The sequence below is a fragment of the Drosophila busckii genome, chromosome 3L (genome assembly GCF_011750605.1).
Source record: "Drosophila busckii strain San Diego stock center, stock number 13000-0081.31 chromosome 3L, ASM1175060v1, whole genome shotgun sequence".
Lineage (NCBI taxonomy): Eukaryota > Metazoa > Arthropoda > Insecta > Diptera > Drosophilidae > Drosophila > Drosophila busckii.
Window position 1 is genome coordinate 12,439,713 of NC_046606.1, and position 60,948 is coordinate 12,500,660.

Consider the following 60,948-nt stretch of genomic DNA (forward strand, 5'->3'; position numbering starts at 1 on the left):
TACTGCGCCGCCAATTCCAACACTACTACTACTTCCCACTACTATTCCTCAAGCGCTGCTGCTGGTGGCGGCAGCCTAAAGCGACAAATTGTGCCGTTTCACAAGCGTTTTCTGCTCAATAACAATCAGTCAGCGTTAAGACCTTACAACAACAACACCACAACTACTTCCTCTACAACAACAACAGACACCAAAATACCAAAACAAAGGTTTGTGTCGCTGTTTTCCAGCAGCCATGCGTATGCATCTGTGTGGGTGTGTGTGCTGCGTATGCGTGTGTGTGTGTGCTTTTTTTGAAGAGGACACACTAAAGGTTGAGCGTTTGTTTTTATTTATTTTCTTTTAATGCGCTCTCTTCACTGCGTGCAAATGTAGATAACAAATGCAAATACACCAATACACAGCGTGCTCACACTGCAAATGCACACGTCTTAAGTTGTTAACAGTATTTATTTTTTTAAGCAATTGAGCTGTTTAACATTATTATGTTATGGATTTTAACTTATTTCTTTGGGTTTTTATTTTTTGTTGGTTGGTTTTGTTGTTATCCTACACACAAATTATGCAATAATTACATACAAACATATATATAAACAAATGTTGGAATGTAAATACTATGCATTTAATATATAGTTTATTGACATATTTGCTAACCTCGTGGTAAATGGTGTAGAGCTCAAAGGATAAACATACACACTCACATACATACCATAAACATTACACATACAATCACATACAAAATGTTTATAGGAAAAGCAACTTAAGATATATTTTGTAATTTCATACAGGCGCGCGTATTTCACAAACTTTAACTTTGCAATCTCAAAACTACACACAATACATTATTAAAACATTTGTTAAATACATCACAAATTTTGCTAGCAAAAATATTTTAATTATAATTATTATTTTAATTTTTTTTTTTGATATATGATTTTTGTTGTGGTTTTTGAGTTGAAACTGCTCGCTATCTTCTGAATTTTACACTTATCGTAGGCTAGGTGTTCGTAATTACTTTTATAGCATTATTAGATTTTAACAAATTGATATGATTTAGTTAGCATTAGTGCTTGGAGCTTGTATATAACCTCTCTCAAAGAGAAAGCATGTTAAGCTTTAAGTTTGCAGCAATTGTTATTAATAATACATGATTTTAATTCTTTGCGCAGACATACAACGCCGGCTGGCACGACGACGGCGACGACGACAGCGGCGGGCAGCACGCCCAGCCAGGGTGGAGCAGCGGCAACGCCAACGCTTGCTGCCGCCGCCAGCTCGTCGGTGGGCTCACCTGCAACACCAGCGCCTTCACCACATGCCAACACACACGCCAATCCCAACTCGGCAAACTCACAGCAGCCCACATCGGTGCCGCCCGCGGAGCAAGTAAGTGCCACAGCCCCAGCAATAGATTAAACTAAAGCTAATCTTTTGCTTTCTTTCTCTCAGCTGCTCAATATGAGTCCTCATGCGCCCACTTCCGTTTCGAATCTGCAGCAACCAGCGACGCCCATTGATCATCTGCTGGACAAGAATACGCCTGCGCCTACGCCAACGGATCAGCATGATAGCAAAAGCATTACCGCCTCACCCTATGTACATCAGACACCCAGCGTGGAACCGCCGCCGCAGCCAAATGAAACGCAAGCGCCCGGCAGCGTGCCACAGCAGCAACCAGCCACGCCCACGCCAGCAACAGCCAATGCCAGCAGCGGCAGCACACAGCAGCAGCACAACAGCAACAACGCCTGCTGCTGCACCAACGCAGCAATGTGGCACCATCAGTGTTAAGAAGCTAGAGATGCAGCAACAGCAGCCACAGACACAGTCGACGATCATTAAGCAGGAACCAGGCACAGCACGCGCACCGCTGCAGCAACAACAAGCACAACAACAACAACAACCCCAGCAGCCCAGTGCCATGGAGGCAGTCAACAATCTGTTGAATCTCTACAAGCCACCGCAGCTGACGTTAAAGGATGCGGATAGCTTTTATGACGACGAGTGGCTCAAGGAGGTCATCTATGATTTTAGCTTTCAAGAGAATTGGTAAGACATCACTGATAATAATGAGAGCTTGACTAAGTAGCGTTCTTTCTTTCTCCAGGGATTATTTGCCTGTAAAGCGACCAAAGTTGAACGAGAGCAGCAAGCAGCGTCGACCACGTTATGCCAAGAACCTCTACGAAGGACATACGCACTTTAAGCCGTTGATGCCTTCACCTGGCTCTGTCTACGGCTCGCTGCTGGCCATAGATGGCAACAGCAATGCCCTGCAGACGACGCAGAACGCTGGCGCCGGCAGTGGACTGGTGGGCATAGCCAGTGTTGGCTTCGGCAGCGGCGCAGCTGCTGTCAGCAACGATGAGACGGATCAAGCAGAGCGCAACTCTGGTAGCGGCGGCTTCTTCTCAGGCCTGGACATCAAAACCGAACCGGGCTTGCATTCGCCCTGCAAGGAGTCCAAATCCCAGAGCGCAGGCAGCGGTGGCGGCAATCTGTTTACCGCTGAAGGCCTGAATCCCTCGCTTAACGATTTGGAGCAGCTGTTTGAGACAAGCTCGAATGATGAGTGCAGCAGCGTGCAGATCCATACGCCACCCGACTCCAATAATCCCTCGAATGGCGGCTGCAGTGCAGTAAGCAATACCATTGACGAGCTGAAGCGCAGCACGGCGGTGGCCAGCGCTGTGGTTGCTGCTGTGGTAGCCAGCTCCGGTGCGGGCAGCATACAGGCTGAAGACCTGACCAAAATGTTTCCGACGCCGCCGAGCCACGAGCAACAGCATCCCAACTCGAGTCCCTGTCAGACAGATGTGGTTATGACGGATCTCAGCGTGGAGACCAGCAGCACTTTGACAGTGGCCAGCAACGCGTCCAGCGTTATGCTGAAGTTAACCAAGCAGGAGTACAGCGTAGAGCTGGGCAGTCCCGTCGAAGAGCCCATTGAGGATTGGAGTTTTGTCTACAAACCGCCGCAGCAGGAGAAATTTGTGGGCTCGTCGCGCTATGCGCCGTTGACCAATCTGCCCAGTCAAACGCTGCCGCCACTCAATATGCCCGCCAATTGTTACTACAAGCCCACCTGGAGTCTGGCGCACAAAACGCGTGCAGCCACATTGGCCAAGGCGGCGGCAGCGCAGCAGCAACAGCAGCAGCATCAAAAGCATCAGCAGCTGCAGCAGCACATACAACAGCATCAGCAACAGCAGGCGGCAGCAGCAGCAGCACAACAGGCAGCAGCGGCGGCAGCAGCTGCGCATCCGCACCAGAAACATCAGCATTTGCATGAGCTGCTCTTGGCGGGGCCGAGAACGCCCATGAATGCAGCAGCAATGCCCTCGCCCTCGACAGTGCCACAGCCTTTGAGCAGCGGCGGCAGCCAGCTGCTGCTCAATCAACTCAACTGTCCGCAGGCGCCGCCAGGCAGCTCCATGCAGCAGCTGATGCAACGCGCCGGCATGTCACCTGGCATGACACCCTCGCCAGCTGGCCCCGGCGTGGGCGTGCCCTTTCCACGCAGCAGTCCCATGCATCATGCGGGCATAAGACAAACGCCAACGCATCCACCGCCACCGTATCCATACGATCTGGCCGTGGCCAGTCCAGCCAATTCCACGTCCTCCTCGTACCTCAACAAGCAGTTCCACTCCCAGGAGCCGCAGCCGCAGGGCCAGGGCATGCAGCAAATGTACATGCCCATGGGCGGTGGTGGACCAGCTGGTGGTGGACCGGGCATGCATCCGCAGGACAACAAGCTGGCCATGATGCATTACACGAACAGCGGCAGCAGCGCCACCAGCTTGGGCCTGCTGCAGGAGCTGCCCGAAGTCAACTCCGTGCTGGTGAACATCTTGCTCTATGATACGGCGCTGAATGTCTTTCGGGATCACAACTTTGACAGCAGCAGCGTCTGCGTTTGCAATGCGGATACGCAAAAGATTGGCAATATACGTGGCGCCGACTCCGGCGTCTATGTGCCGCTGCCTGGCAGCAGCTTTAATCCATTTCCATCACATCGCAGCGGTGGCGCGCACGCCATGCGCATGATTAGTGCCTTTGGTGGCGGCGGCGGCGGCGGCGTCATGGATCCCGGAGCTGGCTCTGGGATGCTTGGTCATGGTCCCAATAGCGGCTCCAGCAGCAGCAGCTGCACGCCGCCCAGCAGCAATCCACACATCACTGGCTATGTGGACGACGATCCCGTGGAGTGCACTTGCGGCTTCAGTGCAGTCGTCAATCGACGACTCTCACATCGCGCTGGGCTATTCTACGAGGATGAGCTGGAGATAACAGGCATTGTGGACGATCCCGGACGCCATAAGCAGAGCACGCTGCTGAGCTTAATACAAAGCTTGAGTCGCAAAAACGTGCACAAGCTGCAGGCACAGGGACAGGAGCTGGAGCGCGTGACCACAGCGGCGGCTCAGCAGCTGGAGCAGCTGGCGCATGCCATCTTTGATTTGCTGCTGGACCAGTGCTCCATTATACGCACCTCCAGCAGCTCCGTGCATCGCGCGCTGCAGTCGCATCGACGTCGCATGAGCCGGCAGCGCAGACTCTTTGGGAATAGTGGACTGCCCACAGCTTCGATGGCGTCCATTGCCAATGTGCTGGAGTTTACGGATGCGCACGATGTCATCAGCCTGGCGCTGGAGCAGGCGCGTCTGGCCTTTGAGACGCAGCGCATGGATATGAATATGCTGGAGTTTGGCCACGGCGGCCATGGACAGTCGCATCATCATCATCAACATACGCATCAGCAACAGCTTAGCGCCTTTCATCCGGCGCCCGCCCTGCGGCAGAAACTCATGGCACTGGGCAGTGGAACGCTAACAGTGCACAAGTGGCCTTATCTGCCCGTGGGATTCACGCGCAGCAACAAGGAGATAGTGCGCACCATGAACGCCATACAGCCGATGCTGCAGAGCGCCTTTCATTGCAAGTCCCGTGGTGGCGCCGCCGGCTCCAAGGATGCCAGCTCCTATAATACCGTTAGCGGTCCTTTGACCTGGCGTCAATTCCATCGTCTGGCCGGACGCGCCTCCGGCCAGTGTGAGCCACAGCCCATACCCTCAGTGGTGGTGGGCTATGACAAGGATTGGATCTCTGTGGCGCCGCATTCCATACACTACTGGGACAAGTTCTTGCTCGAGCCCTACTCCTATGCCCGGGACGTTGTCTACATGGTCGTCTGTCCGGATAATGAGCATGTGGTTGCCAGCACGCGCAGCTACTTCCGCGAGCTGAGCAGCACCTACGAGATGTGCAAGCTGGGCAGGCATACGCCCATCAAGGGCTGGGACGGTGTGCTGCAAGTGGGCGCCTCCACGCCCACGGAGCGAGACCTAAGCACGCCGCTGGATGATTGGCTGCGCACGCTGGAGCATGCGCCACTGGCGGAGCAAATACGACGCTATGCTGTGGCGTTTCTCAATCAGCTGGCGCCCTATTTAAGTCGCGTGCCCAATGACAAGACGCTGCTCAATCCGCCGGATGCGAACAGCAGTCATGCGCATAAGACGCCAACAGCTGCCAGTGCCGCTGGTGAGCACAGCATGGACACTGCCACCAGCATCAAGCTGGAGCCCGGCACGGATCAGGAGCAGGACAACAGCAAACAGCAGGATCCGAAGTCCGGCTCGGCAGCAGCGGATGTCAAGCCCACGCTCGTGCTGGGTGATCCTCTGGGCGTGGGCGAAGCTCTCGAAGACATTAATCCTGCCGCCATTGTGCTTTATGTAGTTAATCCCTTTACGTTCGCCTCCGATAGCTACGATCTGGAGCGGCTGGCCCTAATAGCGCTGCTGCGCTGCTATGCCGAGCTGCTCAAGGCTGTGCCGGATTCGGTGCGTGCGCAAATGAATATACAGATTATTTCACTGGAGTCCATCATGGAATTGGGGCCTTGCGGCAATCGTCGTCGCTTCTCGGATGAAATCAAGTGCCTGGCACTGAACATTTTCTCTCAGTGCCGTCGTCATCTGGTGCATGCACAGCCCGTCAAGAGTCTGACGGGCTTTGGCACTGCCGCCAACATGGAAACCTTTCTCAAGACCAAGGATGAGCCCAATCGACGCGCCTACAAAATGTACACGCCGCCCTTTGTGCTGGCGCCCATGCATGAGCGCAACGACAAGACGGACTTCTCACGCGCCGCCGGCAGCATGCATGGCCAGAATGAGACTCGCTACTCGGTTATGTATTGCAACTATTGCCTGAGCGAGGATCAGGCCTGGCTGCTGGCCACCGCCACCGATGAGCGTGGCGAGCTGCTCGAGAAGGTCTGCATCAACATCGATGTGCCCAATCGCTCGCGACGACGCAAGGCGCCCGCGCGCTATGTGGCGCTCAAGAAGCTCATGGACTTTGTCATGGGCCTGATATCGCAGACCTCGCAAATGTGGCGTCTGGTCATCGGACGCATTGGGCGCATCGGCCACAGCGAGCTCAAGTCGTGGAGCTATCTGTTGAGCAAAACGCAACTGCAGAAGGCTTCCAAACAGTTCAAGGACATGTGCAAACAGTGCACGCTCATGTATCCACCCACCATATTGAGTGCCTGCTTGGTAACACTGGAACCAGATGCCAAGCTACGTGTTATGCCCGATCAGTTTACGCCGGATGAGCGCTTCTCCCAAATCTCCATGCAGAATCCGCTTTCCACGCCCCAGGATGTCACCTGTACACACATTCTGGTCTTTCCCACCAGCGCTGTCTGTGCGGTGAGTTGTCATCATTATTATAAACAATTGATGTTTATTTACTTAATCTTTAATTTTATATATATTTTAGTCCTTTACGCGCCAATTCCAAAACGAGCCGCAGGTGGACGATGACTTTCTCACCTTTGGCGAGGAGGAGGGCAACGAGGACTTTAGCGACGCTGACATTGGAGATCTCTTTTGGGATTGTAAGCATTACTTTTGCTTTACTGTAAACATTTGTTTGAATCTTTTGCCTTTTGTTGAACAGCTCACATGGATCGTGTCTCGAATCATGGCAGTCCTGGACGCATGGAAGACAATCGCAGCTGGCAAAGCGCTGGTGGCAACAATTTCAAATGCACGCCGCCTCAGGAAGTGGAGGAGGTAAGCTTATCATCAATTTATTATTATTGAGTGCATAAATTTAATGCTTCAATTGCTTTTGTCAGGTTGGCTCACTGAATCAGCAGCCCATTTCCGTTGGCTATATGGTTTCGACAGCGCCAACGGGTCGCATGCCCGCCTGGTTTTGGTCGGCCTGTCCACATCTGGAGGATGTTTGTCCTGTCTTTCTGAAAACGGCGCTGCATTTGCATGTGCCCAATATACAAATCGCCGACGATATACTCAACTCGACCAATGCCCATCAGTCGGCAAATGATCATCCCTTGGACTCGACGCTTACTGCCGATGTCTTGCGCTTTGTGCTCGAGGGCTACAATGCGCTCTCCTGGCTGGCGTTAGACTCGAATACGCACGATCGTCTCTCCTGTCTGCCCATCAATGTGCAGACTCTCATGGATCTATACTATTTGACGGCAGCCATTGCTTAACATCATGATGATCATCACAACAACAACAGCAGCAGCAACAACCACAAACTATAAACTACAGAACTCTGACACAGTAATCGCATGCTTCCGTTTACTGTACTTCCACTAAAGATTCCACAAGTGCTAGAAACAAAAAGTAAATCAAATAACAAATACAAAAACACCAATATACCCAAAACTAAAGTTAACAGACGAGCAACTAGTAATGCCACAACCAACACCAACAAAACACCAATAGCAGTCTTAATAATTGTAAACATAATATTAGTAATAACTAAACAGCAACAACGCACAGTTAGCGTATAAATGAGCCTTGTATTACACAGAAGCCTTACAGCCTTACAGATGTGCGAAAGAAGAAGAAGAAGAAGAATAAGAATAGGAGGAAGATATAGAAAGCAATAGAAAGAGATAAAGCAGAAGTTAACAGAAAAGTTGAAATGAATATGAACGATAACGATTGTTTATATAGCTAATGATCGTTGATACATCGTAAAAAGTTTATTGTATGTATATAACATGTTTACTGTTAAGTCTTGGAAGAGAAAGAGAGCATGAGAACAGCATTACTATTTATTAATTGAGAAATTGTGTATAGTGCAAGAATTGTTTTTTTAGGCTGGCGTTCGTTTTTAGTAATTAATATTTATACATATACAAGCATGGAAAACCCAACAGCAACAACAACAACAACAACAAAAACAACAACAAAACAATAAGTTAAGTAAAAAGAAACACACACCTAGGGGCATATTTATATATATTATATACATAGATCATATACAATTACAAAAATGAAACAAAACAAATATCTAAATAGTAGTAAGTAAAAAAGTTTGTACATATTTACAACCAATTTGCCGTAAGCATTAAGAACAACAACAAAAAGTATAATTATTCAATAAAACAATTATTAGCTTACAACCAATTGCAACAAGTTTAACAAAACTAAATTAAATTAAAAACTAAATATAAATTAATAAATTGTGTAAAGTTTTTGTTCAAAGCGAGAAATTAGTTTAAATTATTATTAAAGAAGTGCTAATGTTAAAACACACACACACACACACACACACACGCAGAGACAGAAACAGCAGAGAACTCACACATACATATACAAAATGGCAACGGTATACTGTACACATGCATATATAAAAAGTTATATATACAAACAATTATTATTACGCATACACATACGCATAGAGTATATTAAATCATTTATATCTGGTCGCAAAGCGCAGATGTTTTTTTTCGGAGAGATTTACGGGGAAGTCGGAGTTACAGATGAATTTTTCGGAATTAAGTCGAAAGTAAATACCGAGTTTTGAGCGTTAGGGACTGTTTATATAAATTGTGTTTTTTATTAACGTATTTCATGAATGAGGCAATTTTTGTACTTGATACACACGCATACACACACACATATACACACTAACACAACAACACTCACATAGCCAATTTTTTAAATAATGAATTACTTAAAGAGAGAAATGTGTACAAATTAACATAACAAATGTGAAAGCTTTCTATAAACAACAACACCAACAACACTCACACAACACCAACAAACAAATTGATTTTTGCACGTTAAAAGATTTTCGCTAGGATTAAGTTTAAAAAAAATCTTAAAACAAAAAACAAAAAAAATACGAAAAAAATTGATAAACAATGAAATTATTTTTACCTGTGTATTTTAATTAGCATAATTTAACTACAACAAAGCGATACAACAAAACAATTCTACAATTACAAAGACGTTTTCTAGTAATTATCACACACACACACACCAATACATACATACACTCAACTACACACGCTTACATTTTAAGTAGTTTGGTTTTTCATTTAGTATTCTATTTTTTGTGTAATAATAAACAAGAATTATTTGCAATTTATATAAATTTTGAGTTGTTTTTTTTCATTTTTAGTTTTTGGGAAACTTCGCTCAGTTGCTCAGTTCTTAGCGGATCGTTCATATCTCTTTATAGCACCTCAAGTGCACACTTATATGCTGTATATAAGAAAACGCTTACAATCATTTCTAGAAATCTATATGCCCATTAGGGCAACGTTTTTTCCACTAGCTGATCAGTATATAGTACTATATATAGGTATATATACATATATGAGAAAACCTTTTCCTAGCTAAGGTTTCAGTTGGAACTCGATTCATTTGGGACTGTATATAGTATTTATATATTGTACTCACAGCAGAAAATAGCAATAATTTTTATTTCGAATGCAAAATAAAAAATCAAATGCATAGTGAATGAAACATACATATAAAACACGCAACAATTGACAACAAGCATTCATAGCTAAGAAACATGAATTAAAACCAAAATGGCGGGAACAGTTTTTTAAAACCAAAAAACTCAATTTACGAGTTGAAATTTTCTAAGAAAAAACAAAAACTTTAATTCAAAAAAACAAAAAAAAAAAAAAAAGAAATAAAATAAAATCAAACAAAAGTAATTATAATTAAAACAAAAACGTTATTTATACACACACACTCACACACATACATACATACATTATTATAAGTAATTTTATAATGGCGAAAAAGGCTTGAGATAAACAAATTTTGTTGCTATTACAAAAACCGAAATATTATAATTATTAGTATTAAGTAAAACCAAGGAAATTACATAAGTGCATTAAGCGTTGGCGGATGGAGTGGAGTTTAGCATTAACGGGACTTGAGGTTCCCACCCACAATTTACTAGCCTAAAACAGTTTGCAATTATTAAGTTAAACATTTGTTTTAAGCACTAGAAATTGAGATTAGCTTAAGGTCGACTCAAACAGCACTACCATATACATAAATACATACATAGTTACATTTTTACATGTATTATTACATAGGCCAAATTCAAATTGAAAATTACTCTTAGGCAGCAGCAAAAGCAAAATTTGAGAAGCAAAATACAAAAACTGTAAAATTATATACACATACAAATGCATTTGTTTATAAAACAAATTGAAAAAACAAAAAAAATGGGATTACATACAGTATAAGCTGATGGAATGTACGTCAAAGGTTTAGCTACAGAATTGCATATTATATATTTAAACAATTATAATAATTATATAATGGGCAAAAACAAAATGTTGTTGTAGGAAAAATTACAATTAAGTTTTGTTTTGCTACCAAGAGAAAACTCAAAATAGTAAAAGTAAAACTGAGGCAAAGTCAAATTTTAAATGCTTAACAAACAAAACTTTTCGTTTTTAATTTTCCGTTTGAACATTCATTAAAGGCTTTTTGGCAAGCAGACAAAATGAAAATAAAAACAAAAGACAATTTTTCCAATAAAACTAACAAAACAATTTCAATGAAACTCTGTGTTGTAATCTTCATTATAAATGGGGTTTCTAACAGCGCGACAAGGACGTACACCAACGGATTTGTAAAAGTCCTTCAGTTGCTGGTCAAAGTCCGAGCCACCGGCATGACGCTGCTCAGACCAGGCCAAGAATAAAATATCCAAATCATAGTGACTGTTAATGCGTCTAAGCTCAACTGTAAATTAAAGACAAATGTGCATAAATTTGGCTGCTACGAAGCTTCGGCGCTAGCTACTTACGCACTACCATTTCCTTAATCTCCCACTCGTAGTCAAAGCGCAGCGTAAAGAATTCTAAGAACTCCAAGAACATGGACGCTGTCAATTCCCAAACTATGTAACCTGTCTTTATAGCATCATCTTGCACCCACTGGCGCACGCGCCGACGCATGCTGTCCACTTGCAGCTTGCAGCTTTGCAGCACAGTCAGCAATTGTTGCATGACCACTTGCTTCTTGTCCAGGCTTCTAAATAGCGTGCTCATGCGCTGTTCCTTGCTACGCATCTGACGAAATGTTTTGGCATTAATTAGCAAAGCCTCGTGCTCAAGGATTTTACACCACAGCTCCGAAATTAGCTGCATTTCTATTGAGCTGCGCTGCAGCGTCTCCTTCCAGGTTTGTATGTGTTTTTGCAGCGCTGCCGGCATACGCTGCAGCTCTGTCTGTATGTTTTGTAAATTTATATTATTCATATTAGGAAAAAAGCGCAGCATGCAAAAAGTTTTAATTCGGAGTGAATGGCTTGTTTACAAATTGAACGCACAATGCGTCAGTTAATCGATTAATCGATACGCGCAGCTTAGACATCGTTTCAAAATGGCGCCTTGGCGTGCTATTTTTGTCGTTCTTGTTGTGTTGTGTGTGTGTGTGTGTGCAATTAGCCAAAGTTTTAAACATTTTGCTGCGCTGTCAAGTGCTTAAGCCTGCAGATGAATTACGGCGCGTTGATTGCGCTTAATGCTTGCCACAAGAAGCTGCAGCAGCAGCAGCAGTTGAGGATGCAGACGCTTGCATCCGACACAAATTGCGTTGCTTTGGCGGTTAACAGGTTATTTTTTTTTTGCTGCTTTTGCTGCTGCATTAATTATCAACAAATCATTTTTGTAGCACTGAAGGGCGCATTTATCAGCGATTATGCATGCCGCAAGCCGAAGCCAAGGCAGCGCCGCCGCCGCCGCTGTGTGGCAAGCAGCACAGTGTCGCAAGAACATGTGTATGCCCCGCAGCTAAAATGCAACGGCAGTTGAGATCGCTCAAAATTGCGCGTTGCGCTCGTCGACGTGCCGCCATCGAATTTGTCAGATCCTCCGAAAAAGCGTCAGCATCGTTGATGGAAGCTGGACAGGAATGGCGTCGGCGACATGACATGCGCTTGATAAGCAAAAACCACAATTCGCTGCGCATTGCAATTAAGATATTTTTATGTAAATGAATGTGACGGTAGCAAGAAATCGAAGCCTGCGCATAGAGTCGAGCTGCAGTCCAAGCAGCAGGAGCAGGAGCAGGAGCAGGCGCAGGCATGCGTGCAACTTACAAATAAGTACAAGCCGCAACGACTGCCACTCCAATTGCGTCCAGAACCGTGCGCATTTTTAATTGGGAAAGCAAAAACGCAGCGCCCAACGACTTGGAGCAACGAATTAAGCAACACAAAAACTGACGCACCGAAAATTTATTGTCTCAGTTCCGATCCCGATCGAGCGCGCAACGTTGGAACGTATATATACATATATATATATGTATATGTGTGGCTTGGCTGCCTGAGCTGCATGTCGAATGGACAAAGCAAACAGCAAAAAGGCCGCAGGCCCATATACACTGAAGAGGGCCCTGCTTATTGGCAGCCAGGCTTGTTCTTTGCTGATGATGCTGATGCTGCTGCTCCCTTGCCCTGGACAGCAAGAGAGCAGGCTGCGCCGTTACTTAGGCATTTATGTCTGGCACTTGACACATTTTGTTATGGCATTTTTGCTACCGCGCGCTCTCGACTTTGTTGACCCAATCAAAATTCCTGGATCTTGCACTTGAATGCGTTTAATTTGTAAGCTCTGGCCGCAGCACAAAACAAAACAATCTGGCAAGTGTTGAAGCGCTTGTAGACCATGAGAATCCATGTGGCAGATTAAGGCGATTTTACTGTACAATAAACTTCAGAACTGCAGTTGCTGATGAGCTTAATGGTAAGCGCTTAATTAACTTGCTTATATATAAACTGAATACCTAATGCAAATTCTTGATGCAAATTGCCAATTCTAATTACTGGAGCACATGGTGGTCGCTTTGTTGGCACTGCAAATTTCTACATTTATTGCTGGACAGTCGACTGGTAGTGTTGGCCTGCATTATTGATTCCTTTTGGCCGCCGCACAGGCAGGCAGCGAGCCGCAGCTATTTGCCTGCTTATCTATGCCGACTTCCTCTTGGTCTGCGCACACAGTTAATAGCAGGCACGCCAGGGCAAGCTGAGCACGGACTGAGTACAGGTTCTGGTCAATGGTGCTGCGCAGCTGCAACCGCAACAGCTCCAGTTCCAGTTTTCAGAGAGATAGTTGCAGTCGCCGTTTCGCCGGTAGCGTTTGCTGATCGCTGAACGAGTAGCGAGCAGCGTGGCGCGGAGGGCAAGTTGATTTATTCTAATCTGTATAAGAGTTGCTTTAATAAAGCAAAAGAGTGCAGCGAGTGGACAATGCTGGCCAGCAGGCATTTTCAGCTAAATTGTGGCTTAGCCTAGGACTAGAACTGGTCAATTGTAGGCATTCTCTCAAACGTTTGCGCAGGCGCTTTGAGGCCAGATAATTGGATTTAAGCCTGCAGTGCCAGCTGCACTCGCTAATGACTCAACGACTCTACGACGGCCATGGCAGCTACACTTTTGCCAAATGAAGATGCATGCGCTAATTTATCGAATCAGCAACACACACACACACACACAAAATGCAAAAGTGTCCTCAACCGCTGTAGCTGGAATGTTATCGTAGTGAAAAGTGTTTGGCCTGCGTGATACCAAAGCGTCAATGGCCAAGTGCAGAGCAGCCAACAAGCAAAAGGGGGGTGGTGGGGATTTATTCAAATTTCAACAGCAGATGCAGTTCAGTTTCAGCTTCCAGAGCCCCTTGCACTGGGAGTAGGCGGAATCCAAATCACGTAATGCGCCAGGCAAACATTGTTAAAACACTTGCAAGCCAGCCAGACAAGCCAAACGTTCAACGTTGCCACAGTCAGCCGGACAGACATTCGTTGTTACACTGCATCTTTTGTCTGTCGCGTTTCGCACTTGATTTTATTTTCGTATAAAATTTGCATTTGCTGTGTGTGTGTAGGAAATTGAGGAAATGGCCAGAGAGGTTCTTTGCTCTGGGGTTTATTTCTTTGTTTTTGTATTTAAATTTATTTTCCTAGAATGCCACAAGTCGCCATCGATGCGCAATTTGTTGTTGCCTGCGTCTTGCAGACAACTACTAAACTTGCAAGCAAGCATGTTGCAAGCAGCAACTTGCCACTTACTACATGCCAGCAGTAGCGTCTGCGTATGAAAATTAATTGCTGCCACTCGTGACGTTGGCAAACCGCTTATCCCCCACTCTAAGCAGTGGGCGGCCATTGGGGGCCGCTGCATATCGTTTAGATTTATGGGGCGTCGGTAGTGAGTGTCGCGTGATAAGTCTATAAAATGTACGTTACATTTGTACGTGCAAATGGCAGTGGGACGATTTGCATATCTTTACAGCTTGCCACATGCAGCAGCAGCAACTCGAAAGACAACGCGTAGGACTTTCATTATATGCCAGAGTTCCTTCTTGTTGTTGTTGCTGCTGCTACCTCTGAGGCTGCTGCTGCTGTTGGTGAAAGGTGCTCTCATGTGGGCTTGCAGCACGGCAACTGTGTTAATTGTATATATCATATAAGGCCATTTGATTTGGCGCTGGGTGAAAGGCACATCGATATAATCCAACAGGTGTTGCTGCAACACCTTTAAACCCAAGTTAAGCTTTAGTCCACTCAGCCAAATCAAATGCACAAATCGAGTCAACATCAACATGCCGCTTTGTTCAATCAGCCTTTGCTTGATTTACAATTTCAAGTTGATGACATTTGCACAGACGACGACGAGAGCGCCGACGAGCGTTGTCTGCTCCTTGTGACACATTGCTCCATTAATTTGATGGATTGTAAAGTTTTCCGCCTCAGTGCGCTTTAAGCGCAAATGAAAGAGCACTGCAAAAAAAAAAAGCGAGGCAAGAAAAAGTGACATTAAAGTGCACAACATGCTGCTGCTGCCACTGCCACGGGGCTTGTTGTAAATTTATGCCTGCGCTTCCCCAAAATGTTGATGCCTCACTGAATTTGTGTGTTAAATTGTCGCCAACAAACGCCCCAGTCCAGCTGCTGTTGCTGTTGTTTTGTTGTTGTTGTTGTTGTTGTTATTAAGGTTGATGATGAAGTTGCTATCGTTACAGTTTTCGGTTAGTTTGTTGAAAGAAGCTCATTTGCATTGTGGCCACGGCTGGTGTAACGGTGGCATGCCTCACTGCAGATTGCTTTAAACGAAATTGGTTGCTGCTCAGGCAACTGTTACTTATTAACAGCGTTGCCAAAAGGATTGCAGAGCTGTGGTAAAAATTTCTGGAAATATTCTAATATCAAAACTAGCAAAAAATAATAAACTTTGTGTATATATTATAAAATTCAAAGGGTTCTATAGCAAGCAAATGTTGCTCTTGATTGCTTCACATATATATGCTTATATTAGCCTGATTTATTATGTGCTTATATATCAGCAATATAGCATAAGGCTGAAAGAGGCAGTGTCTGTGGTATTTTTCAAAATTATGTTGAATACAAGCTCAAGTCTTTTTCATTTACGTTTCAATGGCAGCAATCGATATAATCGATAACACAATCGACGCTTTGTGCTACTCCGAACAATCAATTGCAATTGACGTACATTTTTTTTGAAACTAAAATTGAATTCTGTTATTCTTTTTAGGCAGTTCAACTTTAACTAAAGCTTCTGCTTTTTAACTTTAACCATTTGTTTATTTTGCCTGCGCACTATCGCTGACTCGATTTGCCAGCGTTCTGTTTTTTTTATGGTCAGTCCTTTGTTGTTGTTTGTTATGCCAACTAAATATGACAGGCACTGGCTATGGCTATGCGTTCCAGCCACATATGGTCATTGTCTGTGGTCTCCGGGCTTAGGCCCGGCATCCCCTTTTTAGCTGCGATTGACGTGCGCTGATAGCCGATTTTTGCATAAACGCAAAGCGACTCCAACTGTGCGGCGCGTTGGCGGAAATGCGTTTGGCGAGTCCTTGGAGCAGCAGCTATGCAGGGGAGCGCACAGCGCTCTTTACCATTTTGGTCGAGACGCATTGTCTGCGTCTCGTTGCCTGTTTAATTGCAAGGCTAGGGCTTGAGCTTGGGTTTGCGCTTTTTTTGCGTTGTCCCTGGAGGCAGCAGCAGCAGCGGCGAGTGCGTTGTTGGCAATTGAAATTGAGAATCGGAGCACGCTTCACATAGCTTGGCAGCCAGCAAATTCCTATGCCCAAAGCCCAATGTCCATGCACAAGCAGCAGCAGTTCCTGTTGCTGAGCACGCACAATGCGCGCATAGTAATGAGGCTCAGTGGCAAAAACCTGTTACAGTCTTGCGGCTTGTTGCATGCAACGCTTGCATTTTGTCATACAACTGCAGCATGCGTGATAAATGCCCCATTGGGGCGACATTAGATTGTCATTTATGCGCTGGTCGCTGGACTGAGCATTAGCCACACCCGCGTCTTAAGTTTTTGGCCAACTTTTGCGGCTCATGATTTAAGCGCTGTTGCTGTTTGCCAAGCTTGTTTAGCTGCCTAACTGTTAACCACAACAAAGGCCTTGGCCAATGCGGCCCAAGCCGCCGCAGCTGGGGACGCCAAAACGAAAGCCCGTCAAGCAGTTGCTTTAAATCTCGCGCACGAGTGCACACAAAGCCAAAGCCAACCCCCCACCCCAACCCCTTTGGAGCGCCTTAACAAGCATATGGCAGCCGCGCCCGTTTCGGCGACGTTTTGTGCTCAGCCGCCGGCTGCAGTTCCTGCTGCTCCGCTTTGCTCTGTTTTTTTGTTGTTGCCTTTCCCCACTTGAGCAGCAATCGCCTGGACTTTCGTGCCAGGCAATTTCTATTGTTCTTGGGCGAGCGTGTGCCCCAAACGAACTAAAAACAAAAGCCAAAAAACCCGCCCGCTCCGCTCTGCTGTGGCCCGACTCTTTACTCCTGTGGGGGCACTCCTTGGCCCAATGTAACAAAGTCAACGTTGGCTGCCACAAAATGAGCGCTTTATACCTACTTAGATCGCTATAAATTTAGCTTAAGGCAAGAAAAGTGTTGCCCATTGCCGCGCTGCAGCTGCCCAAGCGGCACAGTGTGCTGAAGTTAATGAAAATGGAAGTTTCAAAGTGCATTGAGTTGAGTGCATTGCTCTGCGCTTTTAGCTTATCATAGATAGCAGCTTATTATGTGTGTTGCTCCACTGTGCATTGCAGCTTGCAGTTGAACGCTGCGCTTGCGGTTTGGGGCCATATAGCTTCTCAGCTCGTTGGCCGCTGTTGTTGCGCCGTTAGTGGAGCTTAGACGCCGACTTTTGCCGCAAGTCCGCATGATTTATGCGATTATTCTTTTGCGCAGCGCCCCAACTTTATTGTTTTATGTTTTTGCGGCCAGTTACTTGCTACGTTCGTCCGTCTGTCTGTCTGTCTCACTGTCTGTCTAGCTGACTGTTGGCCTCTTGCATCTTTAGCCAGGCAACTGCACTCATATCTTCTCGTATTGCCAGCAGCTGTTAGGCGCTGCATATGTGCGCGGAGTGGAGTGGGCTGGGGTGCGGCTTGGGTTCTGTTGGGCAGTGTGGGGTGTTTGGTGATTGCAATTATTATATGCGGCATGCAGCTGTGTGGCAAGGCATGTGCCGGGTTAATGTCTTGTTGGTTATTGCTGCTGCTGCTGCTGCTGGAAGAGAGCGCGCCCATTTGTAATTTGGCACTAACGGGCTCGCTGATCCCATAAATTGCATTACAACATATTGGCCAAGTCCAAATTGCAACGACAAGTTCATTAAGTGGCAGCCATATGCATTATAATTGTCAAGGCAACGCATAAACTTCTAATGCTGCTGCTGCTGCAATTAGTGGAGCGCTCTCTGGACTGGTAAAAGTCCAGCATAAATTACAAATCTCGAGCAAAAGCAATTACTTGTGTTATGCACAGCTCAAATTCAAGCTGCAGCCAGATCCGGGCGCTGTTCAAGCCAAGTTCAGTTTGCAGCTTGGTCTATTTTTGGTAACTTGTCTAACAAGCAACTGTTGCAGCTGCTGCTGCTGCTGCTTTTGGGCGTGTACCAATGCAAAAAAGTGGCCATAACTACGCGCACTTATTATAACTCATACATACGTAGTTACTATATAAGCAATAAACAGCAATGAACCAGTTGCCGGCCAGCAAGTCAGAGCTGAAGTCTGAGCTAGTAACTCGCCCCGTTTGTAGCTGCAGCTGCTTTCAAGTTGCAGTTACCAAAAGTATAGCTAATATATAAAGCAGCTTAACCAAGTTGTTGCCTCTGCTGCAAAGTTAGCGCATTGCAACTTCGACTTTACGACTGCTTTACTCATTTTGCCGTTTTCAGGTTTTGTGTTTTAATGCGAAATTGATTGAAACGAATCGACTGTGAATTTGAGTGCAAATGAGAGCAACTCTGGGGTCCACTCACCAGCCGTAAACTATTTCAATAGCAAGACACGATATTGCAAATGTAGTAATTGTTGCCTTACCTGTATGCAGATTGATTTTTGCTGTAATTAAATTGTGACTCACAGAGCTAGAAACCCACAGAAGTTGTTAACTTGGCCAAGTTATTTGCAAATGCCATATAATAACACATTTATTGCCCAGTCAAGCAGGCCAAGCTCTGCTGGTTGGGCTGCACTTTAATTTGCATTTTCATTTGATGTTGCATGCTGCACAGTTGGCAGTTGGATGATTGGGAAAACGTGAAAAATGTAGCAACATGTCGTCGTCGTCGTCGTCGTCGTCATCATAAATCGATAAAAATGAAAATCGTAGAGCGTGCCAAGCGTTGCCAATTAAAAGTGGCAGTGGCAATTTGCCAGCAGTGTCTAGCTGCCACTTGTTGCATGGCAAACATTTGGATGCACGACAGCCTTGCAACTGTCGCAGCTGCATTCGTAATGAGCTGCCACACAGGCACCTCGCATATGTAGCTGGACATTTAGCTTGAGCTTGAGCGCAGTTGGTTTGAAAAAAAAAAAACAAATTAGTGTTGATAAGACTCGCTGCTGCACAGTCGTTGCCACCAACGTTGCCAGCATTCGGCTGAGAGTTAATTTTCATGCCACTGCCACTGGGTGTGGCAAGTAGCAAAGTGGCAGCCGCAAGAAACAGCCACAGCTTAAAATGTGACACACTTTCCACGCTCACTTTTCTTTTGCTCAACTAAAAGCAACTAAAAGCAGCAGCAGCAGCTCTTTTAATATATGTAAATTTTCACAAAAGCGACAACAATTAAGCTAAGCAGTGACAAGACAAGCGGGGGCAAGCGTAACATTTTGGGGCACAATGCTGCGGACATCAGCCAATCAACTGCGCCAGCCAAAAGAATTTTTTCTAATTTGCATATCAAAGACATTAGCTGAATGCTCGGCTCGTTTGCCTTTTGAAGTTGCTTTAGACTTAAGACTAACAAATTGTTGTTGTTGCTGCTGCTGCTGCTGCTGCATTGTTTAAAGAAAATCAACTGTCTACCGTTAGGTAGCAGCAACATAGGAAAAAATCCGTGTCTATGACTAGCTTAAGTTGCTCTATAATATACGAAGTGGAATGCCACTGATTAGTTGATGTATTTTAGATAATAACATTAAAATTAAAAGCCGTAAAATAGTTATTATACGTATGCATTAATATTAAAAGAATGGAAAGTGAAAATCATATGGAATATTTTTGAATATAGCAGCGCATGAGCTAATGAAATTTAATTTTAGGGCAAGAGCTGTGAAGATTGCGTGTGAAATTTATGAGGTTTTTAAATTAAGGCAAATTAAAATTCATCTCTTTAAATATTTACTACAGTTAAGTAAAAAGTTTCGAAATGGCGTTCAATATTTGAATTATTGACTCGTTTTCCAACACTGCTGCTTACTCTACATTTGTAGAGTATTCAAACTCTCCTGCAGCTGCAAATTAATTAGACTCTCGATACATTGTGGACAAACTTTTTTGTTGAGTTTTGGCCACTGCACACAGTTTGTAGTGAAGGCTCATATTGTGTTTAGTTTTCTCATTAATTATTTTCCAAACTCTTTTTGTGTGCAGCTCTCTCATGTAAATGACAAAAGTTGCTTTGGCATTGTTTGGTCATTTGTGTGCTGCTGCTTGCTCAAACGGTAAATTATGTAGTTGGGTGTTTTGGTCAGGCCTTTCTAATCGTTATGCCTAGTTAAGGCAGAAATAATAATGAAACCATCAGCTGACGCTGATTTGGTGGCTTTAATTTTGAAAATTGCTCAGAGTACGAAGTGCGGAGCGTGTGTGTGTGGAGCAGGTGAAAAATCACAGACAGCCAGACAAACTGGCAAACTGGCAAACAGGCAAACCAGGCAAAGAGGCAAGTGGACAAGTGCTTGCCACTTGTTAGTGGCATTATATAGTGTATAGTGCCATTGTATTGTAGTATAGCTGGCATAGCCGCAAATCAAATAGTTAACTTATACAGTTGTCAATTATTTTTAGCCAAACGCTTTTATGATTGCTTTGCTCTGCAAACTCAGCGCAGTCTGCAGTCAATTAGCAGCAGCAGGACTCTTTAAACATTTGTTTACTGGCTCTGGCTTTGGCTTTGGCTTTAACTTTGGCCAGTCATTCAATTGCTAGAGCTGGGAAATTACTGCAGCTTTAAGCCTGAACAAAGAGACATGAGCTGTGTGAGCTTTGAATGTTGGCTGAAGTCTTGGCGCTCATTGCTAGCAAATTATAATTGAATGATTGCATGGCCTGGCAATTGATTTGCGCGTCAATTGCCACAGCTGCTGCTGCTGCTGCTTGTTGTTATGATGAGGATCAATTGTTATTGATTGCTGCTGGTTGCGCTGGGTAAAGGTGTCAAAACTATTGACGTTCTAAGCAAGAATTTCACTGCCCAAAAAGCATTTGCGCGTTGGCCTAACAAATGGCGAAAAGTTTGTCAAGTTCATTAAATTATTTCAAATGTTTTGTCTTTGTCAAGGCAGCTGACTTATTACAGACACTGTAGACGACAGAGCGCCTAAGCAACTGATGTATGTAATGGCCATCGATGGATTGACAACGGACTCGGACGTGCTTGTGGAACTCGTTGCGGCCGTTGGGGTTTGTGACAAGAAATTTATTTAAAAGAGACAACTAGGCAAGAAATAAATTTCAACAGAATTGTTGCTGGCGGCCAGCAAAGGAGTTGTAGCTCAAGAGAGATATTGATGCAGATAGCTACAGATAGCTACAGCGGTCTGGAATGCAGTCGCTCAGCTTGTAGGAGTTGCCAATGCTGAAATGAAATTCATTCATCAGTGTAATCGATCAGACAACACAGTTTGGCCATTGACATGGCTGCGCTCTCATGTAAATGGCAATTGACAATGCTACATAAAGTTTAAACAATTTATTGCAAACGAGCTATTGTTTAGCTAACTTTCTCCGTCGCTCAGGCTGCACCCACAACACATTAAGCAATCGCTTAGCTTAGGACTTAAAAACTTAGCACAAGCAAATAATTAGTTAGCTAATTTATACATTTATAAATTTTATATATAGACATGGTTAGGCCATCTGGCCAGCTCTCAGCTGAGAGCGCCAACAAGGCCGGACTGCTGACTGAGAAGGATATGCGCGAACGTGAGCAGCGCTATATGCAGCGGCTGCAGGACATCAGCGTTAGCTGCAACTTAATCAAGGGTAAGCGCTGCACTCATATTGCTCTCATTATATAAAGCGCTGTATAGATGCCACCGATGAGTTTAATAAGCTGGAGGAGCAGCGTGCGCATCGCGAGCATTGGGATCATCATATACGCTGCGATGGACTGCCACGCCCCTATATACCGCCCGAGATGCGCACGTTTCTGGAGCGACTGCGTCACTATCAGCAATTTGATGTTAATCATAGCATTGACTGGACTATGAATGTGGATGAGCGCACGCTTCTAACTCAGGATATATTTCGCACGGATAAGTCGCGTAGACATGTCAAAGTGAGCATGGATGATCATATAGGCGAGCGTTTCCAAAAGGATATCTATATGTATTTGAATACACTGCGCAAAATCGATATAATGCTGGATAACAATGCGGAAATGGCGCGTGTTGCGTTTCCGCTGCAAATGGAGATTATGGAGGTGCGACGTGAAATTGAGCGTGAGCTTGATGCCTGCATCGATCGCTTGACCTACAGAATTATACGCATGGATAGCGTCTACATGAAGTAAGTTAGTTTAAGCAATAACAATTGGCTTACTTAAGCGTTTTATTTACAGCTCTAGCGACGCTATAGTAGCCAAGTGGGGCTTCAAGTGCGATAAATATGCCATTGATATCTGGAGTCTGCGCAATGTGCCCATACGCTTCAATGAGCTGCCGTAAGTAGCAGCCAAACTGCAGCCACAGCTATTGTGTTTACCTTTTACCGCCTTTCAGCGCTCCAGCTATGCTGGCGGTGTTCAGCTGCGCCGGCGTGCGCGTGCAGATGCCGCTTAGCGTGCTGCGCGATTGTCTCACAGTGCGCTGCGTACACACGGACTACGATACGTATTCGCAATATGCCAAGAGCTTCGATGAGGTTATTACAGCGGATTCGCCTAATGTGGACATTAATGCTGGTGTTGTTGACATTGAGGATTGCCTGATTAACGAGTGGCTTATGCAGCTGGATATACAAGAGGAGCTGCTCAACAATATGATACAGCGCCGGGAGGCGTATGAGGAAATTATGCAGATCATCAATGAGCGCACGGAGAAGGCAAACAAGGAAAAGAAGTCGGGCGATGACTCTGGACCCAAAATAGTTATACCCAAAGCGCCCAAGGAGCCGCCACTAGTGCTGCCTGGCTTGCTGCCCGATGCGTATCCCACATTTCTGGAGCGTGAGCATCAGCAGTATATGGATTTGCTAGATGAAGTTTATCATCCGCGCAAGCTTCGGCTGGCGTCTCACGAGGTAAGCGGCTTGTCGCTCAGCTTGTCGCTTAACTAAGCGTCTGTTGCGTTGCATTTGCAGATTAATATGAGGGAGCACATTATACTGGGCGGCATCTTCTCGCTCATGTTTGTGCGTCAAATGCCCAATACGCACTTTCAAAAGTTCAACATTGTGCTGCACGAGAATGGCCGCGTGCTGTACACCATGCTGGATGTGGTGGCCGATGTGCTGCGTGACTCGAACTCATCGCGCCTGTCACGGCTTTCGCGGCGCAAGTCACGCCTGGAGCTGTCGCAGCTGCAGGAAGGACCGCGCAAGACGCTCATGCTGGAGGATGAGGAGCTGCCGTATTTCTTTGTCACCATCGAGCTGCCGCGTGAGCTGTGTCTGTGGGGTGAGCCCACGGTCTGTCAGTATATGACCAGCCAGGAGTACGAGGTTTCGTCCGAAAATATTTCAATACGCGAGGAGAGCATCAGTGTTAAAAAGAAGAAAAAGAAGTCAACGATACAGCGAAACACAGTCAGTAACTTTGGTCCAAGGCCATCGCAATTTGCACGTATACGTCGTAAGACTTTAGAGATGGAGAATGTCTTTCGACCCACATTGGTCTCGCTGCTGCGTCACAGTCGCTTGGCAAAGCCAGAGGATCGCATTTTGCCGCTGCGTAACTTCAGCTTGGATCAACGCTTGAATCAAATACAAATACGCAAAATTGTGCGCTACTGCGTGCCGCGCATAATCTCTTCATTTAAATTTCCACTGGAGGTTAAGGAGGATCGCGACGCAATGGATACGCGACCGAAGAACAAAAATATGCTCATACGGCGTCGCAGCTTGGAGGCGGAGGAGACGCAAGTTGCTGTGCGTGATATTAATTTTGATTTCGATGTGCAGCATCAGCCCGAGCGTCTGTTTCCCATCTTTGCCGATGTGGAGCATGTTTATTATCCCGAACATGCGTACACTGAGCACTCGCAGAAAAAGGAATCCATCTATGGCATACTGGAAGCATTCGATATGATCAAAATGCGCTATCAAACAGACTATAGTAAAGTGATGCACCAAAAGGAATTTACTGCAGATCTCAAGAAGTCCAAGAAGCATGCACCAGCGCAAGGCTTGGCCGCGCTGCAAGGCAGACGACAACCCTCCGTAAGGGGCAGCAAATTTTCGGTGCATAGCGCTTCGATCATTTCAAGTCATCGCACATCCAGCGCCAGTAACATTGGCGAGCAGACTTCGGTCACATCGAATATTGAAGCTGCTGAGGCGCCAACAGAACGCAACACTTTCAATATAGAAGAGCCAGAGGAGAAGCCCAAAATCGAAGTTGTACACTGGACTACCAAACATATATTGTCGACGCATTTCGATAGAGAGGCGAAAATAATGCGCATTAAAACGGATCGCTTGGGAAACTTTGGACTGGCCTTTAAGCGTTACGAGCATTTTCCATTTCGCGACTGGATTATGCAGCCCAATGAGGATAAGTAAGTTAACATTAGAAGGCATATAATTAATAATAACTGTTGCTTGCAGTCCTGATGAGATTATGCTAAAGGTGGATACATTTCATGTGCGTGTTTTTTTGTATATTACCAATCAGGGCATCAGAGGCTATGCTACAGATATAAGCAAGGGATATGTAGCGCATCCAGTTAAATATATGGAAATTATTGAGCCCATTGCTGATTTTCGTTTGCTGCGTCAGGTAATTCAACTAAATTCATGCGTTGAGCTTACTAATCTGTTTATTTTAAGCGCAGAAGTTATGTGAGAAGAACATTAATATATTTGCTCAAAACGATGCTTGCTTCTATATAACCAATGGCTACTTTTCCATTAAGCATTTGGCTTTAGAGGATCATACATATGATGCCATGGCGCTGCATTGCAAGACGATGAAATTCTATCGCTCTGGCTGGAATCGTTTGTCCTCGCGTCGCAATTTGCTGCTGGGCATGAAGAATGCCAAGGACAATACAGACTATACGGAAGTTACAATGCGCATTACGCCGGACAATACAACATTTGTTGAAGTCAGCGAGCTCTGCTCTGATGATCTTGATGTCATTAAGCTGGACTTTAAGCTTACCTGGCGTAATATTGGCGTAAGTGTGCACAGACTTCACATATAAACGTTGCCTAATGCCCATTATCTTTTAGCACTATACGGATCTGCATCAGGCTATATGCAGCATGAGTCCCAGCGCTTCGGATGCCAGAAATCGCGATGCCATGCTGCTCTATTATATCAAGAAAATGCTTAACGAGTTGCATGTTATGAGTTTTTCCTAAACTTTGCATCATTTGTCAGTTTTGTTTTTAACACACACACACACGCACATAAAAACAAAATATAAAAAATAAAAAAACAATAAAATGGCAAAAAAAAAGTCAAAAAAAGATAAAAAGCATATTAAAAACTTAGATAAAACTGAAAAAAAGCCAGAGAAAGAAGTTGTATCGAATCAGCGTCTCATATCGGAGGAGGAATGGCAGCAACGCGAGCAGCGTCATTTGCAAAGGATACAGGATGTGCAAATCTGTTTGGGCTTCATCAGCGGTTGGTAGCGTTTGCCCAGTATCTAAACTTGTAAACTTCTAATGCTCTTCATTAGAGTCCATCAGTGGCTATGAAGCGCTGCTGGAGCAGCAGAGCAAAGCTGAGCACTGGAAGCGTTATCTGGACTGCGATGGACTGCCGCGTGTGGCAAGTCCACCGGAAATACGCACATTTCTCGAACAGGTGCGGCACGAGTGTCAGGTGGATGTCAATCATACAGTCAACTGGGAGCTGGCGGTGAATGAGCGAGCGGGTGCTAACGAGGATATTTTTGCCAGGATGAACGCGTCAGAGCGGTGAGAGGCGACCGAATCTGGGGCAGCTCTATAGCGACTTTGTGCAGCGCATTCTGATTGTTTTGCATCGCATTGATTTGCTTTTTGCCAGCCAGCTGGAAATGCAAGATATGCCACTGGAACATGCTACGGAAATAACAGCGGTGAGTTGGCCACAATGTGCACAACTTGCCACACACAGACGCGCAGTGAGCTCAATCAGGAGATTGATGTGCTGTTCGATAAGCTAAGCTATCGCATCATAAGCGAACCAAATGCGTTTTCAACGTAAGCAGCTGGCTTATTATTTTAGATGCTAGCTAATTTGTTATTTACTTTTAGCTCTGATGATGGCTTTATGCAAAAGTATTGCTATCAAAGTTCCAAATTCAATTTTCAGCTCTGGTGGCTGCGCGATGTGCCCATACGCTTCAAGTACTTGGAGTAAGTGGCAGCAACAATTGCAACAGCAACTTGCAACAATTGTTAGCTAACTTTTGTTTATAGGCTGCCCGTTATGCTGGCCCAACTGGACTGCGTGGGCGTCACTGTGCAAATACCGTACAGCGTGCTGAGCGACAATTTGACGCTGCGTTGTGTGCACACATTTTTCGATCCGTACTCGGAGTTTGCCAAGAGCTACGAGCAGGTAGTGCATGAATCCGATGAGGACTTGAATGCTGGCATTGCTGATATTGAGGACTGTCTAATCAATGAGTGGCTAATGCAAGTGCGCATAATGAACAACATAATGGATGAAATGGATGAGCGAATACAGCGTTATTTGGAGACTGTGGGGTAAGCGACTAACCTCAATTAATATAAAGTTAAGCAGCTGACTGTGCTAGGCCGCTAGTGAGCTGGACGAGAAGAAGGAAAAGCGTTTAGCCAAGCCGGCAGCTAACAAACCCGCGCCAAGCGACAAAAAGACTGCCAAGCCGCCAAAGGAGCCGCAGACGCTGCCACCGGGCATGTATCCCGATCCCTACAATATATTTCTAGAACGCGAGCAGCGTGATTACTACGAGTTTCTGGATCAAAACTTTCATCCACGCAATCTGCAGCTGGAGGCCAACGAGGTGCGTCTATAGCAAACTTATAGCTAAAGCTATAACTTGTCTGTCGCTTAGGTCAATTTGCGGGAGTACAACATACTGGGCGGCATATTCTCGCTGGTCTTTATGCGCAAGCCCAAGCATACGGACTTTGAGAAGTTCAACATGACGTTGCATGCCGATGGACGCGTACTTTATACGATGCAGCATGTGCTGGAGCTGGAGACGCGTCAGAGCGAATGGAGCAGGAAGAGCGAATTTAGCAGGAAGAGCGGACTGCAGAAGCAGCAGAGCAGTATGCATGTGGGCGCACTTCAGGCGGATATGGCAGCTGATGGGGGCGTGCTGCATTTGCAGGATAATGAGCTGCCCTATTTCTATGTGACCATCCAGCTGCCGGCGCACTTGTGTCTGTGGGGCGAGCCGCTGCCTTGTCAGTTCATTGAGGAGGAGGAGGAAGAAAAGCAGCCTGATGAGGAATCGCTGGAGGAGGAGAATGTTGGCAAGCGGCGAAAGACACGCAAAACACGCAAAACGCGACATGGCCTCGGTGTGGGCGTCGGCGTTGGCGTTGGCGTTGGCAGTGATGAAGAAGGCTCGACAGAGAGGCCATACAATCGTCGTACCTTAGCGGCTACGCCGCAGACTCTAATTAAACGCAAGCGTCACAATTCCAAAAACATTTACCGCCCATCATTGCTGGCCATGCTGCGCCGCACAATACCACGCAGCATTGCAGTGCCAGGGGTATCAGTGCATGACTTCTTCTTGGCGATGAAGTGCCTCAATAAGTGTCAAATGCATGCGCTGCAAGATCACTGCTTGCCACGCGTGCTCTCCTCCTTCAAGTTTCCGGCGGAGTTTCGCATGGAAAAGTTTGACGAAAAGGTGGCGGAAAAGGCAAAAGCAAACAAACTGATGCGCAGACATCGCACAACGGCGCGTGAGTCGGAGGAGGATGAGATCAACTACTGCTATAGTCATGAGGATCAGCAGGCGCCCGAACGCATGTATCCCATATTTCCGGAACGTGACAAGATTATATACGACGATGACTATGAGCAGCAAGCGAGCAGTGATGCGCCTTCGGTAACCAAAATCAAAATCGATTTGCTTGAAGTGGAAGCTGCTGAGCCCACTGTATGCGACAGACCCACGTTCTATGGCGTGCTGCGCACGCTGGAGGGCATACAGGAGCAGTATCGTGTCGCCACCAATGCCATACTGAGTCAAAGCGATGGCAAGAAACCCAAGAAGCGCAAGGAACCGCAGCGTTCATCCGATCAAAGTGGCGCCGCTTCTGTGCAATCCGGACGCAAGACTACGGTGCGCATTTCTATAACCAGAGCGATGAGTCTGATCTCTGATCAGAGCGATGCCATTAGCACTAACTCAGTAGAGTCTGTGCGCGTTGGCACTGAAGTGCCCAGCGTCAGTGGCTCCTATGCGGATGTGGACGAAACACCAGCGTCGGAGCTGCAGGCAGCGCGTCCCAAGGTTAAGCACTGGACTAATAAATATATACTGAGCACAGATTTCAATAAGGAAACGTATACGTATACGATTAAAACGGATCGTTTGGGTTTGTTTGGCTTTGCCTATCAGCGCTATGGACACTTTCCGTTTCGGGATTGGTGTCTGCAGCCCAATGATGACAAGTAAGTGCGCAAGGCGAAGGCTAAGGCTAAGCAACTTATGTTTTTATATTGCAGTCCCAATGAGCTCATCTTTACTCTGGACACTTATTATGTGCGTGTGGTGCTTTTCATAAGCAGCGAGGGCATACGCGGCTATGTAACTGACATAACCAATGAGTATGTTGCGCATCCTGTCAAGTATCTGGAGATTGTCGAACCCATTTCAGACTATCGCGAGCTGCGCAAGGTTTGTCGCCATCTCTAGAGCAGTTACACTTTAACTAATGCTTGTCAATTGCTTCCAGCGCTTCTGCGAGCGTAACATCAACATCTTTGCAGAGCACGACGCTTGCTTCTATATACACAACGGCTACTTTTGTGAAAAGCATTTGGCAACGGAGCTGCATGTCTATGATGCAATCGCCGTGCACTGCAAGCTGATCAAGTTCTATCGCTGCGATTGGAATCGCCTGGCCACGCGTCGCAATTTGCTGCTGGGTCTGCGCAATCCAAAGGATATAAACGATGCTGCTGCCGTTACAGTGCGTGTTACGCCCGATGCTTCAACGTTTGTCGAGGTTACCGAACTCTGCTCCGATAATTTGGACATCTTTAACTTGCACTATCAGCTAACCTGGCGCAATATTGGCGTAAGTCTCAAAGTGCATATTAAATCTAGACTTAACTGTATGCCATTATGCAGATCTACTCGGATGTGCATCAGCTAATCAACTCCATGTATCCACAAGCAACGGATGTGCGTAATCGGGATCCCAAGCTGATACATTCTATACGGCAGCTCTTTAACGAGGTCAGACCATTGAGTTTTTCATAGCTCTTTCTCTTTGATAAAAATGCATTTGTGCTTTCAATTGACGTCAATTAAACTCAATTGTAATGCAAACGAAACTTTCCACTTGACTTTTAGCTGAACTTGCCTTACGCAATCGACTGCAACGAATGCTAGTTAGCCACGGTCTGCCATATGGCTTAGATTAGTTTAGTTTAGTTTAGTTTAGAGTCGCGTGTGCTTTAGTTTAGTTTGCCATGCTGATCCTAACACTGCTACTTGCAGCGCTGCTGCAGCTAAGTTTGGCTGATGATGAGCCGCTTGAATTTGGCAATCTGAAGCAGCTGGTTATGCCTGCTGTACACAATCGTGTCGTTGGCGGCGAGGCAACCACTGTGGAGAAGCTGGGCGGCTATATAGTCGCACTCAAATACCAGAACGAATTCATTTGTGGCGGCAGTTTGATCGCGGAGCGCATTGTGGTCTCGGCAGCGCATTGTTTTATAGGACGTCCCTTGAAGGGCTTATGGAATATAACTGGCGGCATAACCCGCATCGACGAGGAGGGCCCAACAGTGGGGATAAATGATTACATTACGCCTGAAGCCTTCACCGAGAAGGGCATGCACATGGATGTGGTCGTACTGCTGTTGGAGAAAGAGCTTAAGGGTGAGAATATTGTCAAAATACCGCTATGCCATACGCCGCTTAAGGAGGGACTCAAGCTCGTCGTGTCCGGCTGGGGCTTGACCGATCCAGAGGCGCTTAATCCGCATCCACGTCTGCGCACTGTAAGCGTGCCCGTCATCAAGAAAACCAAGTGCAGCGCCACCTACAAAGCATCAAGTGAGTTCATGCTAGCTGCCATTCTATAACAAGCTAATGCATCTTATTCTGCAGTACACATCAGCAAGAGCATGTTCTGTGCTGGCATCTTGGGTCAGAAGGATGCCTGCACCTTTGACTCGGGCGGACCAATTGTCTACGAGTCGGATGAGCAGCGGGAACTTTGTGGCATTGTCTCGTTTGGCATCAGCTGTGCCAGTCCCAAATATCCAGGCGTCTACACCGATGTCAACTATATCAAACCGTTTATAGAGCAAGCCATGCGAACTTTGCTGTCAGAGAAGGAGCAAAAGAAAGCAGAATAAAGCGCAAGGCAGGACAAACATCTTTGTGTTTTAGTTTGCGTGTCTGTAAGGCTGCTGCTGCTGCTGCTGCTGCTCCGTTGCTGATCACTGACTGATTCCATAATTGATTGGCCAGACTAAGAGCAGCAGAGCCGCAAATTGCCGCAGGGCAGCAGCAGCAGCAGCAAACTTTTACTTTTGCCAGCCAGCCTAAAATGTAAATTAGCTGCGTGGCTTTGGGTTGTCCAAAAACAAAATTTATGTGTCTCGGCACACATTGCATGACTGACGGGCTTTCGTCTGTGTGTTGCTTAGTGCCCCGAATTAGTTTAATCATACAATTAATTGTTATTTATAGCTTCCTCTTAGCATTTGAAATCCTTTGCACGCAAGCGCAATTTTAGAGGCATTGTAACTGTTTCTAATATTTGTGTGTGTGAACTACTCTGCGCATATCATTAATGGTAAGGATACGACACTCAGCCGGAGAAGTCATAGAACATTGATCGTTATGTTCTTGGCCCATAAATATCCCAAAGCCTGCAGCTAGCTTATTTTTATTATCTGCTTTAATGGATGCGCAACTCCAACGCACCCACACGCCGCTCACTTCGTGTAAATAACCAAGCCGCCGTGTAACAAGGCAACATATGTCGCGCAATAACATCAGCAGCATCTAGGAGTAGCCGTTGCTTTAGATATACGACTACCATGGCTCTCGCTGGTGTCATAATAATATAAGAGACATTTGTAAGTGCGCAGCAGCAAGCAGTTTAGCCAGCAGCACAGCAGGATTTCCAGTAGTTGGGGGGCACAACGCGCTGCCATGAAGCTGGCACCTACTGCGCGATATGCAACTCCACTATATATATATATATCGTATATATATATATTTAGTGGCAGTTTGACATTTTTAACTGCTGCTGATCTGTTCCAATCGCACATATCGAATCGCATTGCAGCTTGGCTTATTATTGAATTTTAGCTCTACGCTCTACGCTTTGCTTTTGCTTTGTTAATTAATAAACACATGGCGACTACAATTTTCTGTTGAAGGCGCTCGCGTATGCAAACAAATCTTTAAACTCAACAAACACTTGATCAATAGCCCCGCTCTGTCCATGTGTCCATGTGTGCGTCTGTATCCCACAGTTTAGAGCTCTTATTCTTTTGTATTTCGTTTTATTATGCACAAGTATGTGTACTACTTGAACTGTTACGAGTGTTTACCTGGCTTAAAAGCCAATAAAATCGACTGTTAATTGTTTTGGTAAATTGAAAATTAGGTTTTGGGAAAAGAAACGCGTCGCAGCTCGCTTGAGAATGTTGCTGCCAAGTTTGCGCAACTGATTAGCTTGTTCTAATTTAAGAAAAGGAAAAAAACTAGACAAATCGAATTCCCAAACTAAATAGTAAAGCCGCTTTAGAGAGCTACAAAATAAAAATCGGTTAATTAAAGTTCACAGCAAAAGTTGAAAAGCGATTTCATGCCGCGTTGAATCAACAAATTGTAAACTTTATACAGCGACTGAGACTGAGACGGAGACAGAGACTGCGACTGAGGCAGCGTAATTTGTACTTATTTAAGTGCTTGATCATGCTGATATCATCACCTGGACAACAAACGTGGCCTCAATGCAATTAGTGTGTGCCTGCCTCAGTCGCCAGGTGGTCTCCCAAAAGCAAAGTTAAATTTCGTTTCTTTTTTTTTTTTGTTGGGTTGCGTCTGCTGTGTGTTGACAGTTATTGATCGATGTGAAATTAATTTTTATGCAGCTTTAAGCATTCAGCGTTCGGGCTTTAAGTTTCAAGCCCCCCACGCTAACTAATTGTGCAGCTTAAATGGTTTGTCTAATGCGCAGCAAGCGTTCCAATAAGTGACACTGACTAATATGTAATCATTAATCTCGCTGCTGCTTAGTGTCAGCCAGCTGGCAGTCTGCCCATCAATACGCATCAAAGCTGCAGGAGAATGGCCAAACAAATTCCACGCCATGATGAATGTCTGCGAGCTGAGCATGCTCAGTTGGATTTCTCTGTTGCTCTCTCTCTGTCTCTTGAATTTGCCTAGACAAGCGGCGCAATCAAGCTGCGTCAGTCACTCACTTGGAGCTCAAGTGCACGTCAGTCAGTCAGTCAGTCAGTCAGCATGCCCCCCATGCTCCCCTTGCAACATTCTGTAGCCATGACTACTGGGCATAATTTTGGTGTGCGCGCAACCGCGAAATATGCTCCAAAATGTGGCCAAAGCCAAAATGAACTCGTTGCTGCGCACGCGCACAGTCATTGGCGTCGCCCCTGCCCTGCCGCTCTCTTCCAGCTTTAGTGCTGCCCACGTTTTGGCCTGGCGACACTCGTAACCGCAGGCCGAGCTCCAGCTCCAGCTCCAAAGCGTGTGCCAGTCAAGCAGCGCCAACTGAAGTGCACTCGACTAGGCTGCAGCAGAGCTGGACTATTGAACCAACGCCTTCGGTTTACATTTTACAAAACCTAACAAGGTTAGGCCAGCGATAAACGTAGTTGCTGCTGCCTTCGAGTCAGTGGCACATGCCTAACCAGTGCAGCTATGCAAACACACACACACACACACACACACACACAGCAGAGGGGCCGACAGAGAGAGAGCGACGACCAAATTGCACATTAAAAATGAGCCATGAGTAGCAACAACAGCGAGACAGCAGCAGCGACGTCGGCAGCGATGTCTTTTTCGCAGCAGCAGCAGCAGCAGCGACAAGGTACTGGAGCTGAAGCCGGTTAGGGCCCGCTTTTGAAATGCAATTCAGGCGAAAGGCGCACAAAGGGACAGCGAACAAGATGCCGAGTTGCTGATTGTGCGAGGCCGCAAGAGCTTTTGTCGCCGCCACAAACATGGAATATGACAGCGCAGCCAGCAGAGCAGAGAGTGGTGGAGCGTGGTGAAGTGGTGAGCAGCGAGTGCGAGAGTAAAGTGTGCGGGGGCGAGAGCAGCATGCAAAGCATTGTCAAGTGAAGAAAAACGAAGTGCTACAGAAAATGCAAGCGACAAAAAACAAACACAGCATAGAGCAAGAGAACTGCATGTGTGTGTGTGTTTGTGTGTGTGGGCAGTCAGACTGTGGCTTGAAACAATGGCGACAATAAAAATGCGATCGCACAACATGCTGCACAGATAAGTTAACGCAAAGTGACAACGTACAACTTTTAATGGAATTGTCGTCGGCTGACGCTGCAGTGGTTAGAGCTGTAGAGAGGGGGGGATTATAACACGTTGTTTATGCGTGCAATTATGCACAGCATAGGACTCAGGATATTATTTGCTTAAAAGAGACTGAGAGAGAGTGCGAGCGCAGCAGAGCAGAGAGCGATATACGCCCACGAGTCGACGCCGCTGCTGATCGCCTTTGGCAGCTACTGTGGCACATGCCGAGGCGGAACTAACCAGTCAACGCTCAACGAGCAAATACACACACACACACCAACACACACTAAAAGAGAGAGAGCGCAGCGCTTGCACTCTCACATTGGAAAACTGCAGCTGAGCTGTATTGCTGTCTCTGTTACGTTTACGCTCCAAGCAACAGCCACTTCCAATTGGAGCACTAGCGCGCGCTCTTTTGCTCGCTCTCTCAACAGGTTTCGTTTTTCGACTGAGCGCGCGAGTGTGAGTGTGAGCTGTTGTTTTGTTTACGCTTATTGGAAGCCGCTCGATCAGTCTTGAGCCGAACTCGCCCCAAGCAAGACGTGTGCGCGCGTGCCGCTTGCTCAAAACTAAAAAACTAACTTACGTTAACAAATAACAAACTGTTTATTTATAAAATCTGATAATCTGTGTGTGTGTGTGTGTGTGTGCAGTGCTAATAAATCGAAACGTTTAAACATAAAGTGAACAAGTGTCTGAGCCTAGAGTTTCGACAGCACGAACAATTGTTCGATGTTTGCCTAAAAGGACGTGCAACATATGATGAGCCTGACTGTGCTCTCGCTGCCGCAACGTTACAAACGCCTACTGCAAGCCATGAGTCTCGCCGTTGCTGTCGTCTATATGACGCTGCTGCTCTACCAGAGCGCCTACGGATATCCGGGCATCCAAGTAAGTTTCTGCCTTATGAATTAAGCGTGGGTGTGCTCCCCAACCCCCTGACTCGTATATTGTCATACGCAGCTCAAGAATTTTACACACACACACGAGCTCACAGTCATGTCCAATTTGCATGATTCTGTTCTTGGCCCCGCTTGCTCCCCCCTTGGCGCAGACGCTGGACGCTGCCATTGCCATTTCGTGCACTTTCATAAATCAACGCTGGCGACGTTTGCAGCTGCGCATGTGCGTCCGTCTACGTCTCCAGCTCCGTCTCCGGCTGCAAAAACCTTTTTGCGCCCTTGCTCAAGCGCTTCAAGTTTGATTTTGATTTCTGCTTTTGCCTTGCATATAAAACAGTTTCAGTTTTTTTTTTCGCTCATTTTTATTGTGCGTTGTTTTTTATTTTTCAAGCAATTTTTGCTTATGTTTTTTTCATTTTGCTGCCCGTCGGCAATGCGTCGCCAAAGCTTTCAAAGCAGCTCCCCCGATCCGCTGCAGCAACTCTGATCGGTTAGCCTGTCCTGTCAGTCGCCACTTTATTGTTATGTGTGGCGACTTGCAACGCCTTTGCATAAGATTTTGCATATGTAATCAAATATAAAATTACAAGAGCAGCAGCTCTAACTTTAGTAGGAGTGGTCAGCTCTATTAAATATTTATAGCAAAGCTGACTAAACTGGCTTAAGGCTTGGGAGAATGTTATTGCTAATGAATTCAATGCGGCTTAAATCATATATTGGCTTGATCTTATCTTGGCCGGCTTAATGTGCAAACAAACTCATTTGCATTTTAATGAATTCAATTAATTTTATAGCAGATTTTTGTCAAGTTTATGTTTTAACTGACGGAAGTAGTTAAGGCGTGGCACTAAATTTCATTAGAAATTGCAAAAAGCTTGGGAAAAAACAAACAATTTAGTTTATTTAGCAAAGAAATTGTCTGCGAGATGAATTTGCTTTTGTTTATTGCTGCTCTGCAATTAAAACTTATTGTGGCTTTTATACAAATGTGGCTGCTACATGTTGCTAGTTGACATTATTATTGTTATCTAAGCGGAAACTTGGCAGAAATTAGTTTATGTTTGCACAAATGTTGTTGACTCTTTGTTGTTGTTGTTGCCTTCAATAGAACTCGCTTCAGGTCTGTGACTTGTGCCACTTAATTTACGTAGCCCTGGTTGTTGTTGCTCAAATTGCAATGCTATGTGGAAATTTTATTATATTCATTGCGCAAATTTTGTGTTTGCTTGACTGACAATTTCTTGGAATTGCAATGTAGCCTGGCCATTGACTTAAGTCCAAGCGCTGTCCAGCAGCACACCCTATATAGAAAAAAAAAAGCTCCACCTCAGCACCAGCCACGCCTCAAGCTTTGTGTCGCGTGTTGCTGACGCATAAATCAAATTACTTTAGATATTTATTTTTGACAAACGAAATTTGTTGTTTATGCGAATTTGTTTAAAGTGGCGCATTGAATGAGCATGTCTGTCATTGATTGATACGACTGTAGCACTCTCTATGCATAGCAAATAAACAGGCAACAACAACAACAACAGCAGCAATTTAAGCGCATTTTGCATGCAAAGCAGCCAAAGCCAAAGTCAAAAACAAAGGCTTAAAGCGTCGAGCTGCAGTTGCTGTTGCTGTTGCTGCAGCTTGATTCGGAGCAGCCCTGCATTTCCCAGGCAGCTTGCCACATAAGCAGTTGCAACAAAAGCCGCAACGGCAGCGCAAGAAATACAAAAATTTATATATGGTATAAAAAAAAGTTGACGACATTAAGCGCTTGTAGGCGCCTGATAAAGTCGAGTAGTCCGTCCCTCTCTCTCTCTCTATCGCTGCCTCTTTTTCTGTTTATGTTGCTGCCACAGCTGCCGGTCTTTGGTGGTCGCTTATGCTTAATTGAGGCAGCCTTTCCAACCGATTTTTGTTGTTGTATCTTATCTGTAGATTTGTATCTGACGATTAATATTGTTTAACAGCATTTTAATGAAGATTTTTAACGCACTCGCATTGCTCATTGATTTGCTCTCTCGCAGCATTAGAAAGACTTTGTGCCCCCAGTGCAGTTCATTAATCTTTTGACGGGGCGCCCCTTACAAATTTATTGTTATTTATTAATTGACTTGGCATTTCCCGAACCAAACTTTATAAACATATTAATCAAGCCGCTAATGAAGCATTACACAATTGTCTAGCCAAAGTAAAAGATAAAAAACAAAAGACAGCGTGTTCAATTTTACAAGACGCCTGCGCAGTTGTAACTTTAACTTTGTTGTTGTTGTCGTTGTTGCTGCTTGCAGGCGTGCAACACGTGCAACGTGCTGCAAGCTGCAAGCTACAATACATTCTAATATATGCGAACTATAACTATTTGTTTAATGTCAAGCAGGCAAGGTTGATAGAATGTTGAGATTGAGTTCAGAGCAGTTGAAAAAATTAATTAAAATAAATTATTGCCAAAAATATAAAGTGTAATGAAATGAAAAATAGTAAAAAAATAATTTAAAAAATAATAATATTGCCAAAAATAATGGTTAGAAATAAAGCTAAGTAAATTTAGGAGATAGTTTCAATATAATATAAATGCTTTATAGCAGAATTTGTTAGATAATTAAAATTATATTAAAAGCTTATTTATGTAAATTGATGAATATAATTGAATTAAAATACAATATTTTAAGTGCAAATTATAAAAAGTAATGAAATAAAATTTGGAATAAATTTTTTAGATAAATCAAAAATTATATTAAAAGCTAAAAATGTAAATTTATGAATATTAAATATTTAAAACATAAATTTAACTAACACAAGCAATTGGCTTGAACGCAGAATCAAAACTTAGCGAATCAGATTAACAAACATTTATGTTAATCAAATGCCAAGCTCAGCTAGTTATGAAATTAACTGCTGAGAACTCTCGAAGTAGCAGCAACAGTAGCTCAAAGTACCAAATAGAGAGAAAGAATGTTGAAGACAAATTGAAGCGACATTAATTTAAAATTCAGTTTTTACTAAAATGAAAACCAATATGCCAGCCATATAGACTTACTTAGTTTAGATGAGCGCACATAGATAAACACCAAAGTCATTAATTTAGCTGTTAAGTAGTTTTTCTTTTGCTTTCAGCAGCTTTCACTGTCACGATGCTGCTGCTTGTTTCTTTTTAAGAGTAAATTAATATTTTGGTAGCTGCTTAATTACTTTTGCCCATCAAAACTGGCCCTTGAGGCAGTTTACACTTGCCCAGCTGTCAACGCTGCTTAGCGGCAGCAATCAGCAGCGCTCATCAGCAGCAGACCCCCCCGCTCCACTCCGCGCTGCTGCTGCTGGGCTATTATATTGAACAGCGTTTGTCGATCGTGCCGCAATAAAAATGTATGAGCTACAAAAAGTCTTTAGCTCTATCGAGCAGACAAAATCGTGTGAAGCGGCAGCAGCAGCTAAAAAAACTAAAAAACGCTTATTTCTCTTTTTTTTTTTTTGGTTGCTGTTGTCGACTCATAAAAAAGGCTGCGCTTAAAATGTTTTCATTTTAATTTAAAGCTGCGAATGAACTATTAAGGCTAGACAACAATATAAAGGAAGTGTTAGAGTCTTGGATTTGCATAGCGGAAAGCGTTAACACTTTTTAGCAGCTTAGGTCAAACTCTCTATCAATTGTAGAAAAGCAAATGCAGCTATTATCAGTTGAAATTAATCAACAAAGCAGCAACGCGCGCTTCAAAGCAAACTTAACTTTATTGTTGTTATTTGCGCTTACTCAGCATTTATAGCTTTTGTCTTTGTTTATTTATTTGTTGTGTGTCTTTGTTTTGTTTGCTTGCAGCTGCCACCTCAGCTGGATGCTGAAGTTGCCACCTCACAGCCGAGACGCCTGGAGCAGCCAACGCCTACGCTAACACAGCCTGTGGGCGTGGGCGTGGCAGCGCCCATAACGCCCTCGCTGATCATACGCAAGGACATACACAGCTTCAACTTTAGCGACATTGAGGTGAGCGAGCGACCCGCTGCCACGCTGCTGACTGAGCTGGCGATCATCGCAAGTCGCTATGACGTAAAGTGGTGACTCATGATATTTATGCAAACGCGCTGGTACGCCAGCCATGCGAACCGACACACCGGGTGCGTGATCTGTTAATACAAAGATTCGTCTAACCACAAAAACACTAAAGCACCTTACGCGATGGCGCTGATCTCATAGCCTGTTCCAATTGCGTGGCTGTCGATCACCAAGTAAAAGCCTAAGCAGTACTCTTGACAGTAGCTCGACACACTACAGTATGGGCGGCATATTGATATCCGAGATCTATATGTCATTGTTAGTCCATTAATAGAATTATCGCTGTTCATATAAGTACTTAGGCGTTAAACTCAAAACTAGACAACGGGTTTTGTTTTTCGCTTTTATTTGCATATGATGTGTTTAAACGACTTCCAATGGCAAGATGCTTACAAGTACAATTAGCGAATTTATGATTTTTATTCTAAGAGAATCCTTATAAATAACGTTGGTTATAAGATTATTTGTGTTACATGAATATGTTTATTTAGAATTCTGGTTGCGTTTTTAAATTTTATCTTGCTATGGATGTTTTTAGTTTTTTTATTTTTGGCAAGCATAAGCTTTTATTAGCCGCTGACTTATTTATAAATATTATGCTTCTAAATATTACGATGTATCTTTAAAAAAATCGGTGAGTATAGTCGAAATGTTGATTGTATGTGTTGTATTATTGGGCAAGATCTTTATTGCAGAATTCTGCGTAAAATACAAATCGACTATATTGTTAATATGATCTTACAATGATAATTAAAGAACCTAATACAAGCAAACGATCGTCATTAAACGAAAAACACTAGAATTAGTCAGTCCTGTAAGAATAAGAGGTGATCTAGTACTTTGCAAGACACTTTATAGGAAATATAGTGTGTATATGTTAATATTTGCATATAAGCAAACTTGTATAATGTAATGCAATGATATGAAATGTCCTAATCGTAATTTTTCTTATATCTTAGATAAGAAAAGTAGATGCGCCACTGAATTAATATAAGGGTTAAAAATTGAGAAGATTGATTTGTATTTCTGGTGAGACTATTGTTAACGTAAAATTACTTATTCTATGTCACGTGTCTTAGTCTTGTTCTCAGGTATACGAACGTTTTTGGCTGTCCTCATACAGATGTCTTAAAGGTCAGCATGACTAGCTCTAAATCGACGTCAGTTTTGTCTATAACTCAACAGCAATAAAGTATTTTCTTAAGTGTCTGGCACACTCATGGGCATGTTAATACGTTTGCACAACTTCACATACCCTGTTTGCATTTGTCATTATAATTTCACAGAGTGCGTAGCTTTACCTAGATACGCAACAAATAGCAATCATTCTCCTTGAAATAAAATCCAAATTAGCTAATCAGAAAACTCAGTAAATAAATAAAGCCGCGTATTTAAAATTGTAAAACTGTTGCTGCGGCACGTTTTAGTCTGTCTGCAACGTGCAACGTGTTGCAGCCACAGAGCATGTTGTAATTTTCACACTAAATTGCGTGCAGTGTGCAACGTTTTCTTAAGCCTGCCACAATGACAGTCAACAAAGAGTTAGTGCAACTTTGATTTGCTTGATTTGGCTTTTTAGGCTGGCCAACTGCCAATTATTTTGATATGTAGCAGGCAGTCAACAACAATTGCGAATGCTTGATTAATGTGGCCAAGACCATAAATGGGCAAACGTTGCTTATAATTTGTATGCACTGTAGAGAGGGAGAAAAACAAAAATGTCTGCAAGCTAATTCGGTTTTTGTTGTTTATGGCCCAAACACTAAGCTCAGCAATAAATATGTAATGCAATAAAATGTTGAAAACAAGCGTTGCTGCAACAGATTTGCATGCATAAATTTTAGTCCAGCGTCGAGTCTCGACAAAGCACAAGACACATGTCAAATGTCAGTGGATGACTTGTCTGTGTGTTCGGCATGGCTATTGCCTGATTTATGCAGATAAATCGTTGGCAGACGCTAGTTAGTTCAAGTTGCAAGCATATACGTGTGTGTGTGTGTGTGTGTGTGGGAGTCTACGGCTTTGGCAATTTAGTTTTAATGATGGCCTGTCTAATAGTGCAGCATTGACTTATTGAGAGTTGGACAGACATATGGAGTTTCCCTTTATAGCTAACGCATTTAACAGTTGCAGCTTTCTAAGCTGCTGCTCTAGGCTCGCTCAAACTGTCAACTGTGAGTTGGCCTATTAAAGTTTGTAGCGCGGCGTTTGCTTAATTCTCATTAAGTTGAGCTGCTTTGGCGGCTTTACGGGCTGTGCACGCATCCGTAATGCGACTCGTTTGGCTGTCAGCACGTAAACTAAACTCAAGCTGCTTGACAAGTCGCTGGCCTGGCCAAGCAGCAGCTTGACTTTTGCTGCAAGTTATGGCTTTTGAAGTTTTAGTTTAACTGTCAGCTGCTCATAAATATGCTTAAGCCATGACAGTCTCGGCGTATACGCAATGTGCAGCAGCTTTGCAATTAAAGCGCAATTGACAGCGTGTCCAAAGTGTGCCGCCTACACACCCAGGCACGCCAAATATTATTTATCTATATATATTATATAGCTGCTATAGTCTGACCCGTGCCTTGCGCTCTACGCTGTTTGTTTGGCTTTAATTTGCTTTCAGTCTCAGTTTTTTTTCACTTTGTTGTGCAGCTCTTTTCAATGCGCTTCAATTTAATTCAATTCGCAATAAATTGAAAATTTACTTTGTTGTTGTTGTTGTTGGCGGCGACACAGTTATATAAATTTTTTTGTCATTGCTTGTTGCTTGCAACTTCCTTTTTAATTTACGTTACGCGCACTCAAGCTGAACAACAATTATTAAAAGCTCGCGCACAACAACAGCAACAACAGCAACAACAAAAGGCGCCACATGTGGCAAGCTGCTGGCAATTGAATTATTAAACAATGCGCTGCCAACTAATTGAATATTTAAATAAAGCTTAATGCGAGGCTATTTACAAGTGCTAATAAATAAAATATGCAGGTTGCTGAGCTTACGAGATGCGCTGCTTAGGTTAAATATAAGCTACATATATATTTAATTTAATATCATTAAAATCTTAAGCTAAACTTTTTGCTTGTTAAATTCAACATTTAAATAAAATTCAAATTAAATAAACTGTGCGGCTTGTGTGCGAATTCAGCCTCTGCCACGCCCTAAATTTAACGCTTTGTACATTTTTATGCATTTTTAAAACGAGTTAAGCAGCTGCCATAATTAGATTGAAAATTCAGCTTTGCTGTCGAAACATAATTGATTCATTAAGTTGAAAATCTTTTCAATCGTTTAACGCTTGATTGCTTAGGCTGGCGGCAGCAGCTCCAGACACGCAACTGAAACGCCCGAAGGGGTCACCGCTGCTAAGACAGACAGGCTATAATTAAAATGTTTACCCTTTTTGAGGTTAGCCAGGGCTACCAAAATACACACGCAACACGTTAAGACGTTACTCAATTTTAGAGCTAGCAAGTCATAGTTGAGTGCAACTTTTTTGACATTGGCACTAAAATATTTAAGTTTGCAACTTTCACTTGCTGTGCTTGATTAGAAAGCGTGCAACATGCAGCACACGCCTCTTGTCATAGATTATAATATTTTGGCCAGAGCAAAAGGCTGGCCAAAGTTGCTTGCTGGCCACATGTTGCAAGTTGCAAACCGCAGTCGCTGTCGCAGTTGCAGTCAACCGCACCCCACGTGCTTGTCCATTGGAGTTGGTTGGTTGCTGCAGCGAAATGTTTGCGGCTGCTGTCGCCACCGCCTTTAGCCTGCAGCTGCAGTTAGAGCCAAGAGTGGACGCCATTGAAAATGTCTTTTTTTTTTTTTCAGCTAGTTGCTGTTGTTGTCTGCCGAAAACATAACGAATTGTTGTGGCAATCGCTTCGTTCCAATTGAATGCTTGCAACTCTTTGACTGCCTGCCCCAAAGCACGAAATGTGAAGCGGGCCCAGCTGCAAACTCCAAACTCCAAACTTCATGATAAATATTTTGCATTTAATGCTGCGCCAGCAACAGTTGCTAGTTGCTGCTGAGTCTGCAATGCTGCACTTGAATTTATTATTTGTTGCTGTGACAATTTTGTGGCCCAAACTATTTACTCAACTTAATTTCTTTCAATAGTTAACGCTTATTTATGTGGCCAGCGTTCGTGTTTGCCTCATAAATTTGCAACATGTTGCTATGCTGTTTGTCAACAGTTTGAACAGCCACATAAATTAAAAGCCAGTCAAGTGCCAACTTGCAACAATATGTAGCTGCAACATGCTGTTAACACAGCGAGCCCTCAAGCTAGCAGTGCCCAAAAAAAAAAGCAAACTATAGAGAGAGAGCGAGAGCTGAAAATAGTGTAAAGCAAATAAAGTGCTAAGCACAACAGCAAAGAGAAAACGAAACGTAAAAATCCATGAAAATTCAACAGACGTCGACGAAGGCACAGCAAAGTTTTTCGCAGCAGCAACTGTTGCTGCTGCTAGTCACTGCTGTTGCTGTTTGCTGGTTGCTGTTGCTTAAAGAACTCGTCGCGACGTTGACTTTCTAACTCGACTGCGATCGTTTAGCCAAAAATGCTCTCGTTGGAGCGCGGCGTATTGTTTGCTCAGTTGTTGCCACGTGGCGCTGTCGACTAGCAAATGCCTTCCGAAAAACGTATCACTCGTCAGCTAATATCCAACGTCTCTGTTTGTTGTTTCGCTCGTCGCCTCGGTATGTGTCGTATTTTTTTGTTGTTGCATAGCAGTTATTTCGTTGGTAGTTCTCGAATGGTCTTAAACGATTTTCGCGTCAGAATTACACAGGCGCCGAATAATAGTTTATTATAGCTAAAAATACCATATTGAGTTGTTGTTGCTTTGTTTTGCTTTTGATGTGGCTGATTGACGTTGTTTTTGTTGCAACAAATTTAAGCGCAGGACTTTCCGCTAGCATTTGATTACATTTAAGGAATTAGCTTTGGCGCCTATGACAGCGTAGTGAGCTTAAATAATGGGCGTTCCAACAGTTAAGAAACTGGATTATGGACAGTAATGGACGCAAGCTATCCTCTATGCAAAATGAATGCAAACACAAGCTGAAGCTAGGCAATTTGTCTATTTGGTGTTCTAAGCTCTATATTAGTTATGTAAAAGAAAATTGCCGTAACTGCTGACACTTCAGAATAAGTTAATCAACATTGCTGAAGTAATAGTGAGCGCTAAAGATTAAATATAAAAGTTATTTGGCAGATTAAAATTAAGTGCTAATAATGTAAAAGCCTTTAATTAATATAAATGGTCGAAATTATTAAAATATTAAATAATTAGTTTGAAAGAAAATCATTTTCAAAAATGTGGCTTATCTATATTTAGTTTTTAACAAATATTCAGTTGAAGTGATAAATCGAGTGGCATAGGTTATCTCATAGCTCGATAATTAATGATAAATTTGGGCAATTTGGATGCTAAATCTTGAAAGTAGTCAAAGCTTCTTGTGCAAAGCGCTAAGTTGACTAGTTAGGAGATCTTACTCAAAACTTGAATGTCAATGATAATATGTATAAATTACATGCCACGTATCTAATCGGATTACAACAGGCATTTAATTGTCTCAAGTAAAAAAAATTCTTGTTAAGTAATAAAAGTTAATGCTATAAATGGTAAAAGCAGTCGAGAGAGCTGTAAGCTCTGGCCAATTTTTGCTATAGAGTATTTGAAGGCTTATATTTCTAAAGCTACCTCTCTTTATAAAAATGCCTAAACTGCTGTCGATTCCTCTGCTAAAGAAGTTTTGCAAGATTCTTTTTAGTTCCTTCATGCCTCATAGCTTCATGTACACTTCGCGTCGCCCGATGTTGGTATAATTATTAACGACCCTGAGCTAGCAACATCAGCGGGATGCATAAAGTCCATGAAAAAAGCAGTAAAAGAATACTCTATTAGGCAGCTTTGCAAGCTAATCATCAGTCAGTTTTGGCTTGTGCTTGATGCAAAGTTATGTGGGTGCGGTCGGGTTTTTGCTTAGCTCTGTTTTGCTGACACTCTTCCTTGACTGTTTACAGCCGCGACGCGACGCAGAACGACCCCGCAAGTCTCATTTATTGATTGTTTGCTGTCAGAGCATTCAAGTGGCTGAACTGGTAGAGAAACTGAAAGAAGACAAGTGGTGTGGGACATTATCTTATCTCTAATGGCCTCAAAAAGTCGCTTGCCACCAATTCGTGGCATGTGCAGCGGGCACATATATATGTAGATTTATCATGTGTTTAGCTAGTAAAAGTAGCAAAAGTAGGTCTATTTCCCATGGCAATAATACTGTATGCATATCATAAGTTACAACGCAGCGTTAGAATTATTAGCTTTACAATTTTGTATTAATTTGTGCTTTGGTGCTAGACTCAGTTCTTAGCGGATACCGCATGATCCTCACAGTTGGCGAAGACATAGGTGGAAGTTGCCAGAGAGAAGCAGATCCATAACTTTAATTTATCGATATATTTTATCGAGGTACGAGAACCCTTGTTTTGTGCTGCGGATGATCCTTTTCAAGCTGAGCTCATATCGTGAGGTAGGCACACAGCGGGTGCTTCGAATTTGGGGTCACGCTGGACCGCCCAGGATGAGCGAGGGTCACACAAGTACTCGTTGGGCCCACTCTCTGGCGCGTGAACCTGGGCAGCACGCACCAGGACAGGATCGATTAAAGTTTTATAAGTTTCACTCTTTTTATATTTCTTGTTGTTTTACCTGCTTCACCCGCATTTTAATTGAATTGCAGCTGAGAGCGCTGAGCTTCGATTTGAGCGCGCAGCTTTAATTAAAAAAACAAAATATATAAAGCATGTCAGTTATAAAAAAAAAGTGAAGCAGCGCTGCAAAGTGAAGTTCAAATTTCAATTTCGTTTAAGCAAATTTTTGCATACAACAGACTGAGCTCCAGCTCAAGTTTCAAGCAGCAGCAGCAGCGGCAGCATCTCTTGCGCTCGTCCTGGCTTGGAATTTTGATTAGGCAGCAGCAGCAGGATCGCTGTGTTTTTTGAGTTATGTTGTTGTTTGTATCCTTGCTTGGCCTTTGTGTGTGTGTGTGTGTGCTTTAAATATTTCAACAATTTTCATCCAATTAAGGCGCACAAGTTTTGCTTCTTTTTATTTATTTTCTACGCTGTCTGCACCCCGCGCTCTCTCCCCTTCGTTGGCAGCCCTTTCGCTTATCGGCGGCAACTGTCAAACGATACAAAACGTATCCGCTGCGTATCCAGGCGGCATTCTTGACTAACAAGCTACTGTTTTATATGCTTTATACTTTGCTTTTCTTTTTTTGGAATATGAACTTGGCCTTTTAGTTAATTAACATAGAGTTGGCAGCCACTTCGCCACTTCGCTTAGCTGTTTGCGCTTTGTTCTGCCTGCTTAATTACCAATGTTTATCAAATATTTTGCTTATTTCTTTGCAGAGGGCCATCTCATTAATACAAAATGCTCGCAGGGCCATTTTCGCAAGGCGCTGTGTTGCAAGATGAGCGCCGAGCTGGACGTTTTTCTGCAGAGCGGCAAGAAGTGAGTACGAAGCAATAAATTGCATATGGGCAATTCCCTTTTGTCTGTCGCTTATTTTCGTGGCATTCAATTTGTAATTCATGGCAAACATTTACTTCAATAAGGTAGTTTCAGTTAGGGGCTCATGTTGCGGAAACGTTACATGCGCAGCGTCTTGGCGGCGGGTATTAGCCGGTCTCGCACCATCGCCACTTGTGTCATTTCTGTACTCAGAGAGCATTGGATCTATTCTGTGCGTGTTGTTTTCAGTGCTGATTGTGTTTAATGAAGTTCGCGACAGTAATGGTAGAATGTAATTGCTTTTAATTAATTAATACAGCACCATATGAGGAATCCGACAAATAGCCATAAAGACCAATATGCAGAACACCCTGTTTGGATGGCTGGCTGCTTTAGCACGATGCGATTTTTGAATAAGTTGACACGCAAAACTTATGATGCGCCGCAGCAGCGCAGCAGCAGCAGCCAGCGCACTGTTTATACAACTTGTTAAACTAACGATACATTGCTCATGCTCAGCTGGGGGGTACAAAGTTCAGAAACTAGTATATACCATAGTGCAGCCAGCGCCCAAAGGAGCAGGTCAACACACAAGCTTAGCAAGATTCTTCAAACAGCAGCGAGCAGCCCAGCAGCTTGTTGTAATTACAGCAACAGCAACAACAACAACAAATTGTTGCTGCTGAAATCTAGAACAACTCGGACATGCTTTGACTTTATATATTTTATATATTGTTGTCTTACCACTGACGAGCTGACAAGGATGTTGCACTCAAGTCGCGCGCGCTCTGTCGCTCAGTCGCTCAGTCGCTCTCGCTCGCTTTTGCTTTTGTGGTAACTGTGGCGTTTTGGCTTAGAACTTGAAACTGTCATTATGAATGCACTGAGCATGCAATCAATACAATAACAGCAGCAACTGTTGCCCGTTGCTGGCAGCAGCAATTTGTTGTTGTTGTTGCTGCAGCAAGTTCATAAAAAGTAAAACAAAATAAATGGCAAGGCAGACTAAATGTGCAGTTATGATCAAGTTGAGGCTACACTTGTTGTTGCTGCTGCTGCTGCTGCTGTTGGTGTTGCTGGTGTAAGTGGAGCCAGGCAAAAATATGAAATGGTATCAGGTGGCCAGTCGGGGCAGGAAATGCTGTACGCAACGCAAACTGTGGCAAGCTGTGAGCAGAGCCTTCCAGTGCTGCTGCTGCTGGTTTTGACTGAATGGGGCAACGCTTTTAAAAATTTTGCGATAATGTTTGTTGTATAAGCAAACAGCACACCAAACCTGAAAACGATGGCAAACATTGGAAAGAGGTTAATACGTGTATTGAAACAGAGCATTATGGCGCTCTGCTGGCGTCCAGTTTGTTATTGCTGTGCTGCAAACATTTGTTGCAGGAGCAAAAATATGACTTAAGCAGGCGGGGCGTCGCTATGTTCGTATTATTTTAATGACAAAATCAAGCGAAGACGGCGCGTGTCGTCTCAAAACCCTCTCTCGTCTTCGTCTCTCTCCTTGCACTTACCATTTTATTAGCTTTGTGTCTGTCATAATTTTTTGTGCACCACTTGCTGCTGGCTAATTGCAAGTTGCTTGCTTGCTGCCAAACAATTAGGTGCAATTTAATATTTTAAAAAACTACAACAGACCTACAATTACATGCAACGCTGGCTCAACAAACAACAACTGCCAAGTCGGACGGTCAGTTCTGCCACAGCCCATACGACGCACTCAATATGCATGACGATCGCCCAACAATTGCATCCATTTTCAAGTACTCGGTTTGGACGCGCCCAAGGTTGCGACAAACTATTGTTGCTGCTTCTTTTTTGTTATTAATCTAGTTTTATTTTGTGTTTGAGTTTGTGTGAGGCTCCATTATAAATTCCTGGACATCAGAGAGGAACTAATTGTGAAAGATTACTGTAATACATAATCATATACTTAATCAGTACTACTAGATTTTAGTCTGACAATATTTAAGTTCTAAGTCAGCTTTTTGTTGTTTGACTGTGGGTGTTGTTGTTGTTGTCGTGACCACACCTAGCAGCAGCAGCAGCAGCAGCAATACGCGCGTTGCAAATACAACTTTGCCCTTGTCATGGCTCGATATATAGCTTTATATATAAGCAGCGCACGTTTCGTAATCAACATACTCGATATTGCTGTTCGCATAATTACAACACGTAGTATGCGTAATATTCACAGCATCAACTGCCAAATGCGAAATGCGAAACGAGGCGCAAAAAATGAAAAGAAAGCGCCGGCATAACAGGATTTCTTTACATTGTTGTTGCTGCCACATCAATCAGTTGACTGATGTTGATGTTAATGATGCTAAAAGTGGCCAAAAAATTGATGTGGGCGCAGCGTGGGAATTTCTTACGCACTTGTTGCAACTATCAAATGCATTTTAAAAGCAAAGCGACATTTTTAATTGCAGCGCATTTTGCTTTTCTTTTCAAAGAAAAATCTCAGTCAACGTTTGTCGCATATGTGAAAAACCAGATGTTGCTGCTTGGCATGAGAAAATTTTCTCGTGTGAAGCGGCAACATTGAGCGCCCTTTAGGGGAAAGTCGCGACGCATCAATTTCATTTATTTGCCACTTGTGGCTGCCAGCAGCAACCACTAAAACCAGCAACTGCAACGTCAATTATTCAATTGAAAAGGGGATCAAGCGTCTGTAGGCGAGGGGTGCGCATCTCATATGTTGACATTGTTGGCGTGAAAAATAAAAATTGTTGCAGCTAAAGGAAATGCACAATTGCTTGGGAGCGGGAGCGGGAGCGATGCAGCTGAAGTTGCGGCATTTGAGTAGCAACTTTGCATATCCGGCGGAAAGTCGTTGCAGCTAAAGTTTAAGCAAATCAGCGGTGCGGCGAGCATTGTGGGGGGAGGGGCTGTGCAGCCAATTTGTAGCGCATGTTTGCACTTGGAACTTATAATTATGTCATTTAATTAAGCAAAGACAGTTGCCGTTGCAACGACTAATTAAAACATCGCGCCAGCAGCAGCAGCAACAATAACAACGAAATCATTTGGGACAAAATGCGTTTCATTGTTGCGCTGGCAATTGCTTGTGTCAAAGCAAGAGTGAAACGCTTTTGTATCTACAAGATACACACACGTAGCGCAACGCAGCGTGTTGTCTCATAAATCTCAAGCCGCGCAGCTTGCAACTGCAACATGCGGTTGTTGTTGCTGTTAATGAGTGCAGCGTTTTGCCAGCTTAATGTAAATATCTTGTTGCAGCATTGATCTGTATCTGCAAGATACTTTTCATGCCACTGACAGCTGGACTTATTGCTAATTGCAAAACGACGCAGACAACAAAACGAAAATAAAAGCAAATCGAAATCAGTTCGTCATCCTTTTTATTTTTGGAGTCGCATTCATTTGCGATCGCTTATCTTGGTAAGCAGCGCGCCTTGAGCCTGTCAAAATACTTTTAGCGCACACTGTAGCGATCGACGCTCGCTTGGGCCTTAATGCGAATTCTATTAAGAGTCGCGTCGACTCGACTTGAAGTGCCCCGTCAACCATTTTTTATTATGACTCCAGACATAAACTCATTTCGACTGCCAGTGCAAGTTATGGTTGCTGTTGTTGCCGCCGCCGCCAACGCCCAACAACAGCAGCAGCAGCGGCGGCGGCAGCTGTTGACTCAAATCTGCCCACATCAGCAGCAGCAGCAGCAGCAGCAGCAAAAGTAATTGGAAAACTGCCATGAAAATAAACTAAAGTTTGCACTCATTTTGCGTCTCGTTTTTCGCGGCCACACACACACACACACACACACACATATATATATATATATAACGGGTTTTTGAAGCTGCTGCAATGCGATGCAAGATAAACAGTCCAGCTAAGCAAACAGCGAGCCCCAAAAATAAGAAAAAACAACAGCAAAAGGCAAACAACAATAATTTGAGCCGCAGCAGCAACGTTGGTGGTTGACTGTGGTTAGTTAGCCCAGCTGCCTGGCCAGATACTCAGCTCGATAAACTCGCCCAGGCTGCCTGGCAAATGAAAACATTTTCATAAACGCTGCGCGTTAATTAAACAGACAGTCGAACATAAAATCGAAGCTAGATTTCAATTTGGGGGAAAAACTAGTGAGTGAGTTCGCATAATTAAGCAATTTTATTATTATTTCGCACAGGTATCGCATGTGCGTTTAGCTAAGCCCCGAGCGCTCAGGCAAATAAAAATTATATTAAATTACGCAAAGCTGCGACGACTATTTTATTGAATAGTTATGGGCTCAGCGATATGTCGCATGCAACAAGCGGCAGCAGCAGCAACAGTACTTAGCATAACTAGTTAAGCTACATGAGCTGGACAAGGGGGGGACGGGGGCAGCTGCATTTTAATGGCATCATTAGGCGCGACTACCGGAAATGCGCGATCGTTTGTCACTTGAACTTAAGCCGGGCCAGGCAGCTGCTCCAGCTTAAGCGGCAACGGTAATTGCCATTTAAATTAGCGCAGTTATTTTTTTTTTTTTGCTGCCTTTATTAACTACACTAAACACAAAAGCGGATTTTTAAGACTAACCCGAGTAAATGGAGTTGCGTATGCCGTAGATAGTGTCATTGGCTTCCGGCAACTTGCACACTTTGCCCACATTGGTGCGCGTCAGACGCTGCTCCAGCACAGTCAAGTCCAAATTGTGGACTCTAAGCATCAGCGTTGGCTCCTTCTCCAGCGAGCGACAAATGACAGTTTTTTGACAATTCGGTGGCGCATTCAAATTCAATGGCGGCTGATTGGCCAGCAGCTTGGCAGGCGCATCTGGCATTAGACTCATGGACTGTGCGCCCACGTCCACGCCCACGCGCGTGTTGCCGCAGCTAATGCAGCGTATGCCCTCGTTGATGAAACCAGCAGCGCGTGGGCAGCTTTCCTTCTCCTCAATCAACAGCAGTCGCTGCTCAATGTCATCAAAGCGATCGCGTATGTATTTCTTAAGCGCCGGCATATGCACCTTGTCCAGCTTGCTGTCCAGCATGTCCTGCAGCTCCTCCATGGTGCCTATGAATGTCAAATTGTATTCCTGCACCAAATGACGCAAACCTTCGATTTCAATGACGCATTGCTTCACCAGCTCCAGGCGTTGAAACAGCGCCTCAGTTTGACGCAGAAAATCCTTGAGCGTCTCATAGAAACGCTCCAGCTTGCGCGTCATTTCATCCATTTTATCCAATATGGGGCTAGGCAATGCAGCGCAGCAGCTTTTGCAAAAAATCCGCATTGTTTAGCAAATCGCAGGCAATTTTGTTGTGCTCATCGCACACAGTGCACAGATCCTCGCAAGGCGACGCATATTTATCCAGCTCACTAGTGTTGTATTGCTTGTTTTTTATTTTGTTGCTCTTGCGTATGTGTTGGAAGTGACACTCGAGCTTGCGCTCCAGCGATGCGCAGCGCTGCTCCAGCGCTGCTATTTTGCTCAGCTCATTGCTTATGGGCTCGATGCGCTCCACGCCAAAGGGCAGCGGCGAAATCTTTGCGCGCTCCAGTATGCGCTGCAGGCACTGACCCTCGAAGCCGCCAATGGTCACCACTTGCTGCGCACAGTCCAATTTTTGCAGCAGCGCATTCAGCAGCGAGTGCAGCACTGCAACATTCACATGACTCATCTCAGGCACGCCCAGCGCTATGCGCGCCAGCTGCTCCAGCGTTAGCTCCATGTTACTAAACTTTTCAAATATATTTGTTGCTGCTAAGCTTGTGTTGAATTTGTTTAACTTTTATGTGTTTTTGCTTTTCAGGTGGTTCTGTCATTTCGATGATGACAACTATGTCAATGTGCCGCGTTTGGTCAAGCTGCTGGATGAGTACAGCCCCAGTGTGGACTGGTATTTGGGCAAGCCCAGCATATCCTCGCCGCTGGAAATTCATTTGGACAACGTAAGTTTTGCATTATAATTACCCAAGCGCGATCGCCTTTCTCTTCAATTTATGGGCCATTTGTCTATGCCGCCATTTGGCTTCCAGCTGCCAGCGCAAACTATCATTAATAACCGATATGATCTGGCGCAGGCAGGCAGCAGCTCCAGCTCCATTGCTGTGCTCAATTCGATTTGAATGTTGCTGGCATTTGATTTAGTGCAGCTTGCTGATTTTTGTACACTGCATAACAAATCAGCGGCAATCCTTAAACTTTACGCTTCATTAGCTGCTCCCCCGAAAAAAAAAAAAAATCGAAAAATCTTTTGCTGCTTTACGCTTCGACTCTTCATATTAAGTTTCGTTGCCTTTTACATGCTCAATTAATCAACTCTTTGCTTTATCCTTACCGTTAACTTAACTCTCTTTTTTTCTTGCTGTTGCTTTTGCAGAAGAACGCCACAACGAACAAGAAGATTACCTTCTGGTTTGCCACTGGCGGCGCTGGCTTCTGCCTGAGCCGCGCTCTAACCTTGAAGATGCTGCCCATAGCAGGTGGTGGCAAGTTCATCAGCATTGGCGATAAGATACGCTTCCCGGATGATGTCACCATGGGCTTCATCATAGGTAAGTGCCCTAAACAAGCTGCAAGCTCAACAGCAACTTAATTTTTTATTTCTTGCAGAGCATTTGCTTAAGGTGCCGCTCACTGTGGTGGACAATTTCCATTCGCATTTGGAGCCCATGGAGTTTATACGCTCGGATACGTTTCAGGATCAGGTGTCCTTTAGCTATGCGCATATGAAAAACCAATGGAATGTTATCAAAGTGGATGGCTTCGATCTCAAAACTGATCCCAAGCGCTTCTATTCGCTGCACTGTCAACTCTTTCCCTACTTCAGCTTCTGCCCGCCCAGATAGACCCACCAAGCTGGGCGTGGCGCACGCTTGTCGCTGCTATTGTTGATTCTGAATCCCAAGCTGAGGCAAAAAAAACAAATCTCGCCGCTGTGATTTATAATTTAAGTATAACGGTAAACATATTGGTTCTTTTGTATATAAGAAAAGTAAAGTTGTGCTTCCTAGACAGTACTTGCCTTCCAAATAAAACAACAACAATTAAATATTTAAGTTAGTAATTTATTTCATACGCGTAATCAATTCAAATTATTTGTAAAATTCATGCGATATTTACTTTGCGACTTTCTCTCCTTCAACTAACAAAACGCTTTTGTTAAACTTTTAGCGCGTAGCTGTTTAAACTATTTTGTTAATTAAATAAAAAATTTAAAAAAAATGTGCATTTATTTAAATGAACGTGCAGCGTTTGTTGTTGTTATCATTTAACATGCTGACTACTTGTTAAAATTGTTGTTGTTGTTGTTGCCGTTGCAAAATTCGTTGTTAATTAACGCTAAAAGCCATGTTAAGCCTGCTAAAGCGTTAACTTTTTACGATAACGGATCAGAGCGTCGCCAAAGGCTAAGCTCATTGCAACAGATAGAGCGAGAGAGAGAGAGACAGACATTGACATGTCCATGTCCATGTCCACGTCCATGTCCTGTGCAGTCAAAGTCACACAGGAAGCCAGACAGACAGACAGAGCGACAGTTGAGGGTGCCTCTGGTCTGGGCTCACGACGGAGACGCCGTCATCGTCGTCGTCGTCGACGTTACGCCGTTACCAATGACATGTTGTGCATTTTTATAAAAGACTCACTCGAGTGCCGAGTCCAGAGCCTGCTGCGGTCTCTGCGTCTCGAGCTGATATGTTAAACAGTTCTGGGCAATTATTTTATTTTACGTTGCGACTGAGATTTTTAGTCGCTTATATGCAGATAATCAGTTTGCCAGCCAGTCGGACGAGCTGGCACAGCTGGCAGTGTGCGCTTTTAATCAATGAAAGCTACCTGAGAGATGCGCGCTTAGCTACTCCAGACTGTCTGGTGACTGCTTTTGGGACCCGGTATACCAGAGAGTACAGCTGGTCTTTTAATTTAGGCGCTTGAGACTTGTGCGTAACATAAAGTGAATCAGGCTATAAATCTGAGTTAATATAAACTTAAATCAGTGTCTGTCTGTCTATAAAAATTAGATATTTGCTTTACTCTGTTATCAACACAGAGCCTCTGATTGTATTACTAAAAGATCTATATTAACTTTTTTAACTATTAATAGTTTACACTAACCCAGACCTGATTGGTTTTTTGGGTTTTTAAATTTAATTTATCAAATCTGAAAACAAAAACATAATTTTAAATAATTTTTAAATTTAATTTAAATTATTTTTCCTTTTCTTATAATAAATAAATAAATAAAATCTAGAAGAACTGTAGCCAGAAATAGCTGAGAAAGTTATAAAATGTTTTGGTATTTATATAAATTGATTGTATATTATAACAGAAGCTATGAAGCTAGCAATATTTATTTATTTATACAAATATATTTTGTTATATAGTATTATTTACTTCCTCTTATATGTATTCTTGTATTTATTTCTGTTTAATATATATTTTTAAACAATTTTATTGAGCTGAGTTGAGCAGGAAGCAACTTCGATTCCAGCAACAATATTGTTCTTGTCTTGTTTATTTGTATATTTATCGGTTAATCTGCATTTATGTAAATTAAGCACTGGGTCTGCTACTGTCGTTTGTGCCCAACTTTCTGCATTTTCTTAGTTACTTTGGGCTGCAGTTGTCCAGTGGCTTTGGCTTAAGCAATTTTTGTGTCTTGTTCGTTTTAATTGCAAGTGAAATGCTTGTCAGACGTTGTCTGCATTGTCTGCCAGTGCCTGTCTGTCTGTCTCGCTGTCTGTCGTCGTCGTCACAGCATCGATAATGAATTAATTATCATATATTAAAAGTGAGCTCGCTGCAGCTTAAGATAATCTGTTTGCTGGGGCACGCCTTTGCATAATTTACGTACTTTCAGCATTTAATGAACTGCCGAGCATCGATTTGAACTTGAAGACTTTTAAGTTTTGACTCTTGCATGCGCACGCAATAGATTTTCAGTTCATGCCACACATTCATCATGTGGCAGGTAACCAAAGAAAAAAAACGAAATAAAGCCAACACCAGTGGCAGCCGCAAAGGCAGCGCAGCATTTTTCATTACGGCAACGCCCACATAAAATCAAGTTAACAATACCGTATGCGTGTGTTTCTATTTAATTTGCGGTTAGCCACAAATGAAGCCATAAACTCAGGCCTGGCTCATGGCCATGGCTTTTATGCAAAATCATAAATTTAATTGAATTTCGGGCTTAGGCGCTGGCTTGTGTTTAATTAAAGGATTTAGCTGGCGTCTTAGACGTCTTTTGTTCATCATCCGGCAGTTGCAGTTGCAGCACTCGGGCGACTTCATTTGTATGCACAGCAGGCAGGCCGAAGCGCAAATTACAGCAGCCCAAGCTGATCAGCAGCGATAAGCGAGAGAGAGAGAGAGAAAGAGTGAGAGCAAGCTGCGTACAAAATGTATCTGGCAGATACTTATCGCACTCGCGCGTTGTCAACCAATTTTGTAGCCGTACTAACCAAAAATGGCAACAAAATATTCGCTCAGGCAAATAACTTGAGCACGTCAGTCACTCAGCTCGTGCGTCCGTCCGTCAGTACGTCAGCCAGTCAGTCAGTCAGTCAGTTGAGAATGCCCGCTAACCATAACAGCTGTCAGACAATAAATTAGCGTTCAGTGCAACAACTTTGCTGCAAATTTATGTGGTGCAGCAAAGCAATCTGCAACAGCCTCCGCCTCAGTTTGCAGCCTCAGCAGGTGCATCATCGAGCTGAGCTCAGCTCTGGTCTGGTCTATAATTGCAAAATGAACTGGATGGCAGCCGCGCTAGCTGGCTCATAACTTAAAGCCACTGCTGCTGTTTATGGCCACAAGTGAGCTAAATTATGTATCTGCAACTAACTATATATACATATATATATACACAATGTAGTCAGTCAGTCTCTGCAGTTGCAGCTGCAGCTGCGTCTCATCGCGTTGCTTGTCTACAACTTTATTAGGACGTGCGCGACTTTACAAATTTACGCGACAAAACTTGAACTCAAAACAGGCCACAGACGTGCCACCAAAATAAACATGACAATGCAAAAAACAACTTGCTGCAAGTGGAAGCTTAAATGCTCTTAAATTAAATAAAGTTTGAAGCTCTGCAAAGGCTTCAAGTCTGCATTACATGGTTAGATCAAAGAGTTTTAGGTCTTTCTTTAGAAATTTTCTTTAAATTTATTAAGCTTACATGAGCTGGCGCTGCAGCAGTTCAAAGGCTTTGAAAGGGTTTAGTTTCAGAATTAAACTTTGTTTTATAGCTTAGTTTAATTTACAATGATTAATAAACTACATGCAAATCTAGTTTATTAAGTTAAATTTTCAGCTTGCACTTTGCCTTAAAGTTTTATAAGTCAAAGTCTGAAGCATCTACAGCTGCAAATGTATTTGAACTCATAAGTTTAAAGAAATGCGATTTATTTATTATTTTAATATAATATAGCTTTATTTTTTAATAATAATTTGTTATTCAAAGTGCCCTTTTATGTTTGCGAGCCAAGCACTGTTGGCTGCTTATTGCCAAAAATCTTGTTGGCGCTATGGCCCAAACAAAAGCTGCCTGTGGCAGAGGTTGCAGCCAAGCCTTGATGCTTATCGCACACACACACAGAGAGAGAAAGATGAGGCATGGGGCATTACCTAAAAGGTACTTGCACTAAAACTGTAGAATGTTGATGATGTTTGTGATGATGGCCCCGTTTTTTGTTCGTGGGGGTAATTGTTTTCGAACGTGGTGTTGGATGATGATGACGATGACAATGACGGCAAAGCGTTTCATCAAAAGCAAACAGCATTGCGCATGTTTCACTCAAAATGCGATAAAGATAAAGAATGTGTGTGCGTCCGTCTGGCTGGCTGGCTGGGGCGTATGACCTGGAAAATGTTTTGCGCCTGCGCAACGTTGTCAGCCTACACACAACTGAGCAGACTGAACAATCACAGCAAACAACAAAAGCAAATGACGCGCTTATCAGCTGAAATTAATCAGGCGTTGGCACTACTTGTGCCTCTTGTGGCACGCACTTCAAAGAGCGCTCAACCAGACGCACAGACAGACAGCTAGACAGACAGTCAGACAGACTTGTACACCTTTCAGCGCCAGCAGTTCTGATGAACTTGCCAGCGTTTCCTCTGCAATTGTTTGCTTAAGGAAAAGAACAAAAATAAAAAAACACAAAATAAAACTAAACTAAAATTTACATGACGCTTGTGTTGCCGTTTAATGTCTTCTCTAAAAAAAAAAAACAAGTAAGCATTAAAATTGTGCGCAGCCAACGCACTGATACACTTTGACTAGCGTAACTATAGCTGTTTACTCAGCTTATCTTGCTGATCTTTTGCCACCACCACTTGCTACCCTTTTTCCATTTGTCAAAGTGTATAACAACTTGAACACTTGAGCAACCTTTTTATGGTCTTATCAGCGCTGCGACTGTGTTTTAGTTTAAGTCGAGTTCCATTTGCCGTTTTCATGTTTCACTGGAACTGGCACCGCTTAATGCAGTAAAAAGTGTGTTGGCCTAGGCGGCAGGCACAGGCACAGTCACTCACAGCCGTAAACGCCCACTTTGGACAGTGTGTGGCAGTAGCAGCAGCGCCTATAATTATATACGTTGCATATAAAGCATAATGGGGCACTCTTAGCTGCTAAAGCTGGCAAAAAATATGATTTGCTTTAAAGTTCACAAACAAGGCAACAACTTGGAAGCTTGGAGCTTCAGCTTAAGTGTTTAATTGCGGTGCGCTGCTGAAAATAGCTCGCAGCTATGTGGAGGTCGCTGCCCCTCCTACGGCAACAGTTGCTGCTTCACAGTAGCAACCAGCAACAGCAACAGCAACAGTTGCCTTAATAATTACAGCATTTTGTTGTATCAATTTGTTAATGAATCGCGCCGCGCTTATGAATGTAGTTTTCAAACAAAGTCAGAATTGATGTCTTTTTTTTTATGAGCAGCAACAGACAATTTTTGTGAACAGATGTTGCCTTTAGTAGTTCATAAACTTGCAGCGCGTTTCACACATGAAACAGACATTTTTATAACGCTTTGGCGCTTGCTCTCAACCCTTCAGTCTGTCAGACTGTCTGTCTGTCTGTCTGTTGGAAGCTGGTGTCATTATTATGAACATAAAATAATTCATTTCAGCTTCAACTTCAACTTCAAGTCTTGTTTGTGCTTTGCATTGTTTTTGTTTTTGTTTGTGCTTTATGCCCATTGTGTTGCTCATAAATTTTTGGCATAGCCTGTTTGATCTGCCGACATTTGGCTCACTCTATATTTAGACAGCGCGCCCTGCCTGGAACAAAAGCTGCAAACTTTGCATTGTCCACACTCTAATCTGCTATATATGTTTACCTGTGTGTGTGTGTGCTGGTAAATGAAATATTTTATGCAACTATGCAACTGCTGCATGCTCATCCGCATTTCGATTACTGCCAAAAAACTGTTGTTCGAGCAAAATTTTGCCACAGCCACCCTCAAGCCAAATATGTTTGCTAAGCTTAGAACAGAAATATTCGAAATATTGCTAAAGAGAAAAAACTAAGCAGACAGACAAGCGTGCTGAAAGGACCTGCCGTTTTAGCCTTTTGCTGGCCAACCGAGCTTAGCTGAGCTTGGCTTTAATGTAACAAGTTGAGCAGCTTCAGCTTGTGTCTAGTTGTGGGTGCAGCAGTTGTACGCTTCAATGGATTTACGTGTGTCAACGACAAAAGCCAATAATACAATGTGCTGTAGAGACACAAAGAGTGAGAGCAAACAGAATACAATACAGGCACAAGCTCAGGCTGAGGGTGCGCTGTTAATTAAAAAATGCGTTGGCAAAATTTAAATGCAATTGCTGCACAATAAACTGTCGTTCGGCTGGGGCTACAATAGCAACAGCAAAGAGGAAACTGTGGACAATTGTCACGCGCCATAAAATCAAGCGCTGGGCAATGCGACGTATGCGTAATGTCGCTTTTGCGCTTTTTGCTGCTGCTGCTGCTGCGCTTGGGGAACTTTAGCTAATTGAAATAAATTAACACAATTGCAAATTAAATGCAAGCGCAAAATGTACAAACAAAAAGTTGCCAGAAAATGTAAATTTGTTGCTCTTGACTAACAACAAAAAAAAAAAAGGACATCTCCTCAGCAGTAAGGACATTTTGGTGTCTGCTACGTGACTGGAGCACGTGTGCGTTGGCAGCAATGGAGAATTAATGCAAATATTGACACGATTCCAATGCAATACCAATTGCCAAATGCACAAGGACTAGGCTCATAGCTAGTGCTGGTTGCTTGTTTGCCATTGTCGGGAGCAGACTAATGGTGCTGGGCCTATGTCTGGGCGCACTCGGCTCGATTTCCATTTGGTTTTTGGAAAAGCAATACCAATTAGAAATAAAGCTGAATGTCTAGACAATAAAGCAAGCATTCCAACTAAATGCGAAGCTCATAAAAACAAATTGTAAAACAAAAAACACTTTCGAACAAAGCCAGCAGCAACAACAGCAACAAAATCTTGACAATGAGTGTCTGTTGATTGATGTCACAACATTAAAGAGGCGGCCAATTAAGCGAAATCTATCAGAGAGAATGTGAGAGAGCGAGCGAGAGCGTGCGACTGCGTGTGGTTTTGTTGTTTCTAACAAGTAACAAAAAATAAATTGATAAATGACACTTTTATGACTAAAATAAACACGGCCAAGAGCACAGCTCTCGCTCTCTCTGCTTCTTAGGGCGGCTTAAATGCCTGCCTCTGATTAATCAGCCACAATCAACTGATGTTTTAAGCAGCTTAAGTCGCACAGTTAATGCGCTGAACCGCAAAAACCAAAAGAAATACCCAAAAAAAAATTCATTTGGGAGCTGCAGCCACTCGCAGCGGCTTAGCTGACAGTTGAGAGTGCAAATGAATTTTGATGTTCTTGAAGTTTTGTTTATTTCGTGTATTTGGAGTTCATTAAATTGCCATTTAAATTCTTTATACCTTTTGATTTACCAAGCGACAAAGCCACACGCTCGTTAAACATTTATAACACAACAATTTTTATGTAAATTCCAGAAATTGCTTGATTTTGATTTTTTTAAGGCGCCTAATAAACCTGCGCTTGCTCGATTTGAAATACAAACTTCTAGCTGTTGGGCACGCTGGTTTGGGTTTTTGCTTGCTTGTTTTGTTTTTTAATTTAAAATCGAATAAATTTTCATGAAATTCCAGTTAAAAATGTCAAAAGCTGATTGATAGCTGGCAGCCAGACAGAGAGCAGAGCAAAGCGGAGCAGAACAGACATTGAGACTGCTGCTCGAGCTCGAGTCTGACCTGCGGCCAGTTCGTATCCTGTTTCAGCCACAATCCCTGCCTGCCTGCCTCATCGGCCGCGTCGTCATCATCGTCGTCGTCGTCGTCGTCGGCAGCTGCTTAGGGCCTCTGTGGCATTCGCTAGTGCACAATCTTTTAAACAATATCAAAAATTAATCACTTTTTGGTTTGGCTGCAACTGCTGCAAGTTGCGTTCCATTCGGTAGTTGCTATGGGGCGTTGTTGGCAGGCGTTGCAAGTTTGATGTGCAACCAAATTGGTTTTCTTGTTGCCCAGTTGCTGCCTCAGAGCGGCTCAAAGAGAATTGAACTTCCGTTCTAGCCCAATGTGTTTGCTCAGCTGACAAATGACCTTGAGTGCTACAGTAGATGCCACAATGAGTCGCTTGATTAATGCAGCCAACAGGCTAATGCAGCATTGTGTGGCAGACGGGCTAGCGATCGGTAACATCAATAAATTATAAATTAAAGAAATCCATTTACTCAATTCAATTCCT

At 43.8% G+C, this 60,948-nt stretch overlaps 7 protein-coding genes across 7 annotated transcripts in view; 5 read left to right on the top strand and 2 right to left on the bottom strand.

Moving 5' to 3' along the window:
• The window catches only part of LOC108599975 (mediator of RNA polymerase II transcription subunit 13), a 21,808-nt gene extending 14,265 nt beyond the window's left edge, over window positions 1–7,543 (top strand). Inside the window, 8 exon segments of the mRNA XM_017987246.2 lie at window positions 1–209; window positions 1,170–1,386; window positions 1,450–1,734; window positions 1,736–2,049; window positions 2,108–6,725; window positions 6,796–6,913; window positions 6,976–7,091; window positions 7,157–7,543. The exon segment at window positions 1–209 is cut by the window's left edge and continues 328 nt beyond it. Coding sequence (XP_017842735.2) covers window positions 1–209; window positions 1,170–1,386; window positions 1,450–1,734; window positions 1,736–2,049; window positions 2,108–6,725; window positions 6,796–6,913; window positions 6,976–7,091; window positions 7,157–7,540 — 6,261 coding nt within the window. The 3' untranslated portion in view covers window positions 7,541–7,543.
• A 3,090-nt stretch (window positions 7,544–10,633) lies between these two features.
• On the bottom strand, window positions 10,634–11,625 carry LOC108599033. Its single transcript, XM_017985814.2, has 2 exons — window positions 11,128–11,625; window positions 10,634–11,063 (listed from the first exon to the last, which is right to left on the bottom strand). The coding sequence occupies exons 1-2, from the start codon at window positions 11,600–11,602 to the stop codon at window positions 10,873–10,875; spliced, it is 666 nt and encodes a 221-aa protein (XP_017841303.2). The 5' UTR covers window positions 11,603–11,625; the 3' UTR covers window positions 10,634–10,872.
• A 10,077-nt stretch (window positions 11,626–21,702) lies between these two features.
• On the top strand, window positions 21,703–25,492 carry LOC108600418 (CG33286). Its single transcript, XM_017987980.2, has 8 exons — window positions 21,703–21,866; window positions 21,914–22,391; window positions 22,444–22,545; window positions 22,604–23,123; window positions 23,184–24,598; window positions 24,648–24,819; window positions 24,875–25,219; window positions 25,275–25,492. The coding sequence occupies exons 1-8, from the start codon at window positions 21,728–21,730 to the stop codon at window positions 25,404–25,406; spliced, it is 3,303 nt and encodes a 1,100-aa protein (XP_017843469.1). The 5' UTR covers window positions 21,703–21,727; the 3' UTR covers window positions 25,407–25,492.
• Window positions 25,491–29,559, top strand: LOC108600419 (CG12983). Its single transcript, XM_017987981.2, is given in 11 exon segments — window positions 25,491–25,674; window positions 25,730–25,953; window positions 25,955–26,113; window positions 26,152–26,237; window positions 26,292–26,393; window positions 26,457–26,747; window positions 26,806–27,028; window positions 27,080–28,662; window positions 28,717–28,888; window positions 28,947–29,291; window positions 29,345–29,559. Coding segments are annotated over 11 exon segments (3,501 nt in total). The 3' UTR covers window positions 29,477–29,559.
• A 66-nt stretch (window positions 29,560–29,625) lies between these two features.
• Window positions 29,626–30,600, top strand: LOC108600421 (seminase). Its single transcript, XM_017987855.2, has 2 exons — window positions 29,626–30,277; window positions 30,332–30,600. The coding sequence occupies exons 1-2, from the start codon at window positions 29,689–29,691 to the stop codon at window positions 30,580–30,582; spliced, it is 840 nt and encodes a 279-aa protein (XP_017843344.1). The 5' UTR covers window positions 29,626–29,688; the 3' UTR covers window positions 30,583–30,600.
• A 3,668-nt stretch (window positions 30,601–34,268) lies between these two features.
• On the top strand, window positions 34,269–53,223 carry LOC108600833 (fringe glycosyltransferase). Its single transcript, XM_033293527.1, has 7 exons — window positions 34,269–34,633; window positions 38,453–38,688; window positions 45,152–45,282; window positions 46,099–46,201; window positions 51,970–52,108; window positions 52,540–52,714; window positions 52,773–53,223. Exons 1-7 carry the CDS (start codon window positions 34,502–34,504, stop codon window positions 53,006–53,008), a joined length of 1,152 nt encoding a protein of 383 aa, XP_033149418.1. The 5' UTR covers window positions 34,269–34,501; the 3' UTR covers window positions 53,009–53,223.
• On the bottom strand, window positions 50,694–51,936 carry LOC108597901 (the record flags this gene model as incomplete). The annotated part of the gene is given in 2 exon segments (XM_017984520.2): window positions 50,694–51,410; window positions 51,412–51,936. Coding segments are annotated over 2 exon segments (1,188 nt in total), but the record flags the coding sequence as incomplete, so codon positions are not given.
• Window positions 53,224–60,948: the final 7,725 nt, after the last annotated feature.

Bases quoted from the DNA above. Each gene is read 5' to 3' on its own strand.
- LOC108599033 (XM_017985814.2), bottom strand. From the start codon at position 11,602: ATGCTGCGCTTTTTTCCTAATATGAATAATATAAATTTACAAAACATA. The intron at 11,064-11,127 runs GTAAGTAGCTAG...TTTAATTTACAG, and splicing joins GATTAAGGAAATGGTAGTGC to TTGAGCTTAGACGCATTAAC.
- LOC108600418 (XM_017987980.2), top strand. From the start codon at position 21,728: ATGGTTAGGCCATCTGGCCAGCTCTCAGCTGAGAGCGCCAACAAGGCC. The intron at 24,820-24,874 runs GTAATTCAACTA...TTTTAAGCGCAG, and splicing joins ATTTTCGTTTGCTGCGTCAG to AAGTTATGTGAGAAGAACAT. The intron at 25,220-25,274 runs GTAAGTGTGCAC...ATTATCTTTTAG, and splicing joins TTACCTGGCGTAATATTGGC to CACTATACGGATCTGCATCA.
- LOC108600421 (XM_017987855.2), top strand. From the start codon at position 29,689: ATGCTGATCCTAACACTGCTACTTGCAGCGCTGCTGCAGCTAAGTTTG. The intron at 30,278-30,331 runs GTGAGTTCATGC...CTTATTCTGCAG, and splicing joins CGCCACCTACAAAGCATCAA to TACACATCAGCAAGAGCATG.
- LOC108600833 (XM_033293527.1), top strand. From the start codon at position 34,502: ATGATGAGCCTGACTGTGCTCTCGCTGCCGCAACGTTACAAACGCCTA. The intron at 45,283-46,098 runs GTACTCGTTGGG...ATTTCTTTGCAG, and splicing joins GATGAGCGAGGGTCACACAA to AGGGCCATCTCATTAATACA. The intron at 46,202-51,969 runs GTGAGTACGAAG...TTTGCTTTTCAG, and splicing joins TTTCTGCAGAGCGGCAAGAA to GTGGTTCTGTCATTTCGATG.